The sequence below is a fragment of the Trachypithecus francoisi genome, unplaced genomic scaffold, assembly GCF_009764315.1.
Source record: "Trachypithecus francoisi isolate TF-2019V2 unplaced genomic scaffold, Tfra_2.0 Lachesis_group8, whole genome shotgun sequence".
Classification (NCBI taxonomy): domain Eukaryota; kingdom Metazoa; phylum Chordata; class Mammalia; order Primates; family Cercopithecidae; genus Trachypithecus; species Trachypithecus francoisi.
The window spans coordinates 98,116,547-98,188,635 of NW_022681473.1; the positions used below are offsets into that span (position 1 = coordinate 98,116,547).

Consider the following 72,089-nt stretch of genomic DNA (forward strand, 5'->3'; position numbering starts at 1 on the left):
CGCCTTAAAAGATGAGTGGAAATTTGCTGACCAGATGAATAGTAAAACAGGTATAAGGAGAGGAGGAAATAGTATGAATAAAAAGTATAGCATGAAAAGCATGTCACGTAGAAGAATCATCTGACTGGACTGTGGATGCCCTCTTATGATGGGCTGGACACGACATGATTAGGCATTTAGATTTTATTCTACAGCAAATGAGGAATCCTCAAAGGTGTTTAATAAAGTAATTCTGGAAGCAAAGTAGAAAGTAAGCATGAGGCTGTTTGGGGTTGAATTGAGTCCCCTAAAAAAGATATGTTGAAGTCCTAGCCCCAGCACCTCAGAATGTGACCTTATTTGGGTCTGGGTACAGCGGCTCATGCCTATAATCCCAGCACTTTTGGAGGCCGTGGCGGGCAGATCACTTGAGGTCAGAAGTTTGAGACCAGCCTGGCCAACATGGCAAAACTCCATCTCTACAAAAATACAAAAATTAGCTGGGGGTGGTGGTGCCTGCCTGTAATCCCAGGTACTGGGGAAGCTGAGACAGAAGAATACTTGGACCTGGGAGGCAGAGGTTGTAGGGAGTTGAGATCATGCCACTGCACTCCAACCTGGGTGACAGAGTGAGAACCTGTCTTAAAAAAAAAAAAAAGAACGTGACCTTATTTGGAAACATCTTCACAGATGAAGTCAAGTAGTTAAGATAAGGTTATTAGGGTGGGCCATAATGCAATAGAATTGATGTCCTTATAGAAAGGGGACATTTGGATACAGACACAGACATGCTCAGAGGGAAGACTGCAGGAAGAGCCTGGGAAAATGACGTTTGGAGGTAGAGGACTGAGTGATACATCTACAAGCCAAGTGTTGCCAAGATTGCCAGCAAACCACCAGAAGCCAGGCAAGGGGCATGGAACAGATCCTCCTTCACAGCCCTCACAAAGAACCAACCCCGATGACACCTGGATTTTGGACTTCTAGCCTCCTAAACTGTGAGACAATAAATGTCTGCTATTTTAAGCTGCTCTGTTAGTGGCTTTGTTATATACTTTGTTATGGCAGCCCTAGGAACTAATACAGAGGCTACTGAACAGTGCAGTCTAAAGCGATGAGAGATTGAACAAAAATACTGACAGTGGGGAGTTGAGAAAAAGTCACAAATACGAAAAATATCACTGAGGTAAAAGCAGCAATGTTTAGTGATTGGCTGAATACGGCAAAGGAGAAAAAGGAGTCCAAGATGGATCAAGCTTTTATTCTACCTTAATCTACCAATGTGGTGTCTAAACTATCTTAGTGTCATCATTAGATTGTTCTTGAGGCCAGGGACCTTGTAAAAATCCCCATGCTTTTTCCACTGGCTAAATTTAAAACCTTCTTTGGACTGGAGTCCTCATTTTTCATTCTATTGGCTTATAGCTTCCTTCCCCTTCCCTTTCCCCTTCCCCTTCCCCTTCCCTTTCCCCTTCCCCTTCCCCTTCCCTTTCCCTCCCCCTCCCCTCCCATCCCTCTCCCCCTCCCCCTTCCTCTCCTCCTCCTCCTCCTCCTCCTCCTCCATCGCCCAGGTTGGAGTGCAGTGGTGCGATCTCGGCCGGGTTCAAGCGATTCTCCTATCTCAGCCTCCTGAGTAGCTGGGATTACAGGCACACGCTACCACACCTGGCTAATTTCTGTGCTTTTAGTAGAGACAGTGTTTCACCATGTTGGCCAGGCTGGTCTCAAACTCCTGACCTCAAGTGATCTGCCCACCTCGGCCTCCCAAAGTGCTGGGATTATGGGTGTGAACCACGGCATCCAGCCTTCTCTCCTTCCCTTCTCCTTCTCCTCCTCCTCCTCCTCTTCCTCCTCCTCCTCCTCTTCCTCCTCCTCCTCCTCTTCATCCTCCTCCTCCTCCTCTTCCTCCTCCTCCTCCTCCTCCTTTTCTTCTTCTTCTTCTTGAGATTGAGGTCTCACTATGTTGCCTAGGCTGGTCTCAAACTTCTGGGCTCATGTGATCTTCCTGCCTCAGCCTCTGAAAGTTATAGGATTACAGGCATGATCCACCACACCTGGACATTATAGCTATATTCCGCTCCTTCTACCCAGTCCTTTTAAGAGGGTTCAGTTGACCTGACAACTTTCCTTTCCATTTTATTAGTTTCGCTTTGGACGCTATCTATGAAATTATCTTTAGTTCTACATTCAACCACCTTTAATCCATTCCATCTCCCTGCTATACACAATAAAAACCCTCAGCCTCCAGCTTAGATTCAGCACAAGCCCTCACTTGTCTAGGGAGCTAGCATAGATACTAAAAGCCATTAACCAACCTATAAAATACAGGAAAAGAAGACGTGGCAAGAAAGCTACTAAGTTCATTTTCTGACATTCTAGAAAATATATTTTTGATCCAAAGAGAAGACATTGATCCACCCTTTATCTAGGACTGCAAATATTCCATATATCCTATCAAAACAGATTGACCTACTGCATGGACTGCCACCAGGCCCACTGTGTCTCTTTGGTACAAACATCTGTTCCAAACTGAGACAACTAGATTGTCTTTACAGAGAAATGAAAATAAGTGTCTGTGTGTGCCTGGACATCTAACAAGAAACTGCAGCAGCTATAGTCTTCAACATGGACTAAGCAGCAGAGAAAGTGGGCCCGCAGAAAGTCAAGAATTAGCAGATGTCAGAAGGAAGTGGAGATGAAAGAGACAGAGAGACATTCTGCCTGAGTCTCTTGCAGCTTTCTCTTTTATTTATTTTGTTTATTTATTTATTTTGAGACGGAGTCTTGCTCTGTCACTCAGGCTGGAGTACAGTGGCATGATCTCCGCTCACTACAACCTCCGTCACCCGGGTTCAAGCAATTCTCCTGTCTCAGCCTCCCGAGTAGCTGGGACTACAGGTGCATGCCACTACACCCGGCTTATTTTTGTATTTTTAGTAGAGGCAAGGTTTCACCATACTGGTCAGGCTGGTCTCGAACTCCTGACCTCAGGTGATCCACCTGCCTCGGCCTCACAAAGTGCTGGGATTAGAGGCATGAGCCACTGTGCCCGGCCGGCGGCAGCTTTCTCTTTCCAGGTTCAAATACCTTTCTGAAGCCAACATCATTCCTGTCTGTGGATTCTGTAAAAACACTCTGTATCTTTAGAATAAGTGCTCTCATCTTTTAATATCACCCTAACTGAAGTTTTATTCAAAGAATCCTAACCAACACAGATATGTTGGGTCTGAAATGCATATCCAACATCTAAGAGAAGTAGTTGGAAATGCGGGTCCTGAATACAGAGCAGAGATTGGGGAAAGACATTTGATATGGGTAAGGGGGTAACTGAAGTCACCACTACATGAGGTTGCCAGAAAAAGCCCAAAGGGAAGGAAAACGGGGTGAGAGGGAGAAGAAATGAAGGATGGATGTCTTAAGATCTTCAGTATTGAAGCAATGAATCATAGAAAGAGGAGTCATTAAAGAAGGTTAAAAAGAACAGAAAATTAGGAAATAATGCTTTTGTGGAAGCCAAGGAGTAAGAGTGTTCAGGTTGTGCTTACAGAAAATCAGTCACGGCCAGGCATGGTGGCTCATGCCCGTAATCCCAGCACTTTGGGAGGCCAAGGCAGGCGGATCACTTGAGGTCAGGAGTTCGAGATCAGTCTAGCCAACATGGTGAAACCCTGTCTCTACTAAAAATACAAAGATTAGTCGGGTGTGGTGGCACATGCCTGTAGTCCCAGCTATTCAGGAAGGTGAGACAGGAGAATCGCTTGAACCCAGGAGGTGGAGACTGCAGTGAGCCGACATTGCCACAGAGCAAGAAAAAAAAAAAAGCCGGGCATGCTGGTTCACCCCTGTAATCCCAGCACTTTGGGAGGCTGAGGCAGGAGGATCATGAGGTCAGGAGATGGAGACCATGCTGGCTGACACGGTGAAACCCCGTTTCTACTAAAGATACAAAAAATTAGCCAGGTGTGGTGGCAGGCACCTGTAGTCCCAGCTACTCAGGAGGCTGAGGCAGGAGAATGGTGTGAACCTCGGAGGCGGAGGTTGCAGTGAGCCGAGATAGCACCACTGCACTCCAGCCTGGGCGACAGAGCGAGACTCCGTCTCAAAAAAAAAAAAAAGAATGACAACTAAAGCTAGATGACAGTGCAGTGGGGTGGTGGTGAGGATGGTGGGGGTGGAGGCTTGGATTTAATAATCAGGAAGTCCCTGACAGCCTTATCAAAAGCAGTGGTATATTAGCACAGAGAGTATGTTAGGGGTATATAAGCCTCCTTGAAGACTAACTGGTAGATGAGAAATGATAATAGATCGTCATTTCTGATATTTGAAAAGGAGAATGATGAAGAAGTAAACAATCTGAAGGGGAGGTGTAATGGAGAGGTGTTTTGCTTAGTTTTAGAATTGTAGATCATTAAGCATGTTTATAGGCTGAGGAGCAGAAGCCACTGGAGAAGGGGAGATTCAAGGTATAAAAGGTATGAAATAAAAGTCAACTGTTGGGGAAAAGCCCCAAAAACATAAATGGAAGGGGATTAAACAGAGCAACACCTCTTCCTCCAAAACAGGAAAGGAAATAAGCATGAATACTGATATCAGAATTTGGGATGTGCACAAGAAAAAAGTGGAAATGTTGAAATTTTTATTTTGGTAAACACACACTCTTTTTTTTTTTTTTTTTTTTTTGAGTCGGAGTTTCACTCTTGTTGCCCAGGCTGGAGTGCAATGGTGCAATCTCGGCTCACTGCAGCCTCCACTTCCCGGGTTCAAGCGATTACCCTGCCTCAGCCTCCCAAATACCTGGGGTTACAGGCATGTGCCACCATGCCTGGCTAATTTTTGTAGCTTTGTTTTTTTCTTTGTTTTTTTGGGTTTTTTTTGAGACGGGTAGTTACGCTTTGTCGCCCAGGCTGGAGTGCAGTGGCACAATCTCGGCTCATTGCAACCTCTGCACCCCAGGTTCAAGCGATTCTTCTGTCTCAGCCTCTCAAGTAGCTGGGATTACAGGGGCCTGCCACCACGCCCGGCTAATTTTTGTATTTTCAGTAGAGACGGGGTTTCACCATCTTGGCCAGGCTGGTCTTGAACTCCTGACCTCATGATCCACACGCCTCGGCTTCCCAAAGTGCTGGGATTACAGGCGTGAACCACTGCGTCCGGCCATTTTTGTAGTTTTAATAAAGACGAGGTTTCGCCATGTTGGCCAGGTTGGTCTTGAACTCCTGACCTCAGGCGATCCGCCCACCTTGGTCTCCCAAAGTGCTGGGATTACAGGCGTGAGCCACCGCGCTCGGCCTAAACACACACTTTTAAACTGTTTAACTTTTTAAAGATAAACTTGACATCACTATTACTCAATTTGAGGAAAGGCACAAGAAAGTAGTAAGATCTCACCAGAATTTTAAGTTCTGCTTTGTTTGCTTACATCATTGATCAGACATGAGCTAAGAAACCACCTGTTCGCCTTCTGACTTAAACAATGGAGACTAAGGAGAGCTGAAACTTTCATGAGCATCTCAACATTTCCCCCGCTTTTTTTGTTTCTTGCCACTGTCCCCAGGGTTGGAGGGCCCCAGAGGGTATGCGGATGATATTTCGAGTTTCTCACTCTTCTCATAGCAGTGAAGAACAGACAGTGGGAGCAGGCAGCAACAGCCAGAGCCCTTGCTAGAAGCACCCAGAACTGGCTGTGCAAATTTATTTCAATCCTGCCCAAAACTCCTTCACCTTAAAACGCCTTGGAGATGGCTCTCATCAAGACAAGAAAGGAAGGCCGGGCGCGGTGGCTGAAGCCTGTAATCCCAGCACTTTGGGAGGCCGAGAGGGGCGGATCACGAGGTCAGGAGATCAAGACCATCCTGGCTAACACGGTGAAACCCCGTCTCTACTAAAAATACAAAAACTAGCCGGGCGAGGTGGCAGGCGCCTGTAGTCCCAGCTACTCGGGAGGCTGAGGCAGGAGAATGGCGTAAACCCGGGAGGCGGAGCTTGCAGTGAGCTGAGATCTGGCCACTGCACTCCAGTCTGGGGGACAGAGCGAGACTCCGTCTCAAAAAAAAAAAAAAAAGACAAGAAAGGAGGGTGCGGTGGCTCACACCTGTAATCCCAGCACTGGGAGGCCGAGTCCGGAGGATGGCTTGAGGTCAGGAGTTTGAGACCAGCCTGGGCAACACAGCAAGTCCCCATCTCTACAAAAGTTTAAAAAATTAGCAGGTTGTGGTGGCCCCCGCCTGTAGTCCCAGCTACTCAGGAGGCTGAGGTGGATGGATTGCTTGAGCCCAGGAGTTGGAGACCAGCCTAAGCAAAATAGCGAGACCACGCCTACAAAAAAAAATTTTTTTAACCCAAGAAAAAATTAGCCAGGTGTGGTGGCGCACACCCTTGGTCCCAGCTGCTTGGGAGGCTGAGGTGGGCAGATCTCTTGAGGCTGCAATGAGCCGAGATCTCACCGCTGCACTCCAGCCTGGGGGACCAAAAAAAAAAAAAGAGGAAGCAAAGCAATGACCCAAGTTATGGCCTTAGGGACTTCCAAAATCAGAGCCCTAATGTGACGAACCCGCCCTGACGCCTGTAAGAAAACGACTCTCACTTTTCATTGGCTGACCCTCCCAGAGTTGAGACCTTGCTTCATTTTCCTTGGTTGTTGCTGCTGTCACGTCTTCTCGCCGCGCCCACTTTCCTCCCGGTGCCCAGTGAGCATTGAGGGAGAATGATTTGCAGCCAGTCAGGGGCGGGAGTTCGCGGCAGCAAACCTGCTTCCCCCTCCCACGCGCCACCGCCCCCGCCCCGCCCCGCCCCCGTCCTGAGGCCCCGCCCCTAGCCGGGCCTGGCCCCGCCTCTCTCTCCCGAGAGGGCGGGCACCAGGCGGCGGCCACAGCCGCAGGAATATGCTGGAAGGCGGCGGGCAGGCGCCCGCGAGGTGCTGAAGGGACAGTTCCCGCCGCCGAACTTACCCCGCGGGTGGGGCGGCCCGGGAGCCAGCTGGGCACGTGAGCGATGGAGACCATCTGGATCTACCAGTTCCGCCTCATCGTGATCGGGGACTCCACCGTGGGCAAGTCCTGCCTCCTGCACCGCTTCACCCAGGGCCGCTTCCCCGGGCTGCGCTCCCCCGCCTGCGACCCCACCGTTGGCGTGGACTTCTTCTCCCGCCTGCTGGAGATCGAGCCGGGCAAGAGGATCAAGCTGCAGCTCTGGGACACGGCGGGACAGGAGCGGTTCAGGTAAGGACCCCGGGGACCTCGGGCACCGCGCCGCCCCCTCGGCCCGCCCGGACGCCTCGTCCCCAGGCGCCCGCCCCGCCGGCCCTGGTCGAGGGAGGCTCTGGCCCTTCCCTCTCGAAAGTGCAAACACTCCATTCTCGCTTCCCCTTTGCCCCTCCTCTTCCAGGGACGACTTCCTCCTCCGCAATTTCTCACTTCTTTCTTTGGCGCCCATTTCCTGCGCCCCCTTTCCATCTTTCCTTTCCCGCCTGAACTGGGGTCGTCCTCGCCGCCCCCTCTTCCCCAAATCTTTCTGCCTCCGTGGGTATTTTGATCCCCTTCGACTCCCTGGCTGCCTTCTTCCCAAACTCGGCTTCCCTGGCTGCGCACAGCCTGACGCGACCACCCTCCTCCAAGCAGGCGCCCCTTTTCCTGCCCTAACCCAGCGGCTCCCACGCTGTGTGACCGGGGAGAACCGAGAGGGAGGGTTCCCAGATTCGTGATGGATCCTTTTGCAAGGAGCGCTCCAACCCAAGTTCCTGCATGAGCTCACTGGGCATGGTTCACAGAGAGGTGTATGCGGTAATGGTTTGGGCACCTCACAGCACTGAATGTGGTCATCAGAAATACTGGGTCATGACCCGTGGGAATGGGTCTTGTAGGTTAACTAGATGCAACATCAGGGACACTAGCACGGCAGAGGGTGTGTGTGTGTGAAGGGTTGAGTTGTCTTTAGAAGTTTGTAATGTTCGGTGGGAAAAAGACATATATTGAGATTTGCCAGGAACTTTTATTTTGCTTATGATCAGTACTTAACGTTGCAGGGTAATAATATTTCTAAAGACAGAAGGAGGGATCCAAATGAATAGTCTCCTCCTAAATATTCACTGGGGACATGAAGGGCTTCACAAAGGCGACTCATGTAAATAAAAAGTAAATAAAATTATATGCATTTCCTGAATATTTGAGATGGAAGCAGGTTTAAAGCAAGTTTTAAATGTCTAGGATTCAAAGGCACTTCGTTTTAGAGGAAGATGGTGAAATTATGTTGCACTGTTTTGTTTCTTAAAGACTGCATTATCCATTGGAACTCATTTAAGGAAGCATTTTGCATTAGTCAGCAAGTACTCTGTGAAATGCAGTGTTCCATGAGGGGACTTCCCAAACATGGCTTCCCCTCGCCCCCAGCCAGCATCACTGCGAATGAGATCAGCCTACATCTGTGAGAATGGTCCAACATTCAAAGTTTTGGCTTCCGTTCCCAGCAATGATGCTGATTCATAGAGATAATGAGTGAACTGCTTAGCTTGCTTATACCTTAGTTTTCCTGTGTGTGAAGTAGAAAGATGGTAAGGCCAGCCCTTCAGAGAGGTGTTAAAAGATTATTGATTGGATTTGTACAACATTAAGAATTCCATGAAAAACGTTTTTCCTTTTCAAGAAGCCTCCTTTTACTAAAATACTTTTTCAAACGTTTGATTCCTCATCTGTAAAATGAAAGTCATTATGATCTCTAACATTCCTTCCAGTTTTACCATTCTAAAGTTGATTGCCAATTCCTTCACATGTGATCTCAATCAGAGGTAAACTTTGCGATACATCAGGCTCAGAAAAAAAGCGTTTACTGTTAGCTCTTGACCCACCCTCTGAAGTGAATACAATATAAACCTTTATGTCTTAAACTTCTAACAGCTACTTTGAGTTGCAACTACAAGAAACATGGGTAGTAAAATCTTGTTTAATTATTTCCTTAAAAGTAGTGCGGTGGCTCACGCCTGTAATCCCAGCACTTTGGGAGGCCGAGACGGGCGAATCATGAGGTCAGGAAATCGAGACCATCCTGGCTAACACGGTGAAACCCCGCCTCTACTAAAAAGTACAAAAAACTAGCCGGGCGAGGTGGCGGGCGCCTGTAGTCCCAGCTACTCGGGAGGCTGAGGCAGGAGAATGGCGTAAACCTGGGAGGCGGAGCTTGCAGTGAGCCGATATCCGGCCACTGCACTCTAGCCTGGGCGACAGAGCGAGACTCCATCTCAAAAAAAAAAAAAAAAAAGCTCAATTTGACTGGGTAGGGTGGCTCACGCCTGTAATTCCAACACTTTGGGAGACCACGGCTGGTGATTCACGAGGTCAAAAGTTCGAGACCAGCCTGGCCAAGAAGGTGAAACCCCGTCTCTACCAAAAATACAAAAATTAGCTGGGCATGCTGGTGCGCGCCTGTAATCCCAGCTACTCAGGAGGCCCAGGCAGGGGAATCGCTGGAACCTGGGAGGCGGAGTTTGCAGTGAGCCGAGATCATGCCACTGCACTCCAACCTGGGTGACAGAGCCAGACTTGGTCTCAAAAAAAAAAAAAAAAAAGTAGGTCAACTTATTGACAAGAAATTAAAGGATAATTAATTTGTTAGACTTTAAAGACCTGTATGCTAAATAGATGATATAGATTATTGTTTTTTAACTTTATTTCTTTTTTTTTTGAGACGGAGTTTCGCTCTTGTTGTCCAGGCTGGAGTGCAGTGGCGTGATCTTGGCTCACTGCAAACTCCGCCTCCCAGGTTCCAGCAATTCTCCTGCCTTAGCCTCCCGAGTAGCTGGGATTACAGGTGTACACCACCACACCTGGCTTATTTTGTATTTTTAATAGAGACAGGAGTTTCCCCATGTTGGTCAGGCTGGTCTTGAACTCCCGACCTCAGGTGATCCACCCGCCTCAGCCTCCCAAAGTGCTGAGATTATAGGCGCGCGAGCCACCTTGCCTGGCCTAAATGATTGTTTTTTAATGCCTTGAAGAAGAATGTAAATAATAATTCATTTTATATACATTATTAAAACCCAACAGTAACTCTCGCATTATAATGCAACGACATTTAGGGAATGTTTACTGACAGTGAGTCATACTTTATTTTGTTTGGCTCTTTACCAAAGTTCTGTTTGTAAATACATTCGTATTTCAGTAGCTACCTCCAAATACTTGCTTTTCTCTCATTTACCGGAATGTTTTACCATAAGATTGCATTTAAAACAATTACTCGGGAGGCTGAGGCAGGAAAATGGCGTAAACCCGGGAGGCGGAGCTTGCAGTGAGCTGAGATCCGGCCACTGCACTCCAGCCTGGGCAACAGAGCGAGACGCCGTCTCAAAAAAAAAAAAAAATTACTATTAAGTCATTCTGTATCTTTCCTCAAGAAATTACAGATTCTAATTTTGAATAATAGATACCGTTGCATATTTTATTTTGTAGAAAGGTACTGTATATCATGAAGATGTATTTCTGTCATTAGTCATAATCGTATCATGAAGAATTTGTGGGAAATGTCATATTTGAAGGTTTATTGGTGATTGGATATAAACCTACAAAAAGGAACCTACTTAGCTCATGAGGTAGCTTGAAAGCATAGTAAATGTATTACAGAACAATAGGATAGTGAGTTTATGATTATGATGATGATTAGCCTTCGTTTTCTTTCTGTTTCTTTTTTTTTTAAACAGGGTCTGTCACTCAGCCTGTAATGCAGTGGCACAATGTTGGCTCACTGCAACTTACACCTCCCAGGCTCAAGCAATTCTCCTGCCTCAGCCTCCTAAGTGGCTGAGACTACAGGCACACGCCACCACGCCCAGCTAATTGTTGTATGTTTTTCTGTGGAGACAAGGTTTGGCCATGTTGCCCAGGTTGGTCTGAAACCCCTGGGCTGAAGCAATCCACCTACCTTGGCCTCCCAAAATGCTGGGATTTCAAGCCTGAACCACCGCGCCTGGCCAGCCTTAGTTTTCAATGTTCAGAGTAATGTGCTAATAGAGGATAACTACTTGCCTGAAATAAAAAGGGACAAAAGCAAAGTGAAAAAGGTTTAGAAAAATAATGTATATGTGAGCATATCTGTAGATTTGTATATTAAGGAAATTTAGAATTACAGTGCCTTCATTAAAGATGAAAGTTTATTTTTCTCTTGTGTATAGAGTGGTCCCAGTTGGTGGAATGGTTCTGCACCAGGCCATCATTAGGTTCCTTCTCCCTTAATTTTCTGCCATGCCTACGATGTTACCATCATCTAGGGGAGCAAAGCTGGGTTGTAAGCACACTGTGTGTCAGGGGAAGAAGAAAGAGCAGCTCTAAACCAAGCAAAGTTTCTTTTAAGCAAGTGAGGCCAACATGGTATAGATTCTTTCGGCTCTCAATTCACTGGGGAGAACTTAGTTAAAAGGAGACACTTAGACTGGGCCGCTATGTGCCTAGGATGTAGGGAAGATGCCTCTGGCATTGTGGGTGTTGGGGGAAGCTATAATCATGTTTTTATCATTTTTGGTTTTGTTTTGTTTTTTGAGACAATCTTGCTCTGTCATCCAGGCCGGGTGTAGTGGCCAGATCTCAGCTCACTGCAACCTATGCCTCCCAGGTTCAAGCAATTATTATGCCTCAGTCTCCCATGTAGCTAAGACTACAGGTGTACGCCACCACGCCCAGCTAATTTTTGTAATTTTAGTAGAGACGGGGTTTCACCATGTTGGCCGGGCTGGTCTCGAGCTGCTGGGCTCATGTAATCTTCCTACCTCAGCCTCCCAAAGTGCTGGGATTAGGTTAGCAGCAGAGGAAACGAGAATATTATTTAATACAGTGTTAATAAGGATAAATATATTGGAAGAGCTAGGTGTACGGAGAGCATTAAAGGTAAGAATAGAAATTTTGAACTTTTCCCATAAAAAGCATTTAAAGTTATATGAATATAATATGAGATAAATACATAGCAATGTTAGCTATAGGAATAGGAAACCTCTAGGCTTTGAACCAGGTTTGGCCTTTTATCTGACGTTGCCTGGCCTTTGGGGTGTTAATGCCCTCCTCGTGCAGTGTTCTCAAGGAGTGCTCTGCAGAACACTCATTTCTGTGATTATATATATACATTTTTTTTTCTTTTGAGACGGAGTCTCACTTTGTCGCCTGAGGCTGGAGTGCAGTGGAGCGATCTCGGCTCACTGCAACCCCCGCCTCCCAGGTTCAAGCGATTCTCTTCCCTCAGCCTCCCTAGTAGCTAGGACCACAGGCATGTGCCACGGCACCCGGCCAATTTTTGTATTTTTGGTAGAGATGGGGGTTTCATCAAGCTGGTCTCAAACTCCTGGTCTCAAGTGATCTGCGTGCCTCGGCCTCCCAAAGTGCTGGGATAACAGGCATGAGCTACTGTGCCTAACCTGTGATTCTTTTTTATTTTGTTTTGTTTTGTTTTGTTTTTTGAGACGGAGTCTTGCTCTTGTCGCCCAGGCTGGAGTGCAGTGGCATGATCTCAGCTCACTGCAACCTCTGCCTCCCGGGTTGAAGTGATTCTCCTGCCTCAGCCTCCTGAGTAGCTGGGATTACAGGTGCCCACCACGATGCTCAACTAATTTTTGTATTTTTAGTAGAGACGAGGGTTCACCATGTTGGCCAGGCTAGTCTCGAACTCCTGACCTCAAGTGATCCACCAGCCTCAGCCTCCCAAAGTGCTGGGATTACAAGTGTAAGCCACCGCACCCAGCCTGTGATTCTTCTTAAAAGATGCATTCTGTGATCAAGTAAGTTTGGAAATCCCTGTATTCCATATGGCACTCTCTTAAAATTCATATGAAAGGCTCAAAGAAGTATTGCAGCAAAGAAACCTGTTTAACTTTGATTAACCTAGTATTTCCCAACTTATTTTAGAGGCTATTTTTAAAATATGAAAATCTAGGCTGGGTGCGGTGACTCAACGTCTGTAATCCCAACACTTTGGGAAGCTGAGGCAGGAGGATCACTTGAGGCCAGGAGTTCAAGTCCAGCATAGAGAACATATCAAGACTCTGTCTCTAACCAAAAAAAAATTTTTTTAATTAACTGGGCATGGTGGCATGGACCTGCAGCCCCAGCTGTTCAGGAGCCCGAAGCAGGAAGGTCGTTTGAGCCCAGGAGGTCGAGGCTTCAGTGAGCTATGATCATGCCACTGCACTCCAGCCTGGTTGACAGAGCTAGACCCTGTCTCTAAAAAGAAGAAAAAGAAAATCTATGATAATCGGTGCTCTAAGGAGTATAATTTGGGAATAGCTCCCTTGATAAATTGCCTTAGCATATTCTTTGAGCAGAACCACTAAATACTTGAGGTTTGTAGCAATGGAAGACCTGCAGAGAAACTTAACCAATTAATTAACTTAGTTAAGGGCTGTAAGCAGTGAGTGCTGTAAGAGACAGCCTCAGGCCGGGCATGGGGTCTCACACCTGTAATCCCTGCACTTTGGGAGGCTGAGGTGGGTGGATCACCTGAGGTCAGGAGTTCGAGACAAGCCTGGCCAACATGGTGAAACCCTGTCTCTACTAAAAATACAAAAATTAGCCAGGTGTGGTGGCAGGCGCCTGTAATCCCAGCTACTCAGGAGGCTGAGGCAGGAGAACTGCTTGAACCTGGGAGGCGGAGGTTGCAGTGAGCCAAGAATATGCTATTGCACTCCGGTCTGGGGCACAAGAGCAAGACTTCGTCTCAAAAAAAAACCACCTCCCTCCTCTCCCTTTCCCTTCCCCCACAAAATTGGGAGCGACCCCTAACTATTACCGCCAAATCTACCCGGCCTCTGCCTGCCTCTCCATGTTTTTTCCCCTAGCTCCTCTTATGCTATGTATCTTTCTCCTTGCCAGGTGTCTTACTGTTACAGGAAAGGGGTCCCAATCCAGACCCCAAGAGAGGATTCTTGAATCTCCCACAAGAAGGAATTCAGGGCGAGTCTGCAGTGCAAAATAAAAACAAGTTTATTAAGAAAGTAAAGTGGTAAAAGAACAGCTACTACATAGACAGAGTAGGACGTGCCTGAAAGTAGGAGGAGGAATGCATCCACCCTAGGTACAATGCTTGTATTATATGAGGAGATGTGCTCTGCTACAAGGGTTTGTGATAAAGGATTCATTTTCTTAATTAGTATATTTTGCAAGGATCGATATTATTATATTTAAAGCAAAATTAGGAATGCCTTTGTTCTCCAGATATTGGAATATCTGGACACTCCCAAGTCTGGGTCTGTTTAGCAAACATTATTAATTCATTCCCTTAGCCACAAACATCTAGAGGCTAGGAATGCCTAACTTTCTGGGAATGCAGCCCAGCAAGTCCTGGCCTCCTCTTTTTTTTGTTTTGTTTTGTTTTTTTTTGAGACAGTTTTGCTCTGTTACCCCGGCTGGAGTGCAGTGGTGTCATCCTGGCTCACTGCAACCTCTGCCCCCTGTATTCAAGCAATTCTCCTGCCTCAGTCTCCCAAGTAGCTGGGATTACAGGTGTGTGCCACCATACTCAGTTAGTTTTTGTATTTTTAGTAGAGACAGGGTTTTACCATGTTGGCCATTCTGGTCTCAAATTCCTGACCTCAAGTGACCCACCCACCTCGGCCTCCCAAAGTACTAGGATTACAGGCATGAGCCACCGCACCCGGCCACAGCATCGTTTTCCTAGCCCTCGCTCAAAATGAGTCACTCTGGTTCAAGTGCCTCTGACATTAGCCCTCCTCCAGCTTACTTTTATTTTTCTTTACCCCTTTCCTCGTCTCTCCATACTCATAGTTTACTCTCATCCTCTTTTCCTCCCCCTCATTTTTATTTTAATGTGTCTCTTACTTTTCCATTTCCTTTTAGCTTATCTTCCCTTGTCCCAGTGGCTTATCTTCTTTTCTCCCACTGGCTCCTGCATGTGTCTGTTTTCTCTTCTGCCTCTTCAAAACATCCATATAGAGTTAATGTTTCAAAGTGATTTAATTTATGTACTCTGTTCTTAATCTTAAAAGCAAGCAATACTAACATTTTAAATTTCTTCTTAAGATACTTTTTTAAATCTCTAAACTAAATGAGTTGTTTTTGGTTTTGTTTCTTTTTAAAAAGGCTTTCATTTGATTCTCAGTTCCCTCACTGTGGTTCATGGCCTTCAACAGAAAACGATTTTTTGTTCCTTCAGTAGAAAATGATTGGTACCAGTCTGGCCAACATGGTGAAACCCCATCTCTACTAAAAATACAAAAAAAATTAGCTGGGCATGGTGGTGCATGCCTATAATCCCCACTACTTGGGAGGCTGAGGCAGGAAAATCCCTTGAACCCAGAAGGTGGAGGTTGCAAGGTTGCAGTGAGCTGAGATTGTGCCACTGCTCTCCAGCCTGGGTGACAGAGCGAGACTCCATCTCAAAAAAAAAAAAAATGAAGAAAACGATTGGTGGGTTCATAACTGCATAGGTAACAGAGCAGAGATTACCATAATCACTGTAGTCTACTGTAGTTCCAAGTTATTAATAGAAACGTAAGCTATAGTTGTGTTATCAGGTAGTATAATGTCTTCGTTGAAATTGTGTAGTAAGTAGTAGAAATCTAGCCAAATTCGTTTATTTATTTATTTTTTTAGAGACAGAATTTTGCTGTGTGGCCCAGGCTGAAATGCAGTGGCACGATCACAGCTCACTGCAGCCCAAACTCTTCGGCTCCAGTGATCCTCTTACCTTAGCCTCCTGAGTAGCTAGGGCTACAAGCACATGCTACAGCACCCAGCTAATTAAAAAAAAAAAAAAAAATTGTAGAGACAGGGTCTCGCTATATTGCCCAGGCTGGTTTTGAACTTCTTGCTTCAAGTGATCCTCCCTCCTTGGTCTCCCAAAGTGTTGGGATTACAGCCATGAACCACTGTACCAGGCCCAAATTAGTTTAAGTAATAGGGAATAAATTATATACATTATAAACGATACAGATTTCATGAAAGCAAAAGTTCACTGAACATCCAGGTGTTTGGAAGTACGGGATTATTATTATTATTGTTTTTTGAGACAGAGTCTTGCTCTGTCGCCCAGGCTGGAGTGCAGTGGCGCAATCTCGGCTCACTGCAAGCCCTGCCTCCTCAGTTCAAGTGATTCTCTTGCCTCAGCCTCTCGAGTAGCTGGGATTACAAGCACCTGCCGCCACGCCCGGCTAGGAAGTATGGACAATTTTAAAACAAGAGTTTGTGTACTTCCCCTCTAGTCTATTTCCATTCTCCAACTCTGTTGGCTCCCAGCTCTCAGTCTCTGAGCCTCTTATTCAAACTCTTGAAAGAAAAAATATCTCATTGACTACTTAACTAGCTAGTGAATCAGCTCCCCTGCAGTCAGGTTATTGAGTTACACATACATATAATACAAATGTATTATAACATAAATATGCTAAGTAGGTATTATGGGTTAGATAATTAAATGTATCTGTAAAGGTCCACTTTTTTGGAAAGAGAAATTCACAGACAAGGGAAATGAGCAGTCACCTCCAAAGTGTCTATTTTATGGTGTTTGAGAGTAAAATGGTATATAAGAATGAGATGGCTGGACGTGGTGGCTCACACCTGTCATCCCAGCACTTTGGGAGGCCGAGCCGGGCAGATCACCTGAGGTCAAGAGTTCGAGACCAGCCTGGTCAACATGGTGAAACTCCGTCTCTACTAAAACTACAAAAATTAGCTGGGCATGGTGCACACCTGTAATCCCAGCTACTTGAGAGGCAGAGGGAGGAGAATTGCTTGAACCCAGGAGGGGCAGGTTGCAGTGAGCTGAGATCACACCACTGCACCCCAGTCTGGGCAACAGAGCAAGACTCCATCTCAAAAAAAAAAAAAAAGGAATGAGACAGCATCATTTCTAACAAGTACACCAGAGTGCCAAAAGATAATCTGTGTAGCCAGACATTTTTGGGCACAGTGGCTCATGCCTGTAATCCCAACACTTTGAGAGGCTAAAGTGAGTGGATCTCTTAAGCCCAGGAGTTCGAGACCAGTCTGGGCAACATAGTGAGACCTTGTCTGTACAAAAATATAAAAAAATTAGGCGGGCATGGTGGTGTGTCCCTGTAATCCCAGCTACTTGGGAGGCTGAGGTAAGAGTATCACTTGAGTCCTGAAGGCCGAGGCTGCAGTGAGCCATGACTGTGCCACTGCACTCCAGCCTGGGCAACAGAGAGAGACCCTGTCTCAAAAAAAAAAAGAAAAGGAGAAAAAGATTATTTTCAGTGTCTACTCAGAGCACTCAGAACATTTTGTGTGGTTTTATCATCAGTTTAGTCTAGAAGCTAGCCAGACATTTGAAAACCTGTGATTATTTTTCTTTCTTTTCTTCTCCAATAAATTAATTGGTTTAGCATGTATATAACCACAACCTCAGTGTTGCATTAGTCTGTGTAGGTGATTAATGCACCCTGAAGTAAACTAAATATTGTACACCAAATGTCTGAGGGCCCTGGGCCAGCCACAGGCAAAATTGTAAAATAGGTAAAGCTCACTCTTGAGGCACGTGGGACCTTCCCACCTTGCTTTATGTTTTTGGATAGTAAAACCTTGACTTATCCTCCCCTTTTACTCTCCCTACATCTCAATCGAAAAGCCATTTCTTAATGTTCTTTCCCCCAACCTCCAACATACTGCAGCCTCTGCCTCCCAGGCTCAACTGATTCTTCTGCCTCAGCCTCCCAATTAGCTAGGACCACAGATACACACCACCACACCTGGCTATTTTTTTTTTTTTTTTTGCATTTTTGGTAGAGATGGAGTCTCGCTGTGTTGTCCAGGCTGATCTCAAACACCTGAACTCAAGCAATCTACCCACCTCAGGCTCCTAAAGTGCTGGGATTACAGGCATGAGCCACCATGGCCAGCCACGTTATTTTCAACTATTAATAATTTTGTGTGTCTTGGTTATTCAGCTACTTCTCTCTCTCCTCTCTCTCTCTCTCTTTTTTTTTTTTGATATAGTCTCACTCTGCCGCCCAGGCTGGAGTGCAGTGGCACCATCTCAGCTCACTGCAACCTCCACCTCCTGGGTTCAAGTGATTCCCCTCCATCAGCCTCCAAAGTAGCTCGGATTACAGGTGGATGCCACCATGCCTGGCTAACTTTTTTCTATTTTTAGTAGGGATGGGGTTTCACCATGTTGGCCAGACTGGTCTTGAACTCCTCGACCTCCCAAAGTGCTGGGATTACAGGTGTGAACCACCCATGTCCAGCCACTTCTCTCTCTTAAGCTAAAATAGAACATTAAGGAATGGGGCTGAGCTTGGTAGCTCATGCCTGTAATCCCAGCACTTTGGGAGACCGAGGCGGGCAGATCACAAGGTCAGGAGATCGAGACCATCCTGGCTAACACAGTGAAACCCCATCTCTACTAAAAATAGAAAGAAAAAAAAAAATTAGCCGGGCATGGTGGCAGGTGCCTGTAGTCCCAGCTGGAGGCTGAGGCAGGAGGGTGGCGTGAATCCGGGAGGCAGAGCTTGCAGTGAGCCGAGATCGTGCCACTGCACTCCAGCCTGGGCAACGCAAAAAAAAAAAAAAAAAAAAAAAAGAAAGAAAAAAAAGAAAGAAAAGAATGTAATGAGAGACCTGCCTGGAGTATTTATCTCATCTCGAAATAACATTTCCGTGTTGCAGAAGTATTGATATGTCGCTGATGGGTGTTGGAATTTTCTCTCATCATGCCACAGCAGTGATCACCTATTCTGACTCACTGGCTTCATGTTGAGCTTTCAAAACAAGGGCTGGAAAAAGTTAGAGATACGATTGTGAGTCCATGGATCACCACAGTGAAGTTGTTGTGGGAAGAAAAGCGCTTTACTCAGTCCAAGAGAGAGGAAATTTCCAGGCGTTGTCAGTCAATTTGGCTAGCATGCAATGATTTTTTGATAATTTACCTTCCATAGCAATGTGACTTAAAAGTTTGAAGAGGAATTTCTTGAAATTGTCCAAAAATATTTATTTTAATATATAAAGAGCCAGTTATTTGTATCCTGACTGATTTAGAGGGAATTTGCTTTCTTCTGGACTGCTCTGTCAAGTAGTGGCAAAGAAAGGTAAGCCCCTTAAGTGATATTGAGGTACACACACACACATACCAGGGAACATCATCAGATATAATTTAAGCAATATTATTATTATTATTAATTTATTTTTTTAGATGAGTCACACTCTGTCACCTAGGTTCTAGTACAGTGGCACCATCTCGGCTCACTGCAACCTCTGCCTCCCGGTTCAAGCAATCCTACCACCTCAGCCTCCAGAGTAGCTGGGACTGCACGCACGCCACCACGCCTGGCTAATTTTTGTATTTTTAATAGAGATGGGGTTTCACTATGTTGGCCTGGCTGGTCTTAAACTCCTGACCTCAAATGATCCATCTGCCTCGGCCTCCCAAAGTACTGGGATTATAGGCATGAGCCACTGTGCCCCACCTATGTTAATTATTTCTAAAGCAAAATTGCTACAAGCTTATACTTCATGATTTTAATAAATCTGCCTCTAAATGTCAGTAACTGTTAATCAATTCTGATAATATATGATTCAGGGAAGTTTGCTTTAAAAATGACCACCTCGGCTGGGCTTAGTGACTCATGCCTATCATCCCAGAATTTTGGGAGGCCGAGGTGATTGGATCACGAGGTCTGGAGATTGGGACCATCCTGGCCAACATGGTGAAACCTCGTCTCTACTAAAATACAAAAAATTAGCCGGGCGTGGTGGCAAGTGCCTATAATCCCAGCTACTCAGGAGGCTGAGGAAGGAGAATCGCTCGAACCCGGGCGGCAGAAGTTGCAGTGAGCCAAGATCACGCCACTGCCTTCCAGCCAGGTGACAGAGCAAGACTCCATTTCAGAAAAAAAAAAAAATTCCACCTCACACAATCTACCTGGCCTATTATAAGTTAGGTAGATACTAAGAAGTTCCTAGCTATAAGAGAAGGCATTATGAAGACAGAGTCTACATTCTCAAATTATAGGCATTGCCCATCATTTTTCTTTACAGTGGCATTTTTCAACGTGATATTAATAGATGTAATTTGAGAAAAGGGTTTCTTGATCAAATAGTTTTGAAAATGCTGGGTCATTGCAGGACTTCTCAGAGGACTTTTAATATACTAATACACATTGTGAACCCGCAAGACAGATACGGTGTGTCCCAACCCACAGTCCTGTTACACAGTGTTTTGCAGTACTAGTGTTCTGCAAAACACACTTTAGGAACTGATACTTTAAAGAAAAAGTGTAGGCAATTCCTTAAATTTTAGGAATATATTTGAGGACCTCTTGCAGTTTATTCTCTCATATGATTCTCTATGTGTTACTGATGCTTCTGGATGATTTCCTTAACTCTCCTTTTTTAAATACTTGATTACTATATTTTAGGTAGAGATCTGATAGCTCTTGAGAGTCCCTACTCTTTGTCCCCTCATTCAAAATTAAAAGATTTATCTTCTTGCCTGACTTCTACCCACTTGTCATATTTTTACACAGATCATGTAAACTATTAGCACTTGTTTTAAGCACAACGCCTTCCGATGAGAATCACTAGTAAATCTGGATGAAAGATAAAGGAGCAAATGGACAAATGATCATAATTTTAGATTTCTTAGATATAAAAGACTGTAGAAAGGCAGTGGCATTAAGAAAGCAAAATTTAATGAAGCTAATAGAAGGGGAAATTTAAGACAGACTTGGGCCAGTCTCAGTGGCTCATGCCTATAATCCCAGCACTTTGGGAGGGTGAGGCAGGCAGATCACTTGTGGTCAGGAGTTGGAGACCAGCCTAGCATGGTGAAAGCCTGTCTCTACTGAAAATACAAAAAGTAGCTGGGTGTGATGGCAGACACCTATAATCCCAGCTACTGAGGAGGCTGAGGCAGGAAAGTTGCTTGAACCTGGGAGGGGAAGGTTGCAGCGAGCCGAGATCGCACTGCTGCACTGCAGCCTGGGCAACGGAGAGAGATTCCATCTCAAAAAAAAAAAAAAAAAAAAAAAGACTGACATTTGATAGAACAGATGGGTAGATGCTAAAAAGATAATCAAAAATGGAATAGAAAGTATAATTATTGTATAGCAGAGAACTTTTGGAAGAGAGGAAAAAGAGTAAGAGGTAAACTGAAAACAAAGTCCAAGTGAAGAAGAAAGGACACATGAGAAAACTGCAGAGGCCGACCACACTGTGGTGAACATTTTGGCCATTTTGATAGGTAAGTAACTACAGCCATCGGACTGGGAAGGAGCAGAGAGACAATCTAAAACAACAGTCTCTTGGTTTATTTGTGTTTTGAGAGGGGTTCTTGCTCTGTCACTCAGGCTGAAGTGCAGTGGCATGATCATAGCTCACTGCAGCCTGGAACTCCTGGGCTAATTTTTGTTATTTGTTTGTTTGTGTTTGTTTAAAGATGGGGTCTTGCTTTGTTGCCTAAGCTGTAACTCTTGGCTTCAAACGATCCTCCTGCCTTGGCCTTTTGGGATTACAAGCATGAGCCACCAACACTCAACCTCATTTCTTATATAATATAATTAATGTCCATAGAGGCTGTTACTTGCCCAAGGACTTATAGTTTATGAGTGGTTTGCACAATAACCCAGTTCTCTGAACGTTTTCAATGCTCTTTCTGCTATGCCCATCTTCTTGTCATGGTTGAAACGAGTTTTAATGGTATGATGTATGGGGTGTGTGTGTGTGTGTGTGTGTGTGTGTGTGTCTCCACAGGGCAAGCTAGAATTTTGTATGATTTCTGTCCTGAGAAGTATTTTGGTTTGCATACAACTCAGCTTCCCATCCACCCAAGTTAATTATTAAGTTCACCCAAACCATTATTTTATTGCTATATTCTGAAAACAAAAGGAGAAATAGCTTTACACAATAGTAGCAATACAGATAACTGTCAGCAAACACCTGTGGCATCAGTAACAAATAACCCTCCCCTCTGTGCAATACTCAGTGACTACACTGCTACACTTAGTAACAGCAATAAACTTTAACACTGAAGTGGAGAAACTTCTGTGAAATGGTTAGCCTTATTAGATAAGAAGTGCTGGGTATTGGGCAAAGCTGGGCACATACTGAATGTGATGTCCTAAAGCTTCATAAGTACTATGAAATAACTTTCCAATCCTTAAATGCTGTCCCATTTTTTTTTCCCTGGAGAAGATGAAATTAATCAAGACAAGGATTTACTTGTGGAAATCCATGCATTTATTTACCTTAAATATATGCCAGGCACTAAAGATAAAATAAATAAGTTATAGTCTCACATTCAAGGTCCATACAGTCTCTGTACTGGGTAGAATCCAGGCTACACTGCTATAATAGACTGCCAAGATTTGGCAACTTAAATAAGGTAGAGCTTTATTTCTCTCTTATAATAGTAGTCCAGAGGCTGGGTGCGGTGGCTCATGCCTGTAATCCCAGCCCTTTGGGAGGCTGAGGTGGGTGTTTGAGGTCAGGAGTTTGAGACCAGCCTGGCCAACATAGTGAAACCCCATCTCTACTAAAAATACAAAAATTAGCTGGACATGGTGGCAGTTGCCTGTAGTCCCAGCTACTCGGGAGGCTGAGGCAGGAGAATTGCTTGAACTCAGGAGGCAGAGGTTGTAGTGAGCCGAGATCATGCTACTGCTCTCCATCCTGGGCAACAGAGTGAGACTCCATCTCAAAAAAAAAAAAAAAAGTAGTCGTCCAGAATGAGCAGTCCTGGATAATCAGGGGGCTCTGCCTCAACATCAGTTTCTAGGGGTCTCTGGTCATTTTCATTTCTTAGCAAGCAGGAAGGAAAAAGAGGAAGTGTGGGCAATTGACTTCTTCATGTAGATGAATGTCAGACTGCATACAATCCTTCTTATATCCCATTGATCCAAATTTAGTGTCATGGCCACCACAATTAGCTGCAAGAGATGCTGGGGAATATAGTCTCTCAATGGGTTGCTATGTGTCAGCTAAAACTCCTGGAGTTCTGTTAATAGATACTGGAGACTAGTCAGACGTCTTTCTCACAGACTTATAGCAAAGAAAGAAAATAATCTCAGCTCAAGGCGACCTCCACCTCCCGGATTCTCCTGCCTCAGCCCCCCAAGTAGCTGGGATTACAGGCGCATGCCACCACGCCTGGCTAACTTTTGTATTTTTAGTAGAGACAGGGTTTCACTGTGTTAGCCAGGCTGGTCTCAAACTCCTGACCTTGTGATCTGCCTGCCTCGGCCTCCCAAAGTGCAGGATTACAGGCATGAGCCACCGTGCCAGGCCAGAAAGAAAATAATCAAACAATTGCAGAAAGAGCTGGTAAGTACTTAATTAAGTTTCAGTGACAGAACAGGAGGAGGAATTGTCATCTGTGCCTAGGGTGATGACCAGTTTCAGGGTATGTATCCCAAAGGAGGTGATGCTTGATTCTGGGACGTGCTGGATTTATCAGTAGTAAGAGGACAGTAGGAAATGATAACAATAGAAAAAGAAGCCAGCCAGGCCAGGCATGGTGGCTCACACCTGTAATCCCAGCACTTTGGGAGGCTGAGGCGGGTAGATCACGAGGTAAGGAGTTCAAGACCAGTCTGGCCAAGATGGTGAAATGCCGTCTCTACTGAAAATACAAAAATTAGCCAGGCGTGGTGGCAGGCACCTGTAATCCCAGCTACTTGGGAGGCTGAGGCAGGAGAATTGCTTGAACCCCAGAGTGGGGAGGTTGCAGTGAGCCGAGATTGTACCACTACAATCCAGCCTGGGTGACAGAGTAAGACTCCATCTCAAAAAAAAAAAAAAAAAGAAGCCAGCCAGCCATGGTGGCTCATGCCTGTAATCCCAGCACTCTGGGAGACTGAGGTCAGCAGATCGCCTGAGCTCATGAGTTCAAGACCGCCTGGCAACACAGCAAAACCCCACATCTCTACAAAAAAAAGAAAAAGGGGGAGGGTTCTTGTGAAGAGAGCAGATTGAACATCTGTGTCTATTTTAGCTTTTTTTTTTTTCCTGAAACCTTACTAATTTGACAATAGTATTTTTTCCAACCATAAATCCTTGAACAAGGAAAACAGGTAGGAGCCAAGAGTAATAAAATTTTGGAAGCAGGAAAGCAAATGGGGAATGGTAAATGAATTCGCAGATTCAAGAAAACTGATTTCTGAGCTAATGGTAAAAAAAAAAATCTAAAACCCAACCCAGTGTATACTGTTGAATCCCCCGCTCCAAAGACTTGGGAAATGGTGGCACCAGATACTTCTGGAAGTGGCAGTACTAAAATAAGGATCATTGAGTGTCAGTCTATTTAAGAAGGATGGGATTCTGCCATTTCTTCCCCCATTCCATATATCAAACAATTTTCTCTCCCCCGCCAACCACATTGGCAAAAAAACTGGAAACTTATTCTTTGAAAAGAATCAAAAATAGGGTCTTTGGCTGGAAGCATCAGGCATTTTGAGGTTGGGGTTCCTTATTGAAAGCAAGGGCTTTAAGTGAATGTTGTCATGTTGGATGCTAAAACTGTCTAGCCCCCTTTCCCCACTCAGCTCCTCAGAGTGCTGGCAGTCAAGCCTTCACCCTTCAAGCAAAACCTTGGTAAAATTATTTCTGGGGATTCTGACCAAGCCAAGAGGAAAGAATTAAAGATACCAACATTCGAGTTTGCTGAATTAAATGGTCCAGCATGATCATCTTACAGTGAAGCATTTAGTCTTCATGAAAGAGGACAAGAAATATTAGGAAATTTGTAATGTGAAACCTAGGGACCAAAACAAAACAAACAAACAAACAGGAAACAGCAACTGGAGAAACAGAAACTTAATAAGGGAAAACGAGAATGTTAAAATACAAAAACAAAACCTGTCCTTAATTTTCTCTAAGAGATAATAAGGAAAAAATTGCAACCATAAAGGAACAGGATACTATATATGTGTGTATGTGTGTGTGTGTGTGTGTGTGTGTGTGTATTTTTTTTTTTTTTTTGAGATGGAGTCTTGCTCTGTCACGCAGGCTGGAGTGCAGTGGCGCCATCTCGGCTCACTGCAAGCTCCTCCTCCCAGGCTCACATCATTCTCCTGCTTCAGCCTCCCGAGTAGCTGGGATTACAGGCACCCACCACCATGCCTGGCTAATTTTTTGTAATTTTTTTTAGTAGAGATGGGTTTCACTATGTTAGCCAAGATGGTCTTGATCTCCTGACCTCGTGATCCACCCACCTCGGCCCGGCCTCCCAACGTGCTGGGATTACAGGCGTGAGCCACTGCACCCCACCAAGATGATTTTTTTTTAAAAACAATGAAGGACTATAATCCAAAACGTTCAATATGCAAATATTAGGCATTCTGGAAAGATAGAAGAGAAAAAACAGAGGAGAGAAATAATTAGTAAAGCAATTCAAGAAAGTTTTCTAAAATGTAGGGACCTGAGTTTTCAGATTAGAATGGCCCAACACAATAGATGAAAGTAGAAACGCTAAGGCAGTCATTAGGAAATTTCAGAGCACTGGAACCACAGACAAGTTCCTACAAACTTCCAGAGAGAAAAAACACGACACATTAAAAAAAAGATCGATCCGGAATCAGATTTGCTTGAGACTTTCCAAAAACAACAGTGGAAACTGAAAGGCAGTGGAGAAATGACTTCAAATTTTTGAGAAAGAAATAGCATCAACTGGAAAAAAAAAAAAGAATAAAAATCTGAGCGAATTCTCTGTCTTGCCATATTAGCACTAACTGTGAGAGCAGAATAAATCAATATGCAAGATTTCAAAATATTACTTCATGCAGCTTTTTTTAAGGAAGCTACTTGAAGATGTGCTACATACACACGTTCACACACACAAGTAAACCAGGGGTGAAGAGGACATGGGGTAGAAGGAACAGTTCCACCTCTGAAGAAAGGCAAGGGAACTCCCCAGGAAGATGGTGAAGGGAGATCTTAGGATCATGTGTGTGCTGCAGATACCAAGGACAGCCATGCCAGATTGGAGCAGGGCAGAAGGTTGTAGGAGAGACCTCAGGAAGATGAAATTGATAGAAAAGCTAATGGAAATAAACTTCTTACAATAAGGCAACTGGCAGAGTTTAAGATTGAATTATTGAGAAGTACATGGAAAATTTAGCAAAAAGGAGAAAACAAGAAAAAGACGGTGTGGTAGGGACATTTAGTGTTCATTCATGTCTAATGCTTCTTTTTTTTCTGGACACATGGGAGGATTATATTTCCCTTCCTCATTGCACTTAGGCAGAGTCATGTGAGTAGTTCTGGCCAGGGGATTTGAGCAGAAGTTGCATGTGGTGATTTTAAAGCACAGCTTTCACCCTGTACTGCCCCCCACACCCACCGCCCCCAGCCTAAAGGGATTCTCAGTCTTCGCCCATCCCCCAGGCTGGAGTGCAGTAGTGTGATCTCAGCTCACTGCAGCCTCAACCTTTCCGGGCTCAGGTGATTTTCCCACCTCAGCCTCCCGAGTAGGTGGGACTACAGGTAGCTGGGACTACATGTTGGCCAGGATGGTCTTGATTTCTTGACCTTGTGATCCGCCTGCCTCAGCCTCCCAAAGTGCTGGGATTACAGGCATGAGCCACCGCGCCCAGCTAAAGTTTGTGTTTTTATGTTATCTGTACACTTACCATATATCCTCACTGTTCCCATTCCCCCAACTTGTCAATATTGTTACACCATAATTTTAGTAAGTTCATTTCTTAGCCCTTAGGTTACTCTGACCATGTAGATACTTTTCATTGTTGAGCCCTGGAGTACACTATGACTTTCTTTCCCTTTCCTGCACAACTTTTCCTTCCAGTTAATTATCTTGCATATTAGTCAAGATGGGCCAGGTTATGCTACAGTAACAAACAACCCAATTCTCAATAGGAAGAGCATTAAAGAATTTGGGACGAGGCCGATGGCTCACGCCTGTAATCCTAGCACTTTGGGAGGCCGAGGCAGGCCGATTGCTTGAGCCCAGGAGTTTGAGACTAGCCTGGGCAACATGGTGAAACTCCATCTCTACAAAGAAATACAAAAATTAGCTGGGTGTGGTGGCACGTGCCTGTAATCCCAGCTACTCAGGAGGCTGAGGCAGGAGAATTGCTTGAACCTGGGAGGTGGAGGTTGCAGTGAGCTGAGATCGCATCACTGTACTCCAGCCTGGTGACAGAGCGAGACTCCATCTAAAAAAAAAAAAAAAAAAGACAAAAGAATGAAACGAATGATGTTTAAATGACTTGAAAATAAAAGCTGAATAATTTCAGAAGTAAAATGAAATGAGAAAAGGATTCACATCAGTTACAAATTCCAGGATGTGGAAAGATACATGAAATCATATGAAACAAAGCCATATAGAAAAAGTCATATGGAAACAAACAGCAGTCATAGAAATGGTGGGAGAATTACAAGCCAAGAAAACATATCCTTTCATTATGTTAGATCACATAATCCACTGTGTTATATGGAATATAAAATAATCTTGAGAAGCTGGTCATTGTCTCATTATTGTTCTGCAAAAGGATACCAGAAAGCACTGGAATAAGTGCCGAAGTCTTTTATACACTTTCTGGTACCATATCAAATAGAAAATAAGCATCCTTTCATTAACACCTTGAAGACAATTAGTGAAGCTAGAAACATTTCTCATTGATTTCCAAATAAATTATTTCCATTTTCACACATAACTTGTTCTGCCTTCCAGAATCCACTGCAAAGTACAATTTGAATTACTACCCATTTAAATGCATTCGTTCTTTAGAAAATGTGGATGATTTCACCTATATGTGTATAGAGTGTGCAATTTTCAGCCCATTTCTCCCCTTTTGACTTTATAAATCTCTACTATAAGTATTGAAAAGAAATAAACTTTTTTTATATTTCTCTTTTATTCTCCCATTTCCTCAGCATTTGAATGCTGCCTGGGCACAAGCTAATGAGGTATGAATGTATTCAGTTGTTTATTTATTCATTTACAAATAGTGGTAGGACTCATGCATGCCCAGTTCAGTTTTAAACACTAGGGATACAACGTTTAAAAAAGAAAAAAAGGCTGGGCGTGGTGGCTCATGCCTGTAATCCCAGCACTTTGGGACACCAAGGTGGGCAGATCACTTGAGCTCAGGAGTTCAAGACCAGCCTGGGCAACATGGCGAAACTTCGTTTCTACGAAAAAAATACAAAAATTAGCTAGGCAAGGTGGCAGGCGCCTGTAATCCCAGCTACTGGGATGCTGAAGTGGGAGGATCAGTTGAGCCTGGGAGGCAAAGGTTGCAGTGAGCCAAGATCATACCACTGCACTCCAGACTGGGCCACAGAGCAAGACCCTGTCTCAAAAAAAAAAAAAAAGACAAAATCCTTGCTCTCATAGAGCTTATCTTCTAATCGGGTTATAACCAGATAAACTGTAAAATTTATATAGGATGTCAGAATGTATTAATTGCTACAGAGGAAAACAGAGTGTAAAGGCTGAACAGAGTCCTAGGGACAGTAAGAAAGCATCACTATCATAAAATGATTATCTGTCATGGAAGAAAAATAAAAGGTAGCCATAGGGGAATTGATTCATGCATTCAAATGGGAAATATGACCCATTACGTCTTGTCAGTATACATATGGCCTCTACAACCACAGACTTGATTTTTGATGGAAAGACCCTGGAATTACACAAAGAAAAGGAATCTTAAGATTGTTTGTACGAAGAAAGAATATTGTAAGTTACAAGTGCCAAGTTTCAGAATCTTAGACGAGAGCGGGGACTGTTAGAGTCAATAATAATCAAAGGAGTAGGGAGGCTTGTGTTTTAGCTTCTTGAAAACAGTGCTGACGGCCACAAGGCAAGTGAAGCAAATAAAATAAAGCATCAACACAATGACTGTTCCCAGAAGGGCAGTAGGAATGTAATGTCATGCTGAAAAACAAGCACCCACAAGGCTAATGCATTCACAGGCTACTTGATGCCAAGAGATTCTGGCATCAAAGTACTTTTGTCCTCTAAATGCCTATTTTACAATTGGCAAAGCCACAAGAAGGGCATTTCCGGGGTGGGAACATCTGGTTCATTTTACCTAAGTAAGTCAGCAAGTGCTTACTATTTTGTTGCTTTTTTAAGAGGCCTGTACATATCCAACAAATTTCATGATAATAACACAGAAGATCTATATAATGTTGCCATTTTCAGATTTTTTTTTTTTTTTTTTTGAAATAGGGTCTCAATCTGTCACCCAGGCTGAAGTGCAGGGGCGCAGTCATAGTTCACTGCAAACTTGGACTCCTGAGTTCAAGCTATCCTCCCACCTCGGACTCCCAAAGCACTGGGATTATAGGTGTGAGCCACTGTGTCTGGCATCTACTAAAAATAATCTTGAGCAGTCCAGGACCTCTGGAGTTTTGGCCTTCATTTAACAACAGCATCTTATCTTCAGTGCCTTTTAGGAAACTAGACAACTGTTTACTCTGAGATATCATTTACATTTTTTAGAACCTCAGCAATCATGTCATTTGTGTAAAATTCCAAATTCCCCAACATATCATTCACATTTGATTGCATTAATCATATATTAAGTAATTCTTTGTAAATGTATGAAACTCCAGTGCTGTCGGCCGGGCGCGGTGGCTCAAGCCTGTAATCCCAGCACTTTGGGAGGCCGAGATGGGCGGATCACGAGGTCAGGAGATCGAGACCATCCTGGCTAACACTGTGAAACCCCGTCTCTACTAAAAAATACAAAAAACTAGCCAGGCGAGGTGGCGGGCGCCTGTAGTCCCAGCTACTCGGGAGGCTGAGGCAGGAGAATGGCGGGAACCCGGGAGGCGGAGCTTGCAGTGAGCTGAGATCCGGCCACTGCACTCCAGCCGGGCGACAGAGCGAGACTCCGTCTCAAAAAAAAAAAAAAAAAAAAAAAAAAAAAGAAACTCCAGTGCTGTCAAATAATCCCTTGTCTATTTATTATTTTAGGAAAAATAATTAAATAGAGGAAAATCAAGCAGTTAAAAATGTTTATATAAACAAAGCAACCACTTTGTCTCATTATGCTAAAGCAAATATGTATAAGAATGAACCTTGTGGATGAATAAAGCAAGTATGGCATATACATAAAATGGAACATTATTCCATTGAGTAGAAGGAAATTCTGTCATAGGCTACAACATGGATGGACCTTGAGGACACTGTGCTAAGTAAAATAAGCCAGTCAGGCCAGGCATGGTGGCTCATGCCTATAATCCCAGCACTTTGGGAAGCCAAGGTGGGCAGATCACCTGAAGTCAAGAGTTTGAGACCAGCCTGGCCAACATGTGAAACTCCGTCTCTACAAAAAATACAGAAATTAGCTGGATGTAGTGGCGCACGCCTGTAATCCCAGCTGCTTGGGAGGCTGAGGCAGGAGGATCACTTGAACCCAGGAGGTGGAGGTTGCAGTAAACTGAGACTGCGCTATTGCATTCCAGCCTGAGCAACAAGAGTAAAACTCCATCTCAAAAATAAAAATAAAAAAGACCAGGTGCTGTGACTCACACCTGTAATCCCAGCACTGTGGGAGGCTGAGGCGGGCAGATCATGAGGTCAAGAGATCAAGACCATCCTGGCCAATATGGTGAAACCCCATCTCTACTAAAACTACAAAAAAAATTAGCTGGGCGTGGTGGTGTGTGCCTGTAGTCCCAGCTACTCAGGAGGCTGAGGCAGGAGAATCACTTGAACCTGGGAGGTGCATGTTGCAGTGAGCCGAGATCGCGCCATTGCACTCCAGCCTGGCGACAGAGTGAGACTCTGTCTCAAAAAAATAAATAAAAATAAAAAATAAAACAAGCCAGTCAGAGGACAAATACTGTGTGATTCCACCTATACATGAGGTATCTAAAATAGTCAAAACTCACAAAAGCAGAAAGTGGAATGATGGTTCTTGGAGGCTGTGGGCTGGGGAAATGGGAAGTTGCTGTTCTTAGGGATAGGATTTTAGTCATGCAAGATGAGAAATTTCTAAAGATCTACTGTACACCTTGGCACGTATAATTAACAATGCTGTACACTTCACTGTACACTTACAAATTGTTAAGAGGCTAGATCTCATGCTATGTGTCCTTCACTACAGTTTTTTTTAAAAACTGAACTTCAGTCTTATAAAACTATGTTGAAAGATATAAGAGATTTGTGAGCTTGTTTTGTACCATTTTTTTCTTACAAAGTTGATGTTGACTCTATCGGTCAGGTCCTTGGTTGCCTGCAACAAAACGAGCTTGAGAGCCTTATTCAGAAAAGAGAGTTAGTAGAAGCATGTTTGAGGTGCAGAGACTTGATGGGAAGGTGGAGGACCAGGCTTGGAATGAATCAAAAGATCCCAGGAGTCTGGGCAGTAAGAACTGCAGGAAGCCAGTGTGGTCCCCATGATGCTGTTGCCCCCTTTCTGCCTGCTCACCCCCTGCCATAAGAAGCTCCAAATGGCCAGTCGGCAGCTTCAGCTGCTAATTCAGTAGAAGCATCACGGGGTTTTCTAGTGAAAGCATTTCTCCCTTGAATACTAAAACCTTTATATCAGCAAAGTTCAGAGTCACAGGGATTAGATGCAACAAAAAATTTTAGTGACTCATTAAGTGGAATTGTGAGAGGCACCATCACCCTATTTTCACCCTTTGCTTCCCATACCACAGCTTCTGTTTATGGGGAAAAAATACCACCTACTATCTTGCTCACTAATTTAGAACATAGACATCCCGAAGGATTATGCTAAAATCTTACAAGGTGTCATCTCCTGGAAATGGGCATACCTACCTCTTAATAACCCATTTCACAGTTTTATAGGGCCAGATGCCTCTAGGTGATAGTGGTGTGATATGATCAATGAATCCCATGGCATCATTCCATTTCCCTATCTCCACCACTGTTAAGTGAATTACTTGATCTGTGGCAATGTGTAGGATAGCAGGACTATGTATAAGACATTCTGTATGTTCATGGATGGTGGTACTAGCATGGCCTAAATCCAGATTGAATATATTACAATGAGGACATATCTGTGTCCCCTCCATGATGGTCCACCAGAGTATGGTACCATATTCAGGATGTCAGTAGCTGCTGGAAAATTGGGTGGTAAGCAATAAGCAATAACAGTTCAGGCCAACCTAGGTAAGATTAAGTCTATTGAGCCCAGGTACAGCCTCCATCTCCCTACCATGAGTTCAAAGTAGGATAAAAATACTGATTGATAATTGTAGGACAGAACATTTTGTTCCATTGATTATGAAAATTTTTTCATGGAGGGGGCTTTTGGTGGCCATTTACATAAGATACAAGTATGCACATACTCTAGACTCATCAACAGACCTCTTCCTCAAACCCGCTAATTACCAGCCCCCGATCTTGTTTTTTACCCAACATGCCAAACCCTTCATGTCTGCTCATGAATTGGTGTGGATCTTTACCTACATCTCTCCATCTCTTCCTCTGGAAAAAGCAGACAGTGAGATGTAGCACTAGAGGTTCCACAAATGGAACTTTTTCACTGACCTTCAAGTTCTCCATTGAGTGGGGCTTACTGATGCTAGCATATTGTTTAGAGCCATTTGTAAGGCAGACTTGAATTTTTTTTCCTCTATTATTATAGGGAAATCCAGATAAGGCCATGAGTTGAGAGGGTGCTGTAAGAATAGATGTGCTCAGTCTGTGAACTTTGTTATTCCAGGTCCATTCAGGTCCCACTCCATATTCCTTCCTATATATGCAACCTCTCTTTGGTGATAAAGCTCCAGCCTGGTGAATCAGAACACCCAGCTCATGATGGACATTCAGATTGCACAGTCACTTGGTGTTCCACCATCAGGCATATAGTCTCTATCAAAGCCAAGTTATAAGCAAAGAATTATTTTTCAAAAGTATAATAGTATATGACAAAGAAAACATGCTTTTTTTTTTTTTTTTTTTGAGATGGAGTCTCGTTCTGTTGCCCAGGCTGGAGTGCAATGGCATGATCTAGGCTCACTGCAAGCTCTGCCTCCTGGGTTCATGCCATTCTCCTGCCTCAGCCTCTCGAGTAGCTGGGACTACAGGTGCCTGCCACCACACCCAGCTAATTTTTTTGTATTTTTAGTAGAGACAGAGTTTCACCATGTTAGCCAGGATGGTCTCAATCTCCTGACCTCATGATCCACCTGCCTCAGCCTCCCAAAGTGCTGGGATTACAGGCGTGAGCCACCGCACCCGGCCAAAAGCATGCCACTTCTGTAATTGTCCAGTGGAGGCTTCCTGGGCCTGATGGAGCATTCCAGGCTACTAGAGGTACTTCAGGCAGGTATCATTAGATCTGATGAACCATGGGCCAAATGGCGATGTCGCTTGCATTGTAGCTTGGACCAGCCAAAGGGACTTCTCTTGCTTTCAGCTCTATCAAAGCTAGCAGGCTTTGGGGTTTCCCACTTAATGGATCAGATAGGCACATTATACTGATGATGTTTCCTCCGAAATTAAAAAAGGTTCACTTGCTGGGCGTGTGGCTCACACCTGTAATCCTAGCACTTTGGGAGGCCGAGGCAGGTGGATCGCCGGAGGTCGGGAGTTCGAGACCAGCCTGACCAACATGGAGAAACCCCATCTCTACTAAAAATACAAAATTAGCCAGGTGTGGTGGTGCATACCTATAATCCCCGCTACTCAGGAGGCTGAGGCAGGAGAATCTCTTGAACCTGGGAGGCAGAGGTTGTGGGGAGCCGAGATCACACCATTGTACCCAGCCTGGGCAACAAGAGTGAAACTCCATCTCAGAAAAAAATAACAAAAAAATTTAAAAAATAAAAATAGTTCACCAAGTATTAGGCTTTTTTTTTCTTGGTAGGGGGTATAAGATATGGTAACTTTTCTTCTTTGGAGAGGTTTCATCAACATACCCCTGATTAAAGGGCTCCCTTCCCCCAAGAAGCTTCACAGAGATTGCTGGCTACTGTATTTTCATTGGATATATCTTTAGGATACATGTATTTCTGAATATATAACTTATCTACCCCCTCCAACACTGATAATGCTCATAGCAACTCAATGACCTCAGTGTGAGAACATAAGACCACACCAGTAATAGATATAATGTTGGGCACGTTTCTTTTTTTGCACTGCTAGTATCTCTTTCCCTCAAACTTCCTCACTCTCTCTGATACTTCTCCTGTTTTCACAACAGCTATGTATGTGGCTTAGACCAATCAACCATTCATTCATTCACTAAGGTGCACTGGGTGCCCACTATGTGCTAGGTTACTTGAAAACCATTGATATTCAACAGTGAGCAGTATTGACATGGCACCTGCATGCCTCTGATAATCAGCAAGCCAGTAGCATGGATCCAGAAAGAGGAAAGGAGGGAAAAGGATGCTATACAAGAATACTGATCTTGAACACACAATGATCCTGCCCACAGCCTAAGAAACAGACTCTAGCCAAACAGAGCAGCCATTTGTCCTTCTATGGAGTGATTAGGAAGAGGGTTAAAGTGTGCCTCCAGTTCTCTTTTATGGGGAGAGGAAGATTGAATGGAACTTCCATTTCTTCCTATAGCAGAAGCATAAATGTGAAGAAAAAAGGAAGAGTTTCTCCTGATATTAGCAGTATTCCTTGCCAGTGTTGAGTGCCCACTTGGGATTGGTTATAATTAATTCATAGTGACACCAGCCTGCCTGGTTGAGTGATTTTCCCCAGAAACATTCAGCTGCAGGCTGGACTGATCCTGAGATAGAGGTTTCCCAGATGAATATGACAGAGGGATAGGGGCTTGGAAATTGAGATATTTCCAAGAGAACAATTATAATGATGTCTCATTGAACTCAAGATATGGAAGAAGGCAAAGATAGGAGAGTATTAGTGGGTAGAAAGTGACAGAGTTAGTCAGTGGATTACAAATCTTGATGAAATTAAAGAATCACCACAGTAAAAAAGAATAGACAGGCTGGCAGGCTATGAGGTTTTGATATTTTTAGTGGACTGTGTAAATTTCCAATTTTGGAAGTAATTAATACTTCTGATGAAAAAAATAGATAAGAAAGGAAGAATAGAGAGAAAGGTTTATCAGAGATGAGGAAGTCCAGGAATTTGAGAAGTGACACCAGGCAGCTCATCCAAATGGATGTTGAAATCAGTAAGCAGAATGACAGGAATTGAAACAGAAAGAAAAACAAAGTGCTAAAATCTTTAGTACATGGAGAATGACCAAGCAGTTGGCAGATGACAGCAGATGATAGAGCCAGATGGCATAAGCCTCAAAGGAGCAGGGATTTTTTTTACAACAGGGGTTGGGAAAGAATAATTATCAGGAAGTTGCACTGGGGAAACAGGAGCCATCTCCTCCTGATCCTAGAGAATGGGCAATGTGAGTGTGCTGCAGGGAAACAGTGTTCTCAGGGACCAGCAGTTTTCAGTTAAGGCAAGGAGAGGAGACTGCTCCTCTGGCAATGGGATAAGATTTGCTGATAGTGTAGCCTTCAAAGTATGAAAGAACCAGCAGCTTTTTTTAATAATTAAAACCAGATCTTCCACTTGAGAGGGACAAGGGACTGCTAGGAGCTTATAACCTCAATCCCTCTCCTCCAAAATTCACCTTCCCCATCATCACATCACCCTCACACTGTATTTAGGAGTTTTGTGTCTGCTTTATCATTCTTGCCAGAGAATAGTCTCACCTCTTCATTCCCTCATAACACAAGAGACCAGATTAGAATCCACGCCATTTATTTCTCTCTTCCTTCCTTGCTTCTGTTCTTCTTTTCTTCCCTCCATTCCCCAACCCCACAACTTTTTGCCTTCCCTTAAATCATCCATTAGTTCAGGGAGACTTTTTTTTTCTTTTTCTTTCTTTTTTTTTTTTCTTTTTCTTTTTTTTTTTTTTTTTGAGACAGAGTCTCTGTTGCCCAGGCTGGAGTGCAGTGACGTGATCTCAGCTCACTGCAAATTCCACCTACTGGGTTCAAGCAATTGTCCTGCCTCAGCCTCCCGAGTAGCTGGGACCACAGGCACGTGCCACCACACCTGGCTAATTTTTATATTTTTGGTAGCACGCCACCACGCTGGCTAATTTTTGTATTTTTGGTAGCACGCCACCATGCCTGGCTAATTTTTGTATTTTGAGGAGCACGCCACCATGCTGGCTAATTTTTGTATTTTTGGTAGTGACGAGGTTTCACTATGTTCGCCACATTGGTCTCGAATTCCTGACCTCAGGCTCCCAAAGTGCTGGGATTACTCAGGTGAAAGCCACTGCTCCCGGCCCATTCAGGGAGACTTTCAAATCCTAGAGGGAAATAGATATAAAGAATCATACTACAAGATAGTGTTGCTTAAAAAGAATTGTTATTCATCATCAACTCTTGAGTTCCTTACAGGGACGCCTCCCTACATAGTGCTTTTAGTGTCTGTTCCCTACCTTCTCATGATTCCTTCAAGAACTTCTAGAGACCTAAGTGTCTCAACTTACGGGAGGAAAGTCAAGAGAAAGATAGCTGCTCCCTCCACACCTCTGTAAGACCTGCCTTTCAGTTCAAGTTTTCCATCTGAAAGCCTGCTTCTTCCCCCAGATGATTGATAGCAGCAGCGCACAATTGTTTTAGGAAAAGCACTACCTGCAGAACAACTATATTCGAATCTGAAGCCCCACAGACCCACACACAGAAACTAGAAATGAGGTTACTGCATAGAAATGACAGATGTTACACTGAGTCTTTTTATTCCCAACTAATTATTAATAAGGGTTGTTTTATAATGTGTATTATATATACTTTGCTATAATTTTATTCTGTAGGATGATTTGCCAAGTGTATTCTAAATGTGTTTTCAAAATTAAATACAATCAGTTAATAAGGTTGCCTATTTTAAAAAGAAAATAAAGATAAGTTTTTGAAAAGATAGTACTTCCTGGCCGGGTGCGGTGGCTCATGCCTGTAATCCCAGCACTTTGGGAGGCTGAGGCTGGTGGATCACCTGAGGTCAGGAGTTTGAGACCAGTCTGGCCAACATGGTGAAAACTCGTCTCTACTAAAAATACAAAAATTAGCTGGGCAAGGTGGTGGGCGCCTGTAATTCCAGCTACTCGGGAGGCTGAGGCAGGAGAATTGCTTGAACCTAGGAGGCAGAGGTTGCAGTGAGCCAAGATCATGCCATTGCATTCCAGCCTGGGCAACAGAACAAAAACTCTGTCTCAAAAAAAAAAAAAGAAAAGAAAAGAAAACATAGTATTTCCTACAGTGTAAAACATGCCTCTGTGTAATATATAAGCATTTCAGCATTGAGTTTTCAGCCACAAAAAGCATTTTTTAAATATTCTAGTAATGGTAGATTAAATGGATAGGAGGGATAAAAGTTATGCAGACTTGGTGCTGAGTAAATTCAAGCTTTCAGTCTAAGAACATAGCCATAATTAGATTTATCTTAAGACACTGCACATCTGCCTAAATTCACACATATAAAGATGAGTGACAAAACAATAACAAATTAGTTATGCCTCAAAGTTAAAATATAGCAACTGCATTATTCATAGCCTGCCAAAGATGGTGGGAGATTTTTTCTTATTGTCAAGTTCTTTTCTTTTTTTATTTTTAGAGTCTAAGCATCGGGTTGGTGAAAAACTCAATTTCTCTATAATACTACAGTCCTTGACAAAAGTTTTTCAAAAATAGCCACTTGGGAATCTCTCTACTAAGAATTCTGAGGAGAAACAGGGAAGCAGGAGAAATAGAAAAAAAGAGGAGGTAAAATGGTTTGCACTCCCACAACAAAGCTATTTATGGCATCAGGTCACTGAACTGAGCTGTGATTTCAGCAATGAGGACAAGTAGGAAAGTATGACGGTACCAAATAACCCACTGGCCATTCACAAAGATCTTGGTGCCTCAGGCGTGTGGTCAGATGAGTTTGCTAAAAGACCATTGACAAACTGGAAACAGACGCATGGGATCTCTGGCTTATACACCATTTAGCACTTTCCCTCTCCAATTAGGTGAATTAATCCAATATTGGCCGAGCGCAGTGACTCACACCTGTAATCCCAGCACTTTGAGAGGCCGACGCAGGTGGATCACGAGGTCAAGAGATCGAGACCATCCTGGCCAACATGGTGAAACCCCTTCTCTACTGAAAATACAAAAATTAGCTGGGGGTGGTGGCGTGCGCCTGTAGTCCCAGCTACTCGGGAGGCTGAGGCAGAAGAATCGCTTGAACCCAGGAGGCGTAGGTTGCAGTGAGCCGAGATCGTGCCACGGCACTCCAGCCTGGGTGAGAGAGTGAGACTCCGTCTCAAAAAAAAAAAAAAAAACTCCACTATAACAAACATTTTATGGCATCTGTCATTTGCCATGCAATATGATTGACATAACAGCAAATCCAGTCAACATATCGAGAAAATTAACATATCATAATGGCAATATGCCAGTGGTTCAGAGGAACCATAAGAAGAGTACCTAAGAGAGAGGTGAGTGGCAGGGAAGGCTGCTCAGACGGTATGATTATTGAGCTGACTACTGAAGCAGAAATAGGAGTTTCTTAGACAGAAGAGGGGTAGAAGACATTCCAGATAGATAAAACAACATGTGGAGGGGCAAGAAACATAAAACAGTATAGCCTTGTCACCTTGCCTCTGATTCAGCCAGGAAACAGATGGCACAATTGTAGGTTAACCGAGAAGAGTTTAATGAAGTGACTATTTCCAGAGATACAATCAGCATCGAGGACACTAATAAAGGATGGTGAAGCACTCAGAGATAGCAACAGTGGGAAGCCATTAGCCACCTGATTGGAAGAGGAGAGGACAGAGAATGGTATTACTGGAACGTGGTGACAGCGGTAGCCATAGGAAAGGGTCTACCCAACAGAAACCCTGACTAGAAGCAGAGGAATACCACCACTGCTAAGCCACAGCCCAGCAGAAGCAAAGACAGGGATAAATACTCTGACCTCTCTGATCTCCAGCCGACGCCTCCCATTGGCTGAACCCCCCTGCAAGCCAGAGGGCAAGGGGGTTTGGGAAAGCTTTCTGTGAAGGACAGCTTCCTCAGGCATAGAGAAGGATGGAGACTAGATCTGGAGAGACATACAGAGAATCACTAGCACAGCTCGGATTCATATCCCAGGTCCATACAGTCTCCTGTTTCTTGAATAGGTGTAACACAAGACTGTACCTGTAACTAATACTGTGACAAGTCTGCTGTCTTAGTGAGTTTGGGCTGTTATAACAAATTACCACAGAATGGGGATTTAAGCAACAGAAATGTAGTTCTCACAATTTTGGAGGCTGTAAGTGGATGATCAGGGAGATTATGGTGCCAGCATGGTCAGGTTCCAGTGAGGGCCCTCTTCTGGGTTGCAGACAGCCATCTTGTATCCTCACGTGGTAGAAAGAAAGAGGACTACAGCACTCTCTGGGGTATCCTTTTTTTTTTTTTTCTTTTTTGAGACGGAGTCTCTCTCTGTCGCCCAGGCTGAAGTGCAGTTGCACGATCTCGGCTCATTGCAAGCTCCGCCTCCCGGGTTCATGCTGTTCTCCTGCCTCAGCCTCCCGAGTAGCTGGGACTACAGGCACCCGCCACCATGCCCGGCTAATTGTGTGTGTGTGTGTGTGTGTTTTTAGTACAGATGGGGTTTCACGTGTTAGTCAGGACGGTCTCGATCTTCTGACCTCATGATCCGCCCACCTCGGCCTCCAAAAGTGTGGGATTACAGGCGTGAGCCACCGCATCCGGCCTTCTCTGGGCTTTTTTTTTTTTAAGCGCACTGATCCCATTCATGAGGGTTCCACCCTCATGACCTAAATTACACCCCAAAGGCCCCACCTCCTAATCCTAATACCACCACATTAAGGTTAGCATTTCAACATAAGAATCTGGGAGGGACACAGACATTCAATCCATACTACAGCCCTTGTTTCTTTTTCCTAAACTGATAGATGAGTTCATTAAATTTTATGACGAATGAGATTCTTAAGATCTGGTTTGTTGTGCAACCTGTGCCCTTCACTCAATCTTCCAATATGCTTGTTTTTAACCACAGCGATGTAACAATCTATCAGATTTTTAAAAGCAAAAACAATCAGACAGTACGAGATGACATAGCATGTAAGTGCTTATTTGTCTATCTAAAAATAACTACTACTTTCGTGTTCTGTCAGTGTATGAAACTTGCATATTAGTCTTGTAGAATATTTTTGTTCACTTGAGATACCTCATATTTTATTTATAAATTCTAGTTAAATCATATTAAGATATCTTCAAATGTTATTATGGTGCTAGATTGTTGGAAGGAGAAGAAAAAGAACAAGTTGTCCTTATACAACCTTTTTTCTCTTTATTTTTCAGATCAATAACCCGATCTTATTACCGCAACTCAGTTGGTGGATTTTTAGTATTTGACATTACTAACCGACGATCTTTTGAACATGTGAAAGATTGGCTAGAAGAAGCAAAAATGTATGTACAGCCGTTTCGGATTGTATTCCTGCTAGTGGGACATAAATGTGATTTAGCTTCACAACGTCAAGTTACAAGGGAAGAAGCTGAAAAACTGTCAGCAGACTGTGGAATGAAGTATATAGAAACCTCAGCAAAGGATGCTACAAATGTCGAAGAATCCTTCACAATCTTGACAAGAGACATATATGAACTTATTAAAAAGGGAGAAATTTGTATTCAGGATGGCTGGGAAGGGGTTAAAAGTGGTTTTGTTCCAAACACTGTGCATTCTTCTGAGGAAGCAGTAAAGCCCGGGAAAGAGTGCTTCTGCTGACTTCAAACATGCCAAAGAACTCACAGGAACAGATTGGCTGTCCTTTCAGGATAAATACCAACATTAACAGCAGAATGATGCAATAAAAGCATTTAAAAAGGTTACAAACCCACACCAATACTATTTTGTAAGGTACTTGATTCAGAGTGCTATGCTTCCTTGTTACACTACTAGATTGGGTATTTTGCTAAATTGTCAAGGAAAGCAGACAACCTTTTTCTTGAAAGTATCTCCATTCTCACTTTGTTAGCATACGCTGACCTTCGTGTCCAGCTATGTCAATATTACTCATTTTTCTTGACAGTTCAAATGGATTTTTGTGAATATGTAATGAATTGAAAAGATTCTATTAGGAATTACATTATCTTGAGTTAATTAATATTGAATAGCAAAATGCATTTAAATATGCACTATTCACCTGCAGAGTAAACAATCTCAGAAGTATCGACTAGGACGTAAATAGCAGTTCCTTGTATAAGGTACCAGGTTTTCTCCCCATTGTCTGGAAATGTTTGTCCTCCCTTAATTTTGCCTCAACACAAGAAAATAAGTTTTATGTTCATTTTTGTTCTGTGATCTATTGCTTCTAAAAATGCATTATGTTTTACAAATATATCTAAAGGATCCAAGCAAACTATTCTAAGCAAATATTTGTAAAATTAAAAACAGAGGACCGCTCACCAAATGTTTGAAATGTTGCTTTTTTTTTTTTTTTTTGACAAGGTCTTGTTTTGTCACCCAAGCTGGAGTGCAGTGGGGCAATCTTGGCTCCCTGCAACCTCTGCTTCCTGGGTTCAGGTGATTGTCAGTACCTTACCTCAGCCTCCTGAGTAGCTGGAACTGCAGATGTGCGTCACCATGCCCGGCTAATTTTTGTATTTTTAGTAGACACGGGATTTCTCCATATTCCCCAGGCTGGTCTCCAACTCCTGGCCTCAAGCAATTCGCCCACCTCAGCCTCCAAAGTGCTGGGATTATAGGCATGAGCTGCTGTGCCCAGCCTATCAGCAGCAAATATTTTGCTGTTACAGTGTACTGTTCATATTTAGACAAGAAAAACTAAATTTATTTATGTATTGACATTTTCAAAGAAAGTAAATGCAATTTGCCTTGAACTATTGTCAAAATTATCAATATAGGTAAACATAGAATGTTTTTAATAATAGCGTTTTTGTCCAAGTAAATTTCCAAATTTCCTCATTTCCAATACGAAAAGAATGCAGAAAAGATTTTTCTGGGCAAGGAAAATTGGTTAGATGTTTGATATATTTAGCCTTCAAATTGCATTTTACAATCTCATCAGTACAAGTGAAGATAGAATAATCAATTAAGACAGTAAAATGACTTTTGAGTTTTCTAACTTTTAACTTATTGATTAAACTCTCCTGGAAGGGATATTTTGATCATAGTGTCAAATAGTTTATAATGTACATTTCTATTCTGTCCTGTACACTTCTTAATCACAAAAGAGTACCAAGTGAAGTTTTTTGGAACCATAAGCTTTTTACTCTTAACCCTTAGTTGCTTCATTTGTTTGAAAACCAAAGTGGCATAGTAGAAAGAATATTTGATAAGAAATCAGAAAACTTGGTTACCAATATCTAACCATGAGTAAGTCACTTGACCTCTCTAAGCACCATTTTTCTTATCTGTAAAATTAGGCTAATAACCCATTAGTGTGTTTCATGGAAAATTATTTTGAGAATCTACTGAATCATGCAACAAACGCTTTGTAAATAGAGTAAGCATTTTACAGATTTGAGAATGATATGCTGCTCATAGGCATACTATTATATTTACAATGGGTGAGAGTTTTGTTTTCTCATGATTTTTCCTTTCATTCCTACACAGAGGGAGTAGAAAAAGATGTGTGTTTTCATGGACCCGTAGGAATTCTTGATTGATCCATATCCTCTAGCTTATTTGGGGGGGAGGGGAAGGGGTGTCATTCTGTTGACCAGGGTGGAGTGCAGTGGCATGATCACAGCTCACTGCATCCTGGACCTCCCAGTCTCGAGCAAGCCTCCCACTTTAGCCTCCTGCTAGCTGGGACCACAAGTACACGCCACCACGCCTAGCTAATTTTTATTTTTTGTGGAGAAGGGTCTCCCTGCGTTGCCCAGAGTATAGGTCTCGTACTGCAGGGCACAAGCGATCCCTCCGCCTCGGCTTCACAAAGTGCTGGAATTACAGGTATGAGCATCCGCACCAGCTTCCTCTGTTTTTTTTACCCTTGAGCTATTGTTCCCGCGAAGTGGAAATAATAGAGAGGGACGTTCCTGCAGCCTTAACCCAATCAAAAGTCACGTTTGTGCTTTTTGTGCATCTTTGAAATAGATATTTAATTGTAATTTCAAATACTTGTACATTTTCTGAGTTCATGTATTTTTAATTGTGCTCATGGAGAGAATATAACTTATAACTATATAAGGTATCACTATTTATATTGTCAGCATTTTCTTGATATCCTTAATTTCACATGAATTCAAACCATAATTAACCAGATGAGAAAATACTTGTCCCCCAAAATGTGAAGTAGTCCATTTTACTGTTACAGTTTTCAATCTCATATGACAATTTCCCATCAGTCCAAAATGGCATAAACCCAAACACTGAAAATCTAACAGCAGCTGAAAGTACAGTCACCTGTGCCTACTTCTAAAGTTAAATAGCTAAAACATAAAATGTGATTTAAATTTCAGTGGACACCCTTTATAATACTAATGTCAGGAGGGACTAATATTTGGGCTGAAGGATATCATGTGTTCCAAGATTTAAAACAGAGCTAAAGAACTAGAAGAAACAAACAGGAAGGCAGGGTCCAAAATTCAAGGCATGAGCAGAAGGAAGCTTAGAACTCATCTCCTAGCACCTTATTCACCATGCTGTGCTTAGTGTGTGTGTATTGGGTGGAGGGAGGGAGAGGGAGGGAGAGGATGTCAAGAAAAGGGGAAATGTGTTCTAACTGAATCCACAAAATACTAAAATAGGGTTAAATAATTTTCATATTATAGAGGAGCTATTATTTATGGTAAAACAATAGTAAAGTGAACGACAATCACTGCAAAAATCTGAGTGCTTGTACAAGATTGCCAAACATCTGTCTAACCTTAGCCAGTTATCTTTATCCATTTATTTATATATATATATAATAGCTGACCTATTTGCTTACACATCGTTATAGAGAATATGGATAACAATGCCAAAATTGTAAAAATATTTGCTCCAGGCAAAATGCTTTTACCAGGTTTCTTAGAAATCAAATATCCTTGATTTTATATTAAAGTTACTTTACTTAAAATTTAAAACTAGTAAATGATGTAGCTAATTACTAAATAGTTTAAGTAAATGTGAGTTTTGTTTTTTTGAGACAGAGTCTGGTTCTTTCTCCCAGGCTGGAATGCAGTGGCATGAACTCAGCTCACTGCAACCTCCGCCTCCTGGGTTCAAACAATTCTCCTGCCTCAGCCTCCTGAGCAGCTAGGATTACAGGCGTGCACCACCACATCCACTGATTATTATTATTATTATTTTTGAGACGGAGTTTCGCTCTTGTTGCCCAGGCTGGAGTACCATAGTGCAATCTTGGCTCACCGCAACCTTTGCCTACCGGGTTCAAGCAATTCTCCTGCCTCAGCCTACTGAGTAGCTCGGATTACAGGCATGCACCACCATGCCAGACTAATTTTTTTTTCTTTTTCTTTTTTTTTTTTTTTAGTAGAGATGGGGTTTCTCCATGTTGGTCAGGCTGGTCGCAAACTCCGGACCTTAAGTGATCCACCTGCCTCAGCCTCCCAAAGTGCTGGGATTACAGGTGTGAGCCACTGCGCCCGGCCTAGTTTTTGTATTTTGAGTAGAGGCAGGGTTTCACCATGTTGGCCAAGCTGGTCTCCACCTCCTGACCTCAAGTGATCCACCTGCCTCGGCCTCCCAAAGTGCTGGGATTACAGATGTGAGCCACCAGCGCCTGGCTGTAAATGTGACTTTTTTTTAAAGAAATGAAAACAGTCCAATTCTTACTGTAAACTTGTCCCTGATGGAAACTGCTCATCTTGAGCTGCATTCACACTCCCAGTTCATGTAGTGATGTGATAGTAAGTATAAGCCAAAATGTTTAATCGGAATGTTTTTTAATGTGGCCTTTATATGCATAATAGTGGCAAACAAGATTTCCTGAGCCTGGAAACTTGAGAGTTTATTCTAGATTTCCAAAAACCTCAAGCATTCCATACTTTTTGTGTGTGGCAACCAAAACAGTCTTTTATATTATTGTTAAGATACCTTTATCAGAACAAAGTCTTTTTATCCAACTTTACGTCATTAAAAAAAGAATCTATGGATTAATAAAATCATTTTAAGAGTATTTTTGTCAGATTTTATACTGCCCTTGGTTCAGTTAAGAACAAAGCTTTCAAAGCAGCTTTAAAGAGTGCACTGTATTTGAATAATTTCCTGGCCGGGTGTGGTGGCTCACACCTGTAATCCCAGAACTTTGGGAGGCCGAGGCGGGCGGATCACGAGGTCAGGAGATCGAGACCATCCTGGCTAACACAGTGAAACACCGTCTCTACCAAAAATACAGAAAAAAAAAAAGAAAAAGAAAAAGAAAAAAAATTAGCTGGGCGTGGTGGCAGGCGCCTGTAGTCCCAGCTACTCAGGAGGCTGAGGCAGGAGAATGGCGTGAACCCGGGAGGCTGAGCTTGCAGTGAGCCAAGATCAAGCCACTGCACTACAGCCTGGGTGACAGAGCAAGACTGTCTCAAAAAAAGAAAAAAGAAAGAAAGAAAGAATAATTTCCTTAGGTCTCACACAGAAGAACTCGCAAGACTAAAGACCCGTTCATAAACTAACTTATTTGTTTCTCGGTAACTACCTAAAAGATTTCACTTGGAAATGCAAAAGAAACATGTAATCTTTCTTTAAGAAAAAACAGAAAGATCCTCTTTCAGCATGGGGAGCTGAAAAAAGAAAAAACTGAAAGACTATAAAGGTGTTACTGTTTGTTTGTTTGTTTGTTTTTTAGAGACAGGGTCTTGTTCCCTCGCCTAGGCTGGGGTGCAGTGGCACAGTGATAGGTCGTAGGAGCCTCAAACTCCTGGCCTCAAGCCGTCCTCCCACCCCGGTCTCCCAAGGTGCTCAGATTACAGGCATGAGTCACCCCACGCCCAGACTATAAAGGCTTTAATCTTAGATTCTTTGTATTTTAAAATGGTAGGATACAATCCCAACCAGAAGCTAACTCTTGGAAATTTCACAGCTGATAAATAGCCATCTCCGCTTCAGAATCTTTCTCAACTCTGAATGTTTTCACCAAATCTTCCTGAGCTACTGATCTTCACTTGATCTTCAAATAACAAACTAATCTCCTGAACCTTAATGGACTGCTGCATGACCTGGTGTTTCTATACTGCTAATGACTGATGCAAGTAGACATATGAGTGATGAGCTGTGACAATCTATTTCATTCATTACACAATCTAGTTCACTTACTGCACATATCGTGGTAGAAAATAAATGAAAACAAAATTTTAAGGTATAAAAAAGTTAGTGTACCTCGTTATTATTTCTGGGTAAATTTTTTGTCTTTTTAAAAATTAGTGCCTAAAACATTGTCTTATCTATGTGACATTCAGTAACTACTAATTGATGGTTATTGTGTTGAATTACTCCTATTAAATGTGGGTTCCACATATTTGGTTTCAATTTATACATTCCATGGAAGAATAAACATGTTTTATTATCATCATCTCTCAGCATTTTTTTTTCAGGATGACAGACAATGGAAGTAGGATAAGTGTAAACTTTTTGAAGTATGTTATTAATGTTATTTGATTTTAAATAATGAATAAAAGAATGAGAATGAGAACAATGATTGTCATATAATTATCATGGTATCCATCTTTTTTTTTTTTTTTTGAGAGGTAGCAAGGTTTATTGTGAAGAGCAAAAGAACAAAGCTTCCACAGCGTGAAACGGGACCCAAGTGGGTTGCCTCACGGTATCCATCTTTAACTAGCCATGTTTGGTGGTGCTTTTAAAATAGAAACTATTTAACTATAATTTTGTGTGTATGTATTCATAAATGAAGGGCAAAAAATAATCAATTCGAGATCCACAATGCTTTACATATTATATTATACCATGGTGGAATGTAGGGTAGAACCCCATAATCAGACATTAATATTTGTACAGCAAATATATGAATATTCACACTATAAGAGATAAGATCTGTAAATAATCTGTCATCAGTCCGGGTCAGATTTTTGTTGCCAAATGAGTTATAAAAAGAATCTTCGATTTTTCAGAGCTTTTTGGATTTCAGAATTGCAGAAAAGGGTCGTGTACTATGTACTATGCCTTGTACTATACTTTAACACATGTTCCGAAATGTGTAACTTTTCTCTACTTGGCTCATATTTGTCATGCTTCAGCCTTGCACGTAGTGGGAGCTTATGAAATTTTGAATTGAGCTGTTAAATCACACAGAAAATATTTTTACCTTCTGCATAAGCAGTTAACTATGTAAAATGTTTATAACAGTGCTTGGCACGTAATTATATTATTATAATTACTATTTTGAGACAGAGTTTTGCACTTGTTGCCTAGGCTGGAGTGCAGTGGCATGATCTCGGCTCACTGCAACCTCTGCCTCCCAGGTTGAAGTGATTCTCCTGCCTCAGCCTCCTGAGTAGCTGGGATTACAGGTGCCCGCCACCACATCCAGCTAATTTTTTGTATTTTTAGTAGAGACAGGGTTTCACCATGTTGACTAGGGTGATCTTGAACTCTTGACCTAAGGTGATCTGCCCGCCTCGGCCTCCCAAAGTGCTGGGATTACAGGCGTGAGCCGCTCCTCCCAGCCCTGTTTTATTTTTAGTATCGTTCTTATTATAATTACTAAATTGTCAAGAAGCCAATCTTAATCCTTATTGTTGGCTAGAAACTGTTGATAATGGCTTTCTGGCTAGTTCATTTTAAGTGGTCATGACTCCCTGAAATGGCCTAATTCTTGCAGAATGCTTCAGTAGTGCCCTAAAGGACATAGAGCTCCTGGGGATTGCTGGTCATCAACAACAGCATCTGACTAGATGGACAAGGGCTTGAAGGAGTGTCCCAACAGCAGCACTGCAAATTCACCAGCAGAAAGAGTTAGTGCATGCGCCCAGTGTGGTAAGGACTGTGGGTCACAGGATTAGGCTTTTAGTTTGTGTAAAATGATTATCACTAGCATCATTTTCTAAAAAATTTTTTTTTTTGGTAACAGCTTTGACAGATAATTTACATGCCATGCAATTAAATCATTTAAAATGTACAATTCAGTGTGTGCTTGTCCACTTTTGCATTGCTTTAAAGAAATGCCAGGCTGAGCACAGTGGCTCATGCCTGTAATCCCAGCACTTTGGGAGGTTGAGGCAAAAGGATCACTTGAGGCCAGGAGTTCAAGACTAGCCTGGGCAGCATACTGAGATCCCATCTCTACAAAATTTTTTAAAATAAATTAACTGGGCATAGTGGCACACACCTCTGGTCCCAGCTCCTTGGGAGGCTGGAACCCACTAAGCCCAACCTCCAACATTTCAACGTGAAATTTGGAGGGGACGAAACACCCAAACCATATCATAGTGATTTTTAGTATATTCAGATGTGCAAGCATCAACATAATCTATTTTAAAACATTTTCATGACCTTAAAAAGAAATCCCTGTACCTTTAGCTATTACCCTAACAGTCTTCATCCCCCTACTGTACCCTACCCAGCACCAGAGTCCTAAACAACCATTAATCTATATACTTGCCTATACTGGATATTTCACATAGATGTCAGGTAGGAGGTGGGACTCAACTTGGAGGCGGGGCTCAAACACTGGACCAAATTGAGGACTAGTTCAAATAGGGACTGGGTAGAAGCAGCTTTCCATAAGACAAACCCACCAGTGTGCCATGTCAGTGTACCATTGCCGTGGCAACACTGGAAGTTACTGCCCCTTTCCATTGCAACAACTGGGAAGTTACCTCCCTTTTCCTGGAAATTTCTGTATAATCTGCCCCTTAATTTGCATGTAATTAAAAGTGAGTATAAATATGACTGCAGACCTGCCTCTGAGCTGCTTCTCTGGGCACATTTGCCTATGAGGTAGCCCTGCTCTGCAAAAAGCAGTACTTTTGCTACTGCAGTCCACCACTGCTTCAATGTAAGTTACTGTCTAACACCTTCATTCGCCCTTGAATTCTTTTCCTGAGTGAAGCCAAGAAACTGCCTGGACTAAGCCCCAATTTGGGGGCTTGCTGCTCCTACATCAGATAAAGTCATATAGTGTGTGGCCTTCTGTGACCAGCTTCTTTCAATTAGCTTAATGTTTTCAAAGTAGTAGCACCTGACTGGGCATGGTGGCTCATGCCTGTAATCCCAACACTTTGGGAGGCCGAGGAGGGTGGATCATCTGAGGTCAGGAGTTTGAGACCAGCCTGGCCAACATGGCGAAACCTTGTCTCTACTGAAAACACAAAATTAGCTGGGCGTGGTGGCGCATGCCTGTAATCCCAACTACTTGGGAGGCTGAGGCAAGAGAATCGCTTGAACCCTGGAGGCAGAAGTTGTAGTGAGCTGAGATCACACCATTGCACCCCAGCCCGGGTGACAGAGCAAGACTCCATTTCAAAAATAAATAAATAAGTCAAAGTAGTAACATCATTTTAATAAAAATTTTCCCATTATGTTAATAGATACTAGTTCATTGTACAACATTTGGAAAATATAGAAACATAGAAAGATAGAAATCATCATTAGACTAGGGCCAGCTAATAATTTTTTGAAGAGATGAGGTCTCCCTATCTATGTTGCCCAGGCTGGTCCGGAACTCATGGGTTCGAGCAATCCTCCCACTTCAGCCTCCCAAAGTGCTGTGAATACAGACATGAACCACCACACCTGGCCTGGAAAATCATTTATTTACTTTCTATAATAGACATTAAGAATGTTTCCAGAGCCAGGCTTGGTTGCTCATGCCTATAATCCCAGCACTTTGGGACGCCAAGGGAGGGGAATTGCTTGAGCCCAGGAGGTCTGGCAACATAGTGAGACCCCGTCTCTGGAAAAAAAAAAAAAAAATTAGCAGGGCAGAGTGGCACACACCTGTGGTCCCAGATGCTTGGAAGGCTGAGGTGGGAGGATCACTGGAGTCTGGGAGGTTGAGGCTGTAGTGAGCCGATACTGCGCCACTGCACTCCAGCCTGGGCCACGATGAGAAACTGTCTTAAAAAAAAAATTATAAGAACATTTGTTTCCCTCAGATCCTCATTAATACTTAATAATGGCAAAACCTGATATATTGACAAATGATAGGCAAAAAAATTCCCATTTTATTTACATTTTTCTGTTCTTCTGAGTACATTCGCTTTCATAAAATTTATTGATTGTTTGTATTCCTTTGATGAATGCCTAATTGTATCCTTTTCCAATTTTCTATTGGATTGTTAGAATTTTTCTTATTGATTTTTTAGGAATACTCTCTATACTATGGACAGAAATACTTTGTTTTGTATGTTGAAAGTATTCTCTTCCAGTCTGTTAGGACTGGTTTATGCTATCTTTTGTTGTGAAGTTTTAATTTTCAGGCATCTCAAGTCTATTTTTTTCCCTTGTGTCTTCAAGGACTTGTGTCTTCATTAGGACCTTCTTCCCCAGCCCCAAATTATAAAATACTGTCCTATATCTTGTTTTTTATGTTTATACTTTTATATAGCGAACTTTTTTTAGCTTTTACTTTTTTATATATTTATTTTTGAGACAGGGTCTTGCTCTGTCATCGAGCTGGAGTGCAGTGGCGCGATCTTGGCTCACCACAGCCAACCTGGGCTCAAGCAATTCCCCCACCTTGGCCTACTGAGTAGCTGGGACTACAGGTGCACGCCACCATGCCCAGATAATTTTCCTTAATTTTTTGAAGAGACAGGGTTTTGCCATGTTGGCCAGGCTGGTCTCAAACACCCGGGCTCAAACGACCCACCCGCCTTGGCCTCCCAAAGTGCTGGGATTACAGGGGTGAGCTACTGTGATTGGCCCAGAACTTATTTATATATGGTATAATATAGAGGGGTGTTTGTTTGTTTGTTTGTTTTTGAGCTGGAGTCTCTGTTGCCTAGGCGGGAGTGCAGTGGCATAATCTTGACTCACTGCAACCTCCGCCCCCCAGGTTCAAGCAATTCTCCTGCCTCAGCCTCCTAAGTAGCTAGGACTACATGCGTACACCACCACACCCAGCTAATTTTTGTATTTTTAGTGGAGAGGGTTTCACCATGTTGGCCAGGGTGGTCTTGAATGCCTGACCTCAGGTGACCCACCTGCCTCCGCCTCCCAAAGTGCTGGGATTACAGGCGTAAGCCACCGTGCCCAGCTGGGATTTTTTTCTGAGTAAGTAATTTGTTATTCCAATGTCATTTATTCCTCTCTCCAAACATTTGGATTGCGGTTTTTATATATACTTTATCTATATTTACATATCTATATTTTAGCTCTATCTGTATCTATACTGAATCTATTTCCAGACTATTCAGAGCTACTGATTATTGGTTCAATGTTGAGTTAATATCACACTGTTATTTACTAAAACTTTAAAATATGGTTTGATGATGACCATCCCAATTGCTATAAGCACCCCCATGCCCACCAGCAACCAGACTATGGTCCCTAAATACTATTTCCCACTAAAAAGAACCAAGGTTTTTTGATGAAATGGCTGATTCCTAGTTTGAGGCAGGAAATGTATAAAATGAGTCTGGGCATCTTGTCACACCAGAAAATAAGGAAACTACAAAAGAATATTAAGAACTTGCCAAAGCACTTAGAAGCAAACCTGAAGAGGCCAAAGCTGGGACAATATGAAGATCAAAATGAATAATAGTGGAGTAAAAGAACATTAAGTACTTATAAATCTATGAGTTCAAAATGACACTAAAAAAATAATAATTGTGTAGTGAAAGGAGCCACTTACACTTCTATTCCATGATCCCTAGACCCATGGGGAGACTTTAGCATATAATGGTCTCTGATTCAAAGACTATACAGTACTGCATCCTAAGAGACAGAACCCCATCCTTTCAGACTTTTATCTCCTAAATGGCTGTATAACTGAGTCTTCAGTAAGCCATTTTACCTTTCAATTAGGTCAGCTACTTCTGGGCGATGAGATACGTGGTAAGACCAAATAATTCCATAGGCATGACCCTACTGCTGCAGTTCCTTTACCACGAAATGAGTTCCTTGATCAGACACAATATTGTGGATGATGGCATTACCTCGACAACGCATTCTGCAAGTTCAAGGATAGTACTGCTGCCAAAACGATTGTGGACAGCAAAGGTCAAACCACATCCAGAATCTGTATCTATTCCAGTAGGAACAGACCTCTGTCCTTCCCATGATGGAAAAGGTCCAGTGTAATTAATCTGCAATGGACGGCTGGTTGATTCCTGTATGGAGGATTTCTAAGACTATGCCGAGGTTCAGTGATTCACCAGGAGGATTCACAGGTTGCAGCATATAGTTGCACTCACAGTTGTGACTTGTTATCGCCAAGGATACAAAGCAAATCACCCAAGGGAAAAGGTTCATGGGATGAAGTCTGAGGAAAAAGCACATGCTTCCAAGGACCCTCTCTGGGTAGAGTCACACGGGATGTACTCAATCTCCCCATCAGCTGTTGTGACAATATGTGTGAAATGTTGTCTACCAGAGAGGTTTTTTAAGAGACTCAGTGCCCAGGGATTTTATTGAGGGCTGGTCACACAGGCAGCTTCTTCCTAGAATATGCCAAAATTCCAGACTCCCTGAAGGAAAGTGGGAATTCAGCATAAACTATATGGTTTATATGGACAGTTTAGGCATGATATACCATTTTTATCCATTCTGGGAGTGGTGAGAACCCTCCTGAAATCCAAGTTCCTAGATGCCAGCCAAGGGCCGAGCTTGTAAGCAGACCTTTCAAAGTATAGCAGTCAGGCCTGCTGTGTTAACTCTTTTCTGCCTGTTCCCCCTGGGGAGTAATAACAAGTCAGGGGCCCCATGTTGGTCTCTTCTGTCGTACATTCAGTGGGGGCAATAGCTAGGTCACACGGCAAGTTGGGGCCCATGCTGTTGAGTTCAAGCACAAAGCAAGGCAAAGGAAGTTAAATTTGGTGCCAGAAGCCATCAAATGACAACTCTCAAAGCTGCTGCAATCTACTTCATTTATGTTTGGGAGCAACCCTCCAGGATTCCAGTGGACCTCTCCTTACAGGGAAACTTTAGAAGAAAAGGAAGGTTAGTGGAACAAAATACAAGGAGCTTCCTCGGCAACTAATCTCGAGGCCACAACTGACACTCATCATCTTCTCCTCTACAATCCATTCTGGATTCCCCTCACCCTCATCTAGCATCTCTGCTGGTTACAAGGATTTGCCTGGTCATGTGATACAGACCCTCATTCCTGATGCTGCAAGCACCTTAATCCCAGGACCAGTGACTGTGTTAGCTTACATGGCACAAAGACTTTGTAGCCAGGTGCGGTGGCTCAGGCCTATAATCCTAGCACTTTGGAAGGCCCAGGGTAGGTTGCTTGAGCTCAGGAGTTCAAGACCAGCCTGGGCAGCATGGTGAAACCCCATCTTACTAAAAATACAAAAAATTAGCCAGATGTGGTGGCTCATGCCTGTAGTCCCAGCTACTTGGTAGGCTGAGGTAGGAGAACTTGAACCTGGGAGGCAGAGGCTGCAGTGAGCCTAGATCACACCACTGCCCTCCAGCCTGGGTTACAGAGCAAGACTCCATCTCAAAAAAAAAAAGAAAGATTGAGAGAGAGAGACTTTGCAGAGTCCCCAGGCAAATATGTGATTGAGTTAAGGATTTCAAGACAGGAAGATTATTCTGGAATATCCAGGTAGGTCCAAGGGAATTAAAAGGGAAAGAGGGAGGCAGGAGAGTCAGAGTCAGAGAAGCTATGATGATGGAAGAAGAGGCGTGATGCCATTTTTGGAACAGGGCTATGCGCCAAGGGATGCAGGTTCCCTCTAGGAGCTGGAAAATTCTCCTTTAGAGCTTCCAGAATAATGCAACCTGCTGACTTTTTTTTTTTTTTTTTTGTAATGAAACAGGGTCTTAGGCCAGATACAGTTGCTTACACCTGTAATCCCGGCATTTTGGAAGGCCCAGTCAGACAGGTTACTTGAGCCCAGGAGTTCAAGACCAGCTTGGGCAACATGGTGAAACCCCATCTCTACAAAAAAATATAAAAAATTAGCTGGGCATGGTAGCATGCGTCTGTGGTCTCAGCTACTCAGGAGGCTAAGGTGAGAGGATCGCTTGAGCCTGGGAGGTCAAGGTGGTTGCGGTGAGCTATCATCACACCACTGCCCTCCAGCCTGGATGACAGAGTGAGACCCTGTCTTAAAAAAGAAAAGAAAAAAAAGAGAGAGAGGGAGAGAGAGAGAGAGACCGGATCTAGCTCTCTCACCCAGGCTGGAGTACAGTGGCACAATCATAGCTCACTGTAACTTCAAGCAATCCTTCCACCTCCTGACATCTTGATTTTAGCCCATAAGACCCATTTTTGGACTTCTGACTTCAAGACTTGCAAGATAACAAATTTGTGTTGTTTTAAGCCACTGAGCTTGTGATAAATTTTTACATCAGCAATGGGAAACTAATAGAATATGCCCTTCTCAGCCTGAGGTTACTGCACTTCTCCATTTACAATCAAACTGGACAAGGGAGTCCCACAAGGCACCCAAGTGATGCACATATTTTTCCCTACCCCGTTGCATAACAGCATCCTTACCCTCTCCTGATAAAATTCAATTACCCTTACCAGAATGAAGACTCCCTTTCTTGTCTGCTGATCCCTTGCCATACAATACAAAGTGCCAGTGCAGGCATAGCTTATAATTAACAGGACTCTTACTGTAGCCTCTGGAAAAAATGTTCCCCTTTGGAGATCGGGACCTCTTAACCTGCAGAGTCCAGGATTGCAGAGATGGAGAAACACAATTCTGAAGTCTCAAGTAGCTCACTGTGAGTTCTGGTGAGGCCACTTCTGCTTTCACCCCTTAGTTCCTAGATCCATGTATTCTTCCTGTTGGGGACACAGTGCTATACATAGGTCTTCTATTCAAGGTAAACTTTGCATCATGGAGGATAGTGCCCATCCTTGCAAAGTATCTTCACCGAGCAGGCACATCAGCTCTGCCTTCAACAGGCCATTCTAATGCTCCATCAGGTCAGCAGCTTCTGGGTGATGCAGTAGACGATATAGCCAGGGATCTCATGGTCATGGCCCACCCCTGCACATCCTTTAATACAAAGTGGGTCCCTGGTCTGGTGTGATGATATACTGCATGCTTTGCTGAGTCAATGCAAGCAAGAAAGGCAGAATCATACCTAGTATATGTGTCTATTCCTGCCAGAATCAACAATTGACCTTTCAATGTAGTCTACTTGCCACCAAGTTGCCAGTTAGTCACTTTGAGGGATGGTACTTTATCAATGACTCCGTGTTGTTCTCTGCTGCAGGCAGATTGGACATACAATGGTGGACATTCAACCTGGATAAGTGAGGGCCCATATCGTGGGGTCTATGTACAGCCTTCCTCCCTGCCATCATGACTACTTTGCTCACATGCCCTTTATTCCAGAACTGAATGGGCAATGATAGAGGCTGGTTGATGCCATCTGGGAGAGTAATTTTGTCTTCTTGGTTGTTTAGTGCCTCTTCTGAGGCAGATGCTCTCACCAGTGTTAACATGTGAAATGAAGACCTTCATACTCAGTACCTGCTTCTGTATATTCACTCTCTGCCTCTATTCTTGACTTCTTTGCCCTCAGTCATCATCCTCTCATGCCCTGATCAGAGAGACATGCCTTTCCCACTGCCCAGGAGTCTGTCTATTCTACTTCAAGCCATTTATCTTTCCAAACAAACTGAGTGACCAAGGTATCAAAGAAAAAACAGATCCGGAAATTAGTTAAAGTGATTAAAACAGATTTTACTCAGTAACTATTACAATAGGGGGAAAGGGACTTCGGTATAAAACTGGATTCAATTTGGCTAGGTTCAGTGACTCCTGCTTGCAATCCTAGCACTTTGGGAGGCCAAGGTAGGGGGATCACTTGAGCTCAGGAGTTTGAGACCAGACTGGGCAACTGTGATGTTTAATACTGAGTGTCAGCTTGATTGGATTGAAGGATACAAAGTATTGACACTAGGTGTGTCCATGAGGGCGTTGCCAAAAGAGATTAACATTTGAGTCAGTGGGCTGGGGAAGGCAGATCCACCCTTAATCTGGTGAGCATGATCTAATCAGCTGCCAGCAAATATAAAGCAGGCAGATAAACGTGAAAAGGAGAGATTGCCCTAGCCTCCCAGCCTACATCTTTCTCCAGTGCTGGATGCTTCCTGCCCTCGAACATTCAACTCCAAGTTCTTCAGTTTTAGGACTTGGACTGGCTCTCCCTGCTCCTCAGCTTGCAGACAGCCTATTGTGGGACCTTGTAATCATGTAAGTTAGTACTTAATAAACTCTCCTCTCTCTATATATATATTAGGCTATATCTGTATATCCTATTAGTTCTGTCCCTCTAGAGAACACTGACTAATACAGATTTTGGTACCAGACGTGGTTTTAGAGGAACAGAATATTAAAAATGAAGTTCTTTTGTTGTTTTGGAGGGGTTTCTGGAGTTAGCTGCTTAATATGATTAGATCCAAAAATGCTACGGACTCTACTTCTAATAATGTGAGGAACACTGATAGCCCTTGGCATGAACTGTTTAGAGAGTTATGCAAAATAAATGCATTTGACACTCCTGATTCACTGCTCGTGAGAGTCAAGGATTTAATATCTTTGACCATATGTGGAGAACCAAGGAACATAATGAAGCTGATTGGTTGCTCCTAAGTTCAGTGGACGAAGTGATGAAAGAAAATGATGATCTTAGGGATCCTGTCTCCCAGCTTCTGAAGCAGATACTAAGCCTCTAATCTACTAAGATTGCCCTGAGTGTGAGTCTTATCTCCTGTAGAGAAAGAACTGATATTGTGGAAAAACAGACACAAGCTCTTATCACGCAAGTGGCTGACCTGCAATGAAAGATACATACGCAGTCTCACCAGGTATCTACTGTTAAAGTGAGAGCATTGATTGGAAAATAATGGAACCTTGAAACTTGGAATGGGGATGTGTGGGAGGACCATGGTGAAACTGGGGACACTGAGTTTGTAAACTCTGATGAATCTTTTTTGCCAGAAGGAACAGCTTCTCCATCTCCAGTAGTGGCAGCATCCCCTCCCCAACCCATACTGCCATCAGCCTTTCCACCCTTGTCTAAGGAGATAAACCCTGTGCTGCCCAAGCAAAAGTTATGGCCTCCCCTGAGGCAGTTGCCAGGCAAAATAATGTTGATTCTCCTCAGGAGTCACCCCCAACACCCCTGTTTGTTTCTAGACCTATAACTAGACTAAAGTCCTGGCAAGCCCCTCAAGGTGAGGTTGAGAGTGTGACCCATTAGGAGGCGTGCTACATTCGAAAAGAATTTTTGAGTTCTCTAACTTATACAAACAGAAATGTGGAGAACAGGCATGGGAATGGATATTAAGGGTATGGAATTATGGTAGAAGGAACATAGAGTTGGATCAGGCTGAATTTATTGATTCCGGCCCACTAAGCAGGGACTCTGCTTTTAATGTTGCAGCTTGGAGAGTTGGAAAGAGTTCTAATAATTTATTTGCTTGATTAGCTGAAATATGGATTGACAGATGGCCCATTGTGAGTGAGCCAGAAATGCCTGACCTCCCTTGATTTAATGTAGAGAAAGGGATCCAAAGGCTTAGGGAGATTGGGATGGTAGAACGGATTAGTCACTTTAAACCTGCTCATCCCAGCTGGGAGGGTCCAGAAGATATACCCTTGACCAATGACTTGTGAAATAGACTTGGGAGGGCAGCACTGGCATCTTTGAAGAGCTCTGCAATTGCTCTTCTCTATATGTCAGATCTAATGGTGAGAACTGCAGTCACTCAACCACAAAATTTAAATACAATGGGCATAATTGGATCCCAAGGGGGCAGGGACCAAGTGGCACCACTCAACCACCAAAGGCAAGATGGGCATGTCTACCATAATGGACAGCAGAGGCAAAGTGGCAATCAGAATAGTCTGACTCATGTAGAGCTCTGGCATTGGCTAATTAATCATGGTGTTTCTAGAAGTGAAATTGATAGGAAGCCTACTACATTGCTACTTAATTTATACAAGCAGAAAACTTCTAGGTCGAATAGACAAAAGACTAGGCTGAATTATAAAAACAGAGAATCATGGCCTCTCAATCAATTCCCAGACTTGAGCCAGTTTACAGGCCCAGAATCCCTCGAATGAAAGGGAGGCCGGGTCCCCTTGAGGAAGGACCCCACTACATTATCAACAATTTATGCAGTGAATCTTTCTCCAGTCCTTCCCCAAGGAGACCTCCAGCCTTTTACCAGGGTAACTGCACTGGGGAAAGGGAAATGATCAGACATTTCAGGGACTACTGGACACTGGCTCTGAGCTGACATTGATTCCAGGGGACCCAAAATGTCCTTGTGTTAAAGTAGGGGCTTATGGAGGTCAGGTAATTAATAGAATTTTAGCTCAGGCCCAACTTACAGCGGGCCCAGTGAGTCCCCAGACTCATCCTATTGTCATTTTCCCAGTGCCAGAATGCATAATTGGCATAGACGCACTTAGCAGCTGGCAGAACCCCCACATTGGCTCCCTGACTGGTAGGGTGAGGACTACTACAGTGGGAAAGGCCAAATGGAAACCATTAGAGCTGCCTCTACCTAGAAAAATAGTAAATCAAAAACAATATGGCATCCCTGGAGGGATTGCGGAGATTAGCGCCACCATCAAGAACTTGAAAGATGCAGGGGTGGTGATTCCCACCACATCCCCATTCAGCTCTCCCATTTGGCCTTGAAGAAGACAGATGGATCTTGGAGAATGACAGAGGATCATCATAAGCTTAACCAAGTGGTGACTCCAATTGCAGCTGCTGTACCAGATGTGGTGTCATTGCTTGAGAAAATTAATTCCTGATACCTGGTTGCAGCCATTAACTTGGCAAATCCCTCTTTCTCCATTCCTGTCTATAAGGCCCACCAGAAGCAATTTGCCTTCAGCTGGCAAGGTCAGCAATATGCCTTTACTGTCCCACCTCAGGGATATATCAACTCTCCAGCATTGTGTCATAATCTTATTTGGAGAGACCTTGATCACTTTTCACTTCCACAAGATATTACACTGGTCCATTACATTGATGATATTATGCTGATTGGATCCAATGAATAAGAAGTAGCAAGCCCACTGGTCCTATTGGTGAGACATTTGTGTGCCAGAGAATGGGAAATAAATCTGACTAAACTTCAGGGATTTTCTACCTCAGTAAAATTTCTAGGGGTCCGGTGGTGTGGGGTCTATTGAGATATTCCTTCTAAGGGGAAGGATAAGTTGCTGCATTTGGTCCCTCCTACAACCAAGAAAGAGACACAATGCTTAGTGGGCCTATTTGGATTTTGTAGGCAACACATTCCTCATTTGGGTGTGTTACTCCAGCGCATTTATCGAGTAACCTGAAAGGCTTCAAGTTTTGAGTGGGGTCAGGAGAAGGCTCTGCAACAGGTCCAGGCTGCTGTGCAAGCTGCTCTGCCACTTGGGTCATATGACCTGGCAGATCCAATGGTGCTTGAGGTATCAGTGGCAGATGGGGATGCTGTTTGGAGCCTTTGGCAGGCACCCATAGGTGAATCACAGTGGAGGCCTCTAGGATTTTATAGCAAAGCTCTGCTATCTTCTGCAGATAACTACTCTCCTTTTGGCCTATCGCTGGGCTTTGGTGGAAACTGAATATTTGACTATGGGTCATTAAGTCACCATGCGACCTGAACTGCCTCTTATTAACTGGATGCTTTCTGACCCATCTAACTATAAAGTGCGTTGTGCACAGCAGCATTCCATCATCAAATGGAAGTGGTACATACATGATCGGGTTCAATCAGGTCCTGAAGGCACAAGTAAGTTACATGCAGAAGTGGCTCAAATGCCCATGGGTCTTCACTCCTGCCACCCTCCCTTCTCTCCCCCAGCCTGCACCGATGGCTTCATGGGGAGCTCCCTATGATCAGTTGATAGAGGAAGAGAAGACTAGGGCCTGGTTCACAGATGGCTCTGCATGATATGCAGGCGCCACCCGGAAGTGGACAGCTGCAGCACTACAGCCCCTTTCCAGGACATCCCTAAAGGACAGCAGTGAAGGGAAATCTTCCCAGTGGGCGGAACTTCGAGCAGTGCACCTGGTTGCGCACTTTGCAGGGAAGGAGAAATGGCCTGGTGTGTGATTACATACTGATTCATGGGCTGTAGCCAACGGTTTGGCTGGCTGGTCAGGGACTTGGAAGAAGCATGACTGGAAAATTGGTGGCAAAGAAACTTGGGGAAGGGGTATGTGAATGGACCTCTCTGAGTGGTCAAAAACCATGAGGATATTTATATCCCATGTGAGTGCTCACCAACAGATGACCTCAGCAGAGGAGGTATTTTAATAATCAAGTGGATAGGATGACCCGTTCTATGGACACCACTCAGTATCTTTCCCCAGCCACCCCTGTCATCGCCCAATGGGCCCATGAACAAAGCGGCCATGGTGGCAGAGATGGAGGTTACGCATGGGCTCAGCAACATGGACTTCCACTCACCAAGGCTGACCTGGCTATGGCCACTGCTGAGTGCCCAATTTGCCCCCAGCAGAGACCAACACTGAGCCCTGAGTAATGGCACCATTACTCAGGATGATCAGCCAGCTACCTGGTGGCAGGATGATTATATTGGACCTCTTGCATCATGGAAAGGGCAGAGGTCTGTCCTCACTGGAATAGACACTTACTCTAGGTATAGGTTTGCCTATCCTGCACTCAATGCTTCTGCCAAGACTACCATCCATGGACTCATGGAATGCCTTATCCACCATCATGGTATATCACACAGCATTGCCTCTGACCAAGGCACTCACTTTACGGCTAAAGAAGTGCGGCAATGGGCTCATGCTCATGGAATTCGCTGGTCTTACCATGTTCCCTATCGTCCTGAAGCAGCTGGATTGACAGAATGGTGGAATAGCCTTTTGAAGTCACAATTACAATGCCAACCAGGTGACAATACTTTGCAGGGCTGGGGCAAAGTTTTCTAGAAGGCCATGTGTGCTCTGAATCAGCATCCAGTATATGGTACTGTTTCTCCCATAGCCAGGATTCACGGGTCCAGGAATCGAAGGGTGGAAGTGGAAGTAGCACCACTCACCATCACCCCTAGTGATTCACTAGCAAAATTTTTGCTTCCTGTTCCTGCAACATTACGTTCTGCTGGCCTGGAGGTCTTAGTTCCAGAGGGAGGAACACTGCCACCAGGAGACACAACAATGATTCCATTAAATTGGAAGTTAAGATTGCCACCTGGACAATTTGGGCTTCTCCTACCTTTAAGTCCACAGGTTAAGAAGGGAGTTACAGTGTTGGCTGGGGTGATTGACCCGGTCAACATTTTTCATCAAGATGAAATCAGTCTACTACTCCGCAATAGTGGTGAGGAAGAGTAGGCATGGAATACGGGAAATCCATTAGGGCATCTCTCAGTATTAACATGCCCTGTGATTAAGGTCAATGAGAAACTACAACAGCCCAATCCAGGAAGGACTGCAAATGGCCCAGAACCCTCCGGAATGAAGGTTTGGGTCACTCCACCAGGGAAAAAAACACAACCTGCTGAGGTGCTTGCTAAAGGCAAAGGGATTACAGAATGAGTAGGAGAAGAAGGCAGTCATCAATACCAGCTATGACCACGTGACCAACTGCAGAAATGGGGACTGAAATTGTCGTATTTCCTCCTTTTTTTTGAGATGGAATCTTGCTCTGTTGCCCAGGGCTGGAGTGCAATGGTGCGATCTCAGCTCACTGCAACCTCTGCCCCCTGGGTTCAAGAGATTCTCCTACCTCAGCCTCCCAAGTAGCTGGGATTACAGATATGTGCCATCATGCCAGGCTAATTTTGTATTTTTAGTAGAGATGGGGTTTCACCATGTTGGTCAGGCTGGTCTCGAACTCCTGACCTCAGGTGATATGCACACCCCGCCTCCCAAAGTGCTGCAATTACAGGCTTGAGCCATCATGCCCGGCCATTTCCTCCTTCTTTTGCAAAAAACATGTTTGTGCATGTATATATTTTTTAAAATCTTTATTTTATTTCCTTTTCCTTTATCATGTGACAAAATTTATTGACTTCATATCAGCTTTTAAGTAGTGTTAACTTTATGTAATAGTATTTGAGTTGGGGATTGTTGCATTTACATTTGTACGAAGGATAGTTGTATTATGTTGGGCATAATTATGACCTTAATACCTGGGTGATGAAATAATCTGTATGACAAACCCTCATGACACCTAAGTAACAAACCTGCACGTGTAACCCTGAACTTAAAAGTTAAAAAAAAAAAAAAAAAGTGTTGAATGACACAGAGTTCGAAGCTTCTTGCCTACACAGCTTGCTTGTGCCTACAGTCTAGCTTGTGCTCGATCCTGGATGTACCACTTCTATCTCCTGAAATAGAGTTGCTGTGCTTGGTGGCTCTGATGGAAACCAACTGACAAAGGGCAAGTGTAGCCCTGTGATCGTTTGGTGCTTCATGGTCAGGCTTTTCACCTCTCTCAGTGCCCAGTATTATGCTAATAGCTTTTCTTAAGGCATATAATTCTCTACTATGGATAGAATGACTATGATCCAGAAACCTAGGGCTGCTTATGATTCTCCCATTCGGTCTTGCCATAAACTCCATTGGGGGTCTTTCCCTACCGCCGACACGTTTAATGCTATAGGATCGGCTGGTTGTTTGGTTCAAGCAGCAAGGCCACTTGCACGACAACATAGACCTGCTTCAGAGCCCTTTCCTTTTCTAGAAACCTGGTACATGGGTAAAGCAGCATTACCTGATTGGACTAATTTGCCTTCAGAATCTGAAGAGAGCTAAGATTTGTTCTTCCTTCTTTTTTCTTCAAGACAGGAGATGTAAGATGCAGCAATGTGTTTTTTTTTTTTTTTTTTTTTTTTGACAGAGTTTTGCTTTGTCACCCAGGCTGGAGTGTAGTGGTGCGATCTCAGCTCGCTGCAACCTCCACCTCCGGGGTTCAAGTGATTCCCCTGTCTCAGCCTCCCAGTAGCTGGGATTACAGGTGCTCACCCATCACACCCGGCTAATTTTTGTATTTTTAGTAGAGACAGGGTTTCACCATGTTGGCCAGGCGGGTCTCGAACTCCTGACCTCAAGTGATCCACCTGCCTTGGCCTCCCAAAGTGCTGGGATTATAGGTAGGGGCCACTGTGCCCAGCAGCAATTTATTATTTACTTCAAGTGAAATATCCCAGCATGCTCCTGATCACTTTGCACTCTTGCATCAAGTTCCTGAGTCTTTACAGGGTTTATTTCACATCTCTGAAGTGAATGTAGCTTCCAGCATCATAAGGGCTTCCAGCATTATAGCCACATCTTGCTCATTCCACCTGAGAGCATGATGCCATTTATCAAAATGATGTTGAACAGGATGTTGACATAGTCCAGATCTCTTCGGACTGTAGGATGACAGAGGACAGGAGAGTTAACATAGCCGTAGGGCAAAACTGTACATTTTTGCTGTGGTCTATTCCACATGAATGCAAACTGTTTCTGATCCTATTTTCTTACAGGGATAGGAAAGATTGTAGTCACCAAATCAAAAGCCATAAGCCATGTACCTAGGACCATGTTAATCTGCTTTAGCAAAGATACGTCATCTGGGACAGTGCTACAGTTGATGCTATTGGTGCCACAGTTGGTTGAGTTTGAGAGTCTACTGCCATTCTACAATATCCGTTTAGTGTTTGCAGGGGGAGGACTGGTAAATTAAATGAAGCTATATGAGGATTACCAACCCTGACTCTGAAAATGTCTAACCATAGTCCTAATTTTCACCATCTCCTCCAGTACATATTTATTATCTTGGCCAGGGAACAAGTGCACTTTTGGAACCTACTACTTCCCCTTCCCCACTATGCTAGTTTTTACACGACCCTGAAAAGGGGAACAACACACACTGGGGCCTTTCAGAGAGTGGAGGGTGGGAGGAGAAACAGGCTAGTGATCTAGTATGTGCCAATTACGGAGCACAGTCATATGTTGCTTAACAATGGGATATGTTCCAGGAAATGTGTCATTAGGCAATTTTGTCGTCGTGTGAACATCATAGAGTGTACTTAACAAACCTAGATGGTATAGCCTACTACACACCCAGGCTGTGTGGTAGAGCCTATTGCTCCAAAGCTACAAACCTGTACAGCATATCACTACTGAATACTGTAGGCAACTGGAACACAATGGTAAGTATTTGTGTATCTAAACAAAAAGGTACTATAAAAATATGATATAAAATATAAATAACGATATGCCTGTATAGGGCGCTTACCATGAATGGAGTTTGTGGACTGGAAGTTGCTCTGGGTGAGTCAGTAAGTGAGTGGTGGGTAAATGTGTCAGCCCAGGACATTACTGTACCTACTGTAGACTTTATAAACCCTATGTGCTTAGGCTATACTACACTGGTTTTTGTGTTTTTTTTGAGACGGAGTCTCACTCTTGCCCAGGCTGGAGTGCAGTGGCATGATCTCAGCTCACTGCAAGCTCCACCTCCCGGGGTCACACCATTCTCCTGCCTCAGCCTCCCAAGTAGCTGGGACTACAGGCGCCCACCCCCACGCCTGGCTAATTTTTTGTATTTTTTAGTAAAGACAGGGTTTCACCATGTTAGCCAAGATGGTCTCGGTCTCCTGACCTCATGATCCACCCACCTCGGCCTCCCAAAGTGCTGGGATTACAGGAGTGAGCCACCACACCCAACTACACTTGTTTTAAAAACTTTTTCTTCAATAATAAATTAGCATTAGCTTACTGTAACTTTTTTACTTTATAAACTTTTTCATTTTTTAATAACTTTTTGACTCTTGTAATAACACTTAACTTAAAATATAAAATACATCATACAGCTGAGCAAAAATATTTTCTTTCTTTATATCCTTATTCTATAAACTTTTTTCTATTTTAAAAATTTTTTATTTTATTTTATTTACTTATTTATTTTGAGATGGATTCTTCTCTGTCACCCAGGCTGGTGGGCAGTGGCGTGATCTCGGCTCACTGCAACCTCCGCCTCCAGGGTTCAAGCGATTCTCCTGCCTCAGCCTCCTGAGTAGCTGGACTACAGGCACGTGCTACAACGCCCGGCTAATTTTTTGTATTTTTAGTAGAGACAGGGTTTCACTGTGTTAGCCAGGATGGTCTCGATCTCCTGACCTCGTGATCCGCCCTCCTCAGCTTCCCAAAGTGCTGGGATTGCAGACGTGAGCCACCATACCGGCCTTTATTTTTTTTTTTTTTTTTTTTTTTTTTTTTTTTTTTTTTTTTTTGAGACGGAGTCTTGCTCTGCCACCCAGGCTGGAGTGCAGTGGCCGGCTCTCAGCTCACTGCAAGCTCCGCCTCCCGGTTCACGCCATTCTCCTGTCTCAGCCTCCCGAGTAGCTGGACTACAGGCGCCCGCCTCGTCGCCCGGCTAGATTTTGTATTTTTAGTAGAGACGGGGTTTCACCGTATTAGCCAGGATGGTCTCGATCTCCTGACCTCGTGATCCGCCCGTCTCGGCCTCCCAAAGTGCTGGGATTACAGGCTTGAGCCACCGCGCCCGGCCCGGCCTTTATTTTTACTTTTTAAACGTTTTTGTGAAAAACAAAGACACGGCCGGGCGCAGTGGCTCACACCTGTAATCCTAGCACTTTGGCAGGCTGAGGTGGGCGGATCATGAGGTCAGGCATTCAAGACCAGTCTGGCTAACATGGTGAAACTCCGTCTCTATTTAAAAATACAAAAAATTAGCCAGGCATGGTGGTGGGCGCCTGTATTCCCAGCTACTTGGGAGGCTGAGGCAGGAGAATGGCGTAAACCCGGGAGGCGGAGGTTGCAGTGAGCCAAGATCGCACCACTGCACTCCAGCCCAGGTGACAGTGCGAGACTCCATCACAACAAAAAAACAAAAACAAAAATCAAAAAACGAAACAAAAATCAAAAAACTAAGACACAAATACACACGAACCTAGGCCTACACAGGATCAGGATTGTCAATATCACTGTCTTCCACCTCCACATCTGGTCCCACATGAAGGTCTTCAGGGACAATAACACATACGGAGCTATCATCTCTTAGGATGACAATGCCTTCTTCTAGAATAAATCATGATGGACAGAACCTACCTGAGGCTACTTTACAGTTAACTTCTTTTTATATAAATAGAAGAAGTATACTTTATTTTATTATTTGTTGTTGTTGTTGAGATAGAGTTTTGCTCTGTCACCCAGGGTAGAGTGCAGTGGTGCAATCTTGGCTCACTGCAACATCCGCCTCCTGGGTTCAAGCGATTCTCCTGTCTCAGCCTCCTGAGTAGCTGGGATTACAGGCAGGCACCACCATGCCTGACTAATTTTTGTATTTTTAGTAGAGATGGGTTTCATGTTGGCCAGGCTGGTCTTGAACTCCTGACCTCAAGGGATTCACTTGCCTTGGCCTCCCAAAGTTCTAGGATTACAGACATGAGCCACCATGCCGGACCTGAGTACACTTTAAAATAACCACTTAGAGTATAGAATAGTAAATGCATAAGCCAGTATTGTCATTATCAAGTGTTACGTACTGTACATAATTGTATGTGCTATACTTTTATACAACTGGCAGTGGAGTAGGTTTGTTTATACCGGCAACACCACAAACACGTGAATAATGTTATGCTATGACATGACAACTGTGCCGTCACAGGCAACAGGCATTTTTTACCTCCATCATAATTTTATGGGACCACTGTTAACTAAGCAGTTCATTGTTGACCAAAGCATTGCTATGTGTCACATACTGCATGTCTATTTCGATTATACATTTGAGGACTGAGGAAATGGCCACTGGATGAGTCTCTAGATGCAGTGAACCCAGTGTGAGCTGTAAGCTGTCCCTAAGCAGGGGATCATTTATTACCTGATCCCTGTATGCCTCTATTCTAACAGTGGAGCCATGATGACACTTCAGGTCTCTGACTGTCATCAGAGTCAACTTGGACCTTAAGTCCAGTGGTCCTTGTGCATAGTTATGCATGTTAGCCAAGTAAATGGCTATAGTTCTCTTTGGGAAAGGATGGAGGCAAACGTTACTATACTATGTGCACTTGCTGAGGTGTTGCAGGATCTTTCCTTCTGGAGACCCAACCTCTTCTAAAGTCAATGGACTCTGGATCCGAAAACTGGCTCAGTTCCAAAACCTGGGCAAGGGTTTATGACTCTTTATTGGGGTGACTGTTCTTAACCTCCTGATCATACATCCTTGATTTCTTTTGATCATATAGATTGAGTGCACCAGTTTGGTGGCCCATCTGTTTCATTTTTTAAAATTTATTTATTTATTTATTTATTTTTGAGACAGAGCCTTGCTCTGTCACCCAGGCTGGAGTGCACTGGCATAATCTCAGTTCACTGCAGCCTCCACCTCCCAGTTTCAAGCGATTCTCCTGCCTCAGCCTCCTGAGTACCTGGGATTACAGGTGCAGGCCACCACACCTGGCTAATTGTTGTCTTTTTAGTAGAGACAGAGTTTCGCCATTTTAGCCAGGCTGGTCTGGAACTCCTGACATCAGGTGATCCACCCACCTCGGCCTCCCAAAGTGCTGGGTTTACGGTTATGAGCCACCACACCCAGCCTTGGTGGCCCATCTATTTTTATAACAGGGACATGTATTAGTTAGGGTTCTCTAGAAAAACAGAACTAATAGGATGTTTACATAAAAAGAAACAGATTTATTATAAGGAATTGGCTCACACAATTACAGAGACTATCAAGTCCAAAATCTGCAGGGTGGGCTGGCAAGCTGGAGACCCAGATGAGCTTATGCTGTAGTTCAAGCCCAAAGCCTACTGGCAGTAGAGCCAGGAAGAGCTGATGTTGCAAATTAAGTCCAAAGGCTGTCTGCTGGAGAATTCCCTCTAACTCAGGAGAGGCTGGTTTCTCTCTCCTATTCAGATTTTGAACTGGTTGAATGAGGACCACCCACACTGTCATGAATAACCTGCTTTACTCAAATTCCATTGATTTAAATGTTAATCTCATCTAAAAACACCCTCACAGAAACACTGGGAATAGTATTTGTGTGTACTCCTTGGCCCAGCCAAGTTGACACATAAAATTAGCCATCACAGACACCACATTCTATAACTATCTCCATAAATCTCTGCAAATAAGACTCCCCTGACGGTCCCTTTGACCTTGTCATACTTTATGATCATTGTGTCCATATGGTTTCTAATGATGAAGTGTCACCATCTAGACTCTGTTTCAGAGTCATATCGTTGCCAATCCTATCAGGGAGCCTAGTTCTGTAAGGACCTCTCCTGCCATCAGCTCTATCCTCTGGAGGAGAGCCACAGTTGACCTTCTTAGTGAGTGACACAGATGCCCCTCTTCCCAGGACATTCCTTGTTGGCTTGGTAAATGATGTATCCTCTGGGCCCTTCTGTGGTACAGAATCATCTGGAGGATTTTTCTACTTTTCTAGAATATCCATTTCAGCATGCCCACTTCTCAGAGCCATTTAACCCTTTCTTCTACTACCTGTCATGTCCCTTAGGCCAGGGGTGCCCAACCCCTGGGCCGTGGACGGGTACTGGTTCATGGCCGGTTAGGAACCGGGCTGCACAGCAGGTGAGTGGGCGAGTGAGCATTACTGCCTGAGCTCTGCCTTCTGTCAGATCAGCAGCGTCATTAGATTCTCATAAAAGCATGAACCCTATTGTGAACTGCGCATGCCAGGGATCTAGGTTATGTGCTCCCTGTGAGAGTCTAACTAATGCTTGATGATCTGAGGTAGGAGTTTCATCCCAAAACCAACACCCCTCCCCACCATCCATGGAAAAACTGCCTTCCGCAAAACTGGTCCCTGGTGCCAAAAAGGCTGGGGGCTGTTGCCTTAGTCCATAGCAAGTGTTTTTTTTCTTTTAAAAAAAAAAAAAAAAAAAAGGCCGGGCATGGTAACTCACGCCTGTAATCCCAGCACTTTGTGAAGTCGAGGTTGGAGGATCACTTGAGGTCAGGAGTTTGAGACCAGCCTGACCAACATGATGAAACCATGTCTCTACTAAAAATACGAAAAAATTTAGCCAGGCTTGGTGATGCACACCTGTAATTCCAGCTACTCAGAAGGCTGAGGCAGGAGAATCACTTGAACCCGGGAGGTGGAGGTTGCAGTGAGCCGACATCATGCCATTGCACTCCAGTCTGGGCAACAGGAGCAAAACTACATCTAAAAACAAAAACAAAAAAAAAAAAAACCTATCTGTCACAACAGTTCTGTTCTGTTCTGGCATCTGGCATCTAACTTCAGTTACTGTGGGCATCATCTTTTCTATGTTTCTAGAAGGCATCAACAGAGAAAGTTAGCACTACCTCCTCAGGTTCTTGCCAAAGCATTAAATCCAATATTCTGCAAGAGAGCTCCGAAATCAATAACATTTTCCTCATTCAACCTTATATTCTGGCCTGCTGATCAAGCACCTTCAGAGACCAAAAGCATGCACAATACCCCAGCACATATTGGCAGTCTTTTTTTTTTTTTTTTTGAGACGGAGTCTTGCTCTGTTGCCCAGGCTGGAGTGCAGTGGCCGGATCTCAGCTCACTGCAAGCTCCGCCTCCCGGGTTTACGCCATTCTCCTGCCTCAGCCTCCCGAGTAGCTGGGACTACAGGCGCCCGCCACCATGCCCGGCTAGTCTTTTGTATTTTTTTAGTAGAGACGGGGTTTCACCGTGTTAGCCAGGATGGTCTCGATCTCCTAACCTCATGATCCGCCCGTCTCGGCCTCCCAAAGTGCTGGGATTACAGGCTTGAGCCACCACGCCCGGCCATATTGGCAGTCTTATAGCTCTTTTTGGAATACAGTCTCTTTCCTCCCTTATCAAGCTCAGCACATTCTTAACTGGCTTATACAGGCACACCTCAGAGATATTGCAGGTTCAGTTCAAGATTGTTGGAATAAAGTGGGTCACAATTTTTTTTTTTTTTTAGATGAAGTCTTGCTCTGTTGCCCAGGCTGGAACCCAATGGCACAGTCTCGGCTCACTGCAACCTCTGCTTCCCGCGTTCAAGCAATTCTCCTATCTCAGCCTCCAGAATAGCTGGGACCACTGGCTAATTTTTGTATTTTTAGTAGAGATGGAGTTTCACCATGTTGGCCAGACTGGTTTAGAACTCCTGACCTCAAGTGGTCCGCCTGCCTTGGCCTCCCAAAGTGCTGGGATTAAATGCGTGAGCCACCGCACCTGGCCTTTTTTTCTTGTTTTTGTTTTTGTTTTTGCTTTTGAGGCAGGGTCTTGAGCTGTTACCCAGGCTGGAATGCAGTGGTGCTAGACTTGGCTCACTGCAGCCTCAACCTCTCAGGCTCAAGCGATCCTCCCACTTCAGCCTACCAAGTAGCTGGGACTACAGGCAAGTGCCACCAAGCCTGGCGAATTTTTGTATTTTTTGTAGAGGTAAAGTTTCGTCAAATTACCCAGGCTAGTCTCAAACTCCTGGGCTCAAGTGCTCTGCCCATCTTTCCTCCCAAAGTGCTAGGATTATAGCGTGAGCCACTGAGTCCAGCCTTTTTTTGTTTTTTGTTTTCCAATCCTGCGCCTTCTGTAACATAATTTTTTGTTTGTTTCCTACTGTATATATAAAAGTTATCTTTATACTATACTGTAGTCTATGGAGTGTGCAATAGCACTATGTTTGAAAAAATAGTGTACATACCTTAATCTCAAATACTTTATTGTGAAAAAAATGCTAATGAAACTAACCCTTCAGCAAATCATAGTTTTTTTGGTTGGCGGAGGGTCTCGCCTGGAAGTTGATGGCTGCTGACTGATCACAGTGGTGATTGTTGAAGGTTGGGGTGGCTGTGGCAATTTCTTAAAATAAGACAATAAAGAAGTTTGCTGCATCAATTGACTCTTCCTTTCATGAAAGAGTTCTCTGTAGCATGCCATGTTGTTTGATAGCATTTTATCCACGGTTGAACGTCTTTCAAAATCAGAGTCAATCTTCTCAAACCCTGCTGCTGTTTTATTAACTAAGTTTATATGATATTCTAAATCCTTCATTGTCATTTCAACAATGAAGGATTCAGCATCTTCACCAGGAGTAGATTCCATCTCAAGAAACCGCTTTTCTCTGCTCATCCATGAGAAGCAACTCACGCATTCAAGTTTGATGATGCGATTGCAGCAATTCAGTCCCATCTTCAGGCTCCACTTCTAATTGTAGTTCTCTTGTTTTTTCCACCACATCCGCAGTTACTTCCTCCACTGAAGGCTTGAAACCCTCAAAGTCATCCATGAGGGCTGGAATCAACCTCTTTCAAACTCCTGTTAATGTTGCTATTTTGACCTCCTGCCATGAATCACAAATGTCCTTAATGGCATCTAGATTGGTGAATCCTTTCCAGAAGGTTTTTGATTTATTCTGCCAAGATCCGTCAGAGGAATTGCCATCTATGGCAGTTACAGCTTTAGGAAATGTATTTCTTAAATAATAAGACTTGAAAGTCAAAATGACTCCTTGATCCATGGGCTGCAGAATGGATGTGAGCTAGCAGGCATGAAAACAACATTCATGTCTTTGTTCATCTCTGTCAGAACCCTTGAAGCATTTTTGATGAACCACAGTATTTTGAAGGAAATCTTTTTTTCTGAGCAGTGGGTCTCGACAATGGGCTTAAAAGAGTAAAGAACGCCATAAACAGATGTGCTTCATCTAGGCTTTATTGTTCCATTTCGAGAGCACAGGCCGAGTAGATTTAACATAATTTTTTTTTTTTTTTTTTTTTTTTTGAGATGGAGTCTCACTCTGTGGCCCAGGCTGGAGTGCAGTGACCCGATCTCAGCTCACTGCAACCTCACCAAAGTGCTGGGATTATAGGCGTAAGCCACCGTGCCCAGCCAATGTAACATAATTCTTAAGGCTGCTTGGATTTTCTGAAAGGTAAATAAGTACTGACTTCAACTTAAAATCACCAGCAATGTTAGCTTCTAACAGGAAAGTCAGTCTGTCCTTGGAAGCTTTGAAGCCAGGCATTGACTTCTCTCTAGCTATGAAAGTTCTAAATGCCAACTTCTTCCAAAAGAAGGCTGTTTTGTCTACACTGAAACTCTATTGTTTATCACAGTCACCTTCATTAGTCATCTTAGCTGGATCTTCTAGATATCTTGCTGCAGCTTCTACATCAGCACTTGCCACTTCACCCTGCACTTTTATAT

The 72,089-nt window shown here is 43.6% G+C and overlaps 1 protein-coding gene across 1 annotated transcript; it reads left to right on the forward strand.

Annotated features, from left to right (window-relative positions):
* Positions 1–6,809: 6,809 nt before the first annotated feature.
* On the forward strand, positions 6,810–41,750 carry RAB39A (RAB39A, member RAS oncogene family). The gene is made up of 2 exons (XM_033205640.1): positions 6,810–7,196; positions 40,209–41,750. The coding sequence occupies exons 1-2, from the start codon at positions 6,970–6,972 to the stop codon at positions 40,633–40,635; spliced, it is 654 nt and encodes a 217-aa protein (XP_033061531.1). The 5' UTR covers positions 6,810–6,969; the 3' UTR covers positions 40,636–41,750.
* Positions 41,751–72,089: the final 30,339 nt, after the last annotated feature.

Bases quoted from the DNA above. Each gene is read 5' to 3' on its own strand.
- RAB39A (XM_033205640.1), top strand. From the start codon at position 6,970: ATGGAGACCATCTGGATCTACCAGTTCCGCCTCATCGTGATCGGGGAC. The intron at 7,197-40,208 runs GTAAGGACCCCG...TTTATTTTTCAG, and splicing joins GCGGGACAGGAGCGGTTCAG to ATCAATAACCCGATCTTATT.